Genomic DNA, 72,089 nt, shown 5'->3' on the forward strand with positions numbered 1-72,089 from the left:
TGAGTTGGCGGTCATCCTGGTGAGTGGAGAGTCGTTTTCGCCCTACGCCGGTCTGTAGCTTTGTTGTCCCTAATGTCTGCTGCTTGACCTTGTTTTTATGAACCGCCGTCTTTGAAATTTTAAGGATGGAAGCAACCTGACACTCACTGTATCCCTCTGCCAGTAAAGCCAGAATTGAACCCTTCTTTTTTTTTTATTCCAATTACTTTTGAGGTACTACTAGCACTGTTTAGCCATCCAGATGGTCCTTTTGCAAGAGGATAGTGATGACCACAGCAGTGGTTTTTATACTTTTCCTCATTAAATAAGATTTGGTTCAGGTGATCACCTAATCATTACCTCATGTAGAATGAGCTGTGCCTGTATTGGAATTCAACAGACACTGGAATGGAATGGCTGCCATACATGTAGAGATGCTGATTTAAGAAAAGTTTGGAGTGGTCTCTTAATTTTTTCCAGAGCTGTATATATATATAGTGTCATATATATGAGCGTCATCTTGCTTCCATCCTTAAAATTTCAAAGACGGCGAGAGAGAGAGAGAGAGAGAGAGAGAGAGAGAATTGATTGGGAAGAGATGGAGGGAAAAGGAAAAGGAGAAGAGGGGGGGCTTAACGAGTTGATAGGGAAAAATTGGAAAGAGAGGGAGGAGGGATAGGGGAACTATGTAAGTAAGCTTTAATGAACCTATAACAGGTCTGGGATTGGGTTGTGCTTGACAATCCCGCTCGGATCTGGTTTCCTTTTTAATCAGTCTTCATAACTGAGCTCTGCGGTGTCTAGCTACAGCCAAGGCCAGTTAGTATGCAGATCCACCAGTAGAAGTCATAAACGTGTGCTGCATGGTTGACAGCCCCTCTCACCGTCTCTAGAATTGACTGCCTCAATTTGTTTCTGTATTATTAATCATCCACCCCGAGTCATATGACAAGGTGGATAACAAGTGTGCTATGTGTTAAAATGGCTGCTTTCTCTCCTCTCCATTGCAAACATTTGAAAACGCCTCAAGACAATGTTGGGCTGAAACCGATGACACATGGAATATGTTGATACAATAAATGCTAAAATAAATAAATAAATAAAACTTTTTGTCCAAGTTATGAAGGTAAGATAAGTCAAAAGAGTCAGGAACAGCAAATACCATCCAGAGATCTCTGCAAGTGTTACACCCCTGAAAGGGGGAAGATATGAACAGAATTAAGACACAGGACATGGAGCAGCTTCCATCAATCGTCAACTGCAATGAAGGAATAAAGTATGAACATCAGTACATTTATCCTGTCACATTTACAATAGAGGAGCTTGCAAAATTCTATTTGTATATCAACTCATACAAGTATTCTGTAGGCTACAGCTTTAAACTGACATATTCCACTTTGTATAGAAAATCTGAAAAATATTTTTTTTAGCTTTTAACATTACATCTATGAATTTACTGCACAAAAATTCCCTTCTATTTATATTTCTTAACCTTTTTATATATCATTTTAACCTTTTAAATGCCTCTTCTTACATTTTGCAAATAGCCCATGAAGAACAAGAAAACCATCCTTATGCACACACCTACACATTTTACCATAAACCTCTATGAACTCGTGAAAAATAACGAAACTAGCGGTTACATATTAATTATAAAACTTAAATTATATATCTTATTCTCTAAACCCTTGCATTCGTCACTTCGTCACATTATGTTATATTTCCATGCAGTACCTAACTTATCTGCTTACACACACACATTATATACACACTCCATTTCTTTTCCCTGTTACCAACGGCCCTTTCACGTGCTAGCCAAGTGCTAGCCAAATGCTGCTGGTCAACAAAACCCTTTGATCTATAAACTTCGCTATAAACTTGAATTACAACATTTATTTCTCTTAGTTTCCTACACAAACCTTTTCCTTACGTACAATGTTTACATACCTGAAAGGGGGAAGATATGAAAATAATTAAGATACAGGACACGGAGTAGTGGAATGAATGAAGCGCAACGTGCTCCCCCTACAGGAAAGACTTGCAGGACTGGTGCAATCGGTCACTAATTTCTCTATTACACCCAGATAGCTGATAGCAGATTGCTTGTTATTACACCTGAATGAAACAATGTAAAGCTATGACAGCATATTAGTTCAAATCAACATGTTATATAATACCCAAATCTTTCTATCCACCACACAAGTACATGTTCCAAGTTCAAAATGTTGTTCAACTGTCACTTCTGTTAAAAGAACATACTCCATGTGGATAAACTCTCCTTTGCAGTTATCAGTAAGAAATAAAAAATATTCCAAAAGAAGAGGAAAAAGGTATGTGGAGAGGACAAAGATGCTGCAATCATCCGTGTTCCAGTGAACAGGGAGAGTGGGGCTGTTAAGGATTCATAGTAGGACGCGTCCCATTTGTCTGGCTGTAATGACTCCAACGTCCTTCGGTGACACGTCTTCCTCCTCCCCCTACTCCTCCTCCTCTTCTTCCTCGCAGCTCCCTCTTGTCCAAAGCTAACCCGATGGAAGTAGCCACCATAATGACGCTCTCTCTGGAGAGGAGGACGATCATGTTCTAGCATTGGAGTACATTCATGTGTTGCCCGCCTCTCCATTTGCTAGGAATAGCAAAACATTGTAGAAGGTACAAAATAGAAAATAGCAATCCTTCCTGCACTAGGCTGTCATGTCTGGTTCCCCCTTAAAATGTTCCTTGTAAGGGTTTCCCTTATAAGTAAAGCAGCAGGAGAGGTTCACCTATCAGCTAAGGCAAGGGAGACCCTACTTTTTCACTGCTTTTGTTCATTATTGCTGAAAGGATCAGATCTGGGTTGAGCAGGCAACATGAAGCAGAGGGAAAACAAAAAGGACTGTGTTTAATAATTTATTTACATAAGACATGGTTTCCATTAGTTTCTATTTCTATATTAGTATCCCTTAACCCTTCCAACGCGGCACCCTAGTGGTTGAAATTGAAACACTGGAAATGAGACAAAATTCCCATCTCAGTGCCAGGTTTAGCATTTTATCCTGCCCTCTACAGAGCCTCAAGAGGACGCATGGCGGAGAGTCACCAAGGCTGACACTGAGCCTCTCCACTTTTCTTTCTGCTCAGCAAGGACCCCCGGAGAGCAACCTCAGGGAGAGAGGAGGTGGCTCAGTCAGCTGCACAGAGAAGAGAGTACTGCAACCTCACTCCCATTGTGGACACCTCACTGGCCGCTCCCTGCCTCAGAGCCACTGAGGGCAGACAGTACTGTGACCTCTGCACTGAGGAGAAGATCCGCATCTGACCATCTGGAAGTGTGACACATGTGATGTTCCACTCTGTCTGAGGCCGGACAGGAACTGTTACAGGACATGGCACAAAAGAAAGGAGGCTCAAGATGAAGCTTGAGGGGGTTTCAAATAATCAGTTCAGAAGATAGTTCAGTTGTTGAGATGTTGATGTTTTTGTAAATAGTTTTTTGCCTCCTAAAATCCAACCACTCATCCATGTCGTAGGAAATTATAGGTGATTTTTCCCTCACTAGTAGGAGCATTGGATCCACTTGTAATTTAGCTGGCAAACGGGGCACTGGTATTGTATGGTTTGAAGTAATACTGTAATCCTAGTAGTGCTAAGGGCAGTTGAAGACGAACAAGATAAATGTTACAGGGCATTTGGGGCATTATTTACTGTACAATTTCTCTATATGCTTGTATAAATGCCTCCAAACAAACAAAAAACAGACTTCAGTTGATAACTGATTTTATTGGGGTTTTTTGGGGGGGATTATTTTATTGGGAGTTTTTGAAATATTCACATTTATATAAGAACAAAACCAGGTAAAAATGGCCCCTAAGGGTTATGCTGTTGAAAGGGTTAATTATCTTTAAGGTATTCATTTCCGTATTTTATTTCAATATTATTATATTAATCATTTTACTTTAAAAATCATTTACCCGTTCATCTAAACTCCATAGCCAACCAAACATGTTCTCTGCTACACAAAGGATCCACCATGCCACTGGACTGCCTCACTTCCAGTGGGCAGCTGCACTGAAACATGGGAACAAGGGGGTTTAAATACATAAAAATTACTGTTATGTTTAAGAGCTGAAGAGTGACCTGGTCAAATCATTAAACTACAGTTGCTCGTCAATTGATCTCCACGCTGGGAGAGACAGAGAGCTCTAAAAATCCAAGTGGTATAATGTAATCATTGAAAGGTAAAAAGTAGATTCTCAATTTATGGTATAATAGATCCTAATTAGATGCGTCTATATTTCATGATCACTTATTAAATCCCATCTCAAGAGTCAAATAGAGAAAGCAAACAAAGACAAAGCCTTAGATGGTACAGTCTGAGCAAGAACTTTTTTCTTGATATAAAGTGCTGCTATCTAAAACAGTTTCCCTTTAGCCTTGAACCATGGTTCAGTAGACAAGAGTTATATTTGAACTGATCTAAAACTCCACACCTGACAGAATGAATGTGCTCGGCTACATAGAGAGAAAAAATTGCATAAACATAAGGGAAGGACGTTGGTGCTGGAGATAAATATTCTTGACCTAGCCTTCAACAGTGGTGAGATTTATCTTGGTTTGGTCATTTAATGTGGCAGCCATTCGGGGGGGGGGGGGGGGGGGGGGGGTATGTGCACCTGATGGTGTATGTATACATATTTGTGTGTGAATAAATGTACTGTGGCACTTCCAGTGCTAGAATGTAGGGGCTGGCACAGGGTTCCTTTCAACATTCAGACTCTCTTCAACAGCTAGTGGAAAGTTTTACAAAGAAACTTGCCACTGATATCCCTTTGACATCTCTAATCTCTTTAGGCTACATGCACATTTTTGGGGTTGAAGCAAATCTGCCCCTTTATTTACAATAACACTCATGGGTCTTGCTGACTATAGGCACATTTAATAGAGGGGTATCTTTGGGCTATCCTTTAGAACATTCTGTAGTTTCAACTATCAGTAGTTGAAAATATAGATATAATATTAGAATAATATAATCTATATATCTTAATATGGGGTAAATGCTCTGATAATACAATCACTTTCTCACATTAACTGCTTTTCAAAATCGGAAGCTAAATAGAAATTACGATACAATGCCCTTGTGTGACAAGTAGAGGGCGCTGTTGACTACGCCACCCCCAATTAGACTAAGGGAAGGGGGAACCTATGCTTAACCCATAGAACAGATTACAGTTATACTTTAATTAAGGAGCACAACAGTCAGTGTGAGTCAAAATGCCATTTACATAGTGGATTTATTTTACTAGTCCTGTAAAGTAGGTTAGAGCAGTAGTAATACCATGGCAAGGTGAACTCCAAGACAACACAGAGAGCAGTGCAGGGAGTATGGTACCAGTGCAATTAATAATGATAATAAATGATAAGGTAAAGTATACAAGGTAAACCCACTATATCCCAAATCAAAATTCCCTGACAATGTGCCAAAATGTTAGTGAAAATGAAAACAAATCCACAGACGTAATTTGATCCGCAAATGCAGATTTGACAGTTCTAATGCTAAAGTGTTGTATTGAAATTATTAAATACCTACACAAAGCAATGCTTTTATTCATAACTTTGTATAGATGTTTGTCACTGCTTTAATTTTTTTTCACACATCGTGACATTTATTTGCAAATGTAAAAGCATTTATTATTATTATTATTATTATTATTATTATTATTATTATTATTATTATTATTATGTTTAGCCATATTTACAAATCGCTTTGCATTTATTAAAATAATGGTTTACACATACAAATCAAGAGGTGTTTGTGTGTGGATAGTAAATTCTATTTGTGCTTTTTTGTTCACAGATCATGATACACATTTGTGAGTTGTACTCTCAATAATAATATTGGCAATATTCTATCTCCATATGTATCAAGCAATCCCAGATTTTACGCCTGCAGCTGGTTACCCATTAATATTGGCTTGTACATCAACTCAATTTGGACGAGGCTGCGGCTGGGTCTTAGTGTCCCACCACATACAATTGTTAGTCTTCTAATGTTTTCAAAATTATTCATTGAAATCATAGACATTGTTTAAGTATTTTTTACCCTAGTTTATTTTCCAGTTGATATGTTTTCTCAGCAGGTTCCAGGACACATTTATGTCATTTTGCCAGTAAGCTACAGAAAGTAAATAATCAAATAATGAAAATAATTCTCCTGAGCTTTCAGTGATAAAAAAAAGGCTTAAGCCTCTTGTCTGTTCCAAGAAGGATGTGTATAATCTCCACTAGCCCAATGTCATGTGTAATAACAAGTGCAAATGAATGAAATCCTGCAGGTTTGGAATTCATTATAGAATGTTCAGTAGTCTAAATGTATACTAACTAAAAGACCTGAGGGCAGAGGAAGGAAAAAAATACACAAAGAAAATATGAGAAGTCATTTGATATTAAGCAAAACATGATTTCCACGACTTCGACCTACTGAGACAATTACTGCATTACATCTACATGGATCTTAATCCGTTTAGAGTATCCAAACAATATACAGTTGTTAAGAGTCAAACAGTGTTTATAAAGAAAGCTCAGGATAATTATAGCCATAATTTCATTGTTAGGCACCACTTTGAGTTTCTTGTCTAGAATTGTTTAGAACATCTCTGACCACCTGAGTTGCAAGGTGAAAAATAAGGTGAACACATTTCAAAAGTCCACAACAAATTCATCGGTTGTTTAATCAACTAATAGAAACAAATTCATCAACTAATTTTCTTAATCGACTGACAGCCCTTATTCAAATGTCTGTAGGGTGAAGAGAGCCCTTGTCTTTTGCGTGAACAAACTGCTGTGGAAGCTTTGCAATTCCTGTTTTGTCCCTCTGTCCTTGTTTAACCTGCAATCCAATCAGCTTGTTGAGCCCCCTGTCAAGGATCTGTCAGTGTAATGTCACCAGTGCTCTGTACTGAGCTGCCAGATGTTCAGTGGTATCAGTCGCGTGCCTAACCCCCTCCCTCAGCATCCTATTAGTCCTCCAATCACAGAAGAAATTGTCAGTCTGTCTATCCATCTATCCTACACTATGTGAGGCCTGATCACCCTGCCACTGCTCCTATTCACCAGCCATGTGTCACTAAGCTACAGCTAGTGCACTATTTTTTCCCAATAGCAAGATTGTACTCCCAATAGCAAGATTGTACAAGATTGTACAATCTGATGCCTCAGATGGCCCAAAAGTATAATAGCTATTTTGCACAACCTTCAGTTCTCCACAAATATGAGGGTGACCTTCCTTGACATTGGACTTCTGATGTATGCCAGGCTTGTGGGATAGGCCTAAATACTAAATACTACATTGCATGTGAGGCTATCTTGCCACCAAACTTTTTAAGAAATACGCAGAAACTGCCACTTACTGACTAGCACCACTGTCCTTTTCTGCTGGCGTGTAGCAGCTGACATGATAGTCCTAGTTAGGACTGGAAACAAGCCTAAGACAGCGTCAGGTGACATCAGTGTTTGCTCAGGCATAGGTGCTGGCATGGCATGGCTGTTGCTGCGGATGTCTATATTTGAGTATGGCTTGACATTGGCACTCAGGCTGGCAGGGCATGGAAGGTGTTGTCTAGCAAAAAGGCTGAGTTGTGTTTATGCCCTGTCATGCCTCTATCACTGCTGCTGCTGTTGACCATGCTGTTTGTTTGGCTCCTTGGTTTATCACAGAGGAACAGATTGGAACAAGGATTCATCATCTCTGACAATTTTTACAGCATGAGATGAGAGGTCACGCACACACACACACACACACACACACACACAGGCTCGTATGCATGCATATACACACATGTACACACCCACACCCTCACACGCACACGCACACGCACACACACACACACACACACACACACACACACACACACACACACACACACACACACACACACAGGCATGAGAATTAGATATTTAGCTATATCATTTTAATATATCTTATTTGAACAAATTTACTTCTGATATGTCTTTATCTTTCCCTTCTGTTTCACAGAGATGATCCTGATTGGAGTGGTCGGCGGGAATCTTCTGCAGTTGTGTACTCTACATCCCCAGATCAGCCGAAAAGCCCACATCTCACTCTGCGTCATACTAGGATTTGTCATGTATCCCGCACTTGTCATACAAAGGCTTTACTGTATCCGGATTTTGTACAAGGGCCGACCACATCTTGTTATTTGAGTAAAAGATCCTGGATTATGATGGAACCATGTCTAATCTGACTTTGAAAACGATACATCTACATATGGTATGTAGTGTAGCCCCATTAAAAGCTATAGGGACTATTAAGGGTTTATTTGTATTTTTAGGTCTACACAAAGCTGAAGAAGTTTATTAGGATTGTAGTTATTATGGTATAGAAACTATGTCAATAGTCTCTTTTAAGAGGAAAGAGCATGAATATTTGCATTTGTCCCATCTGACCGCCATTCGGATGCTAAATGCTACATTTATCTATATTCCTAAAATAGCTAGCATTTATCCAAGCAGCCACAACATAAGATTTATTTTCAAACTCCACAGAACAGACCAGTGGCTGCCTGCATGCCTCTCACTTGGCTTTGTTCCATTAATGCAGCCTATCTATAACCACAGAGAAGGAGGGGTGTGCTGGAGAATTAATCAGACTGACGAGGAATAATCACGGGGACGCTTTTGTCGACTCCCTTGGTGTACAGAACATGGAATGTGTTATGCAAACGAGATGTGGGGAAAACTTTCCTAATATGCACAATACCCGGCTGTCATTGTCCACCTCTGCTATTTGTTAGAGGGATGGCTTTAGCGAGTGAAAGGGAGAGAAAATAAAGCAGGCATTGCGTCGTTTACCGGTAATGATTTACGGGGAATTGAGAACACTCATGGCCTTGTCGGATGTTGTGTAATACATATAAACGTCCTTGTCAAACGCTCATTGATTTGATGTGAAAACAGGCCCTCAAAAAGCACTGAAAGTCCTCCACTCACTCGACTACGAAAAATGGCTATGTTACCACGGCTTCATTGCTGTTAGTTTTTGCCTCTCTTGGATTTATTTTCCATACTTGTATATTCATTTTTCGACTTGAAGGGGGTATAAATACATTGCATGCACAAGAGTGAATACAAGCAATCCTTCTATGGAACGATAAACGAGCAAATGTCCGAAGCGCCATGCCACAGCTGCAAGGGGAGTTGTGTGTGTATTTATATCCATGCCCGGGAGTGATGTACTGCATTAAAACAATAGCACTGGAGCCGAATAAAAGTTCAAAGTGAGACCAGTGACTTCATATTCAAAACAAATAGGAATGGGATAAAGGATAAACGATCAAAGTGCTCCAAAAAAGAGATGAGAGTTGATCATTTCCAAGCCTCTTCACTGCGATGCACTTTTGATTAATGAAATAAACAGTTGTTAGACATGATTACATGACTGAGAATGTTCTTCCGCTGAATGTGTGCCTATCCTGCCGGAAAGACTACATCACAGCTCACTACACCCAAGGGGAGCGTGTCGCGACCCTTTATCTAAAACATGAGTGCTCAAGTGATACCTTTTAGTCTGCTTCTCCAGTATCCGCAGCTGCTCAGCGATCACAGATCTGCCATGGATTCAATAGACCTCAGACATTAGCACTGCATATGACTTGGGAGATGCAGGCAGACAGGCATGCACACTCTTTACGATATATTAGTGTTTGTGGAACATGCGCTGGCAGCTAAGATTAGCCTGGATAGTGACCCACAAACTTAATTCACTTCTAGTTCATGAAAAGATCTGATATTATAGGCCTTTAATATAGAAGAGCTCTCCCACATGGTTTTTGTACTGTCAAAGAAAGCTGATTGCCTGTTCACATATTACGCCTTTGAGATCCATATTTTATATAAAAAAAACAACAACCTTTATTTCAACTGGTGTTGGCAACATACCAATATTTTTTTTTGTATATATATATATATATATATATATATATATATATATATATATATATATATATATATATATATATATATATATATATATAAATGAATGTCTTACGTTGATCACCATATCTTTAATAAAAATAAACATTATTGAAGGTGACTAACAACAACTATGGTAATGTGTGCCTTATTCAATCAAAATATATAAGGTCATATTTGTATACATCATGAAACAATGCTTGAGAAAGAACAAAGGAGGGTGTGGAGGGAGGGGGAACAGAACACATAGACTCACGCACAGTTTTAATAAAAGGACCAAACATGAAGAAGCCCCGTCTTTAGACATCTGTGAAATAAAAAAAGGATGGGTAACTGCTCAACAGCTCATGCAAATAAACGTAAACAAACATTAGGACTGGGTATCTTTTAGAACTTAAGGAATCAACCAAAAGCAGATATTATGATCAAAGAAATTTACATTTAGAAAAAAAAAGGAAAAAAATAATCAAAATCAAATCAATCTAATTTGAAATATAATACAAATGTATAATACATTAAAAAAAATAATAATAAAAAAAATCAACATGAAAATAAATAACAAGGGCCATGCATTAAAGCAGGGCAGATACTATTTGGAAACTGGATGCAGCGTTCGGTGGATGTTGGTTTTGTGTATGACAAAGCTGTGAAGCTCTTATTCACATCGGATTCCATTTTTCATGCTTCTCATACAATCCATGTACATCCATATTTCAGACGGCTCTCCTATTAGTCCTAATAAGAAAAGCATTGTCTCTTCTCCTTGAATTCAGTCCTTTCTACTCTTTGCACTGGTTCTACCTCCTCAGTGATGTGCCATTCCGGTTTACACTTATTTTATATATATTTCCCCTTTTGTTGTTTGGTACATAAAGTGAAAACGTTGCGGGTTGTCGTTTGGTTGATGTCTCTTATTGGGCAAACAGGAAAGGAAGGAGCTTATGCAAGATGAGCAGAGTGATAAAGAGGAGCGGGTCAATGGTGGTGATGACTCCGGAACCTGGTGGAACAAAGACAACAAGAGAGGGTTGGAAATGTCAGAGAGAACTGTGTCGTGAATCACAGTCTGCACAAACAAGATACAAAATCCATTATTGTCACACAACTGAGGTTTGTGGAAATAGTTTTCAGTAGAGCATGATGGGGAGCTCTACATTCACCAACATATACAGCAATCAAGACAAAATAAGACAATACAAGACAATACAATACAATACAACATGTTAAATATGTCAAACTCCTAAATAGCTGTCAAAGAACAGATACTTTACAAATATTCAAAAACACTGCATATCATTACAAAGAGCAATGGAAACCTCGTGGCAAGGAGTAGGAACAAATGGGAAATACTAAGAGTAGCTTACTGTAGCTCATAATATATCGTATCTGATTAGTTGCATAAGCAGGGATGAGGTATGGGTTAATGTCTCCATATTACCTGGAACTGGCTTCCCTTTATGTCCATAAAGTGTCAGTGTCTATTTCTGGCGATTGTACAGGATAGTGGAAGAGCCTGGCTATGAGGAAGAGGGGACCTGGGTGAATGCAGCTCCAAGTCCCCACCTGACACATTTAATTTCCTGTTTGAGCAGTAGAGCGACTGCAGGGCTAAAAGCTGTTTCATTATGATGATGAACAAGGATGACTACACTCCCAGATAAACAAACCCTGACACATGCACACACAAATACACACACAAATACACACACAAATCAAACACAGTTGCAGGAACACACACACACACACACACACACACACACACACACACACACACACACACACACACACACACACACACTCCAACCAACAACAACAAACAAAAGGCAGTGCCAGATGTATTCAGCTGAACACACACGCACGCACGCACACACACACACACACACACACACACACACACACACACACACAGAAACAAGCGTAATGAGTCAGTGTTTAACGAGGCTGGAGCTACTGTGGCATCTCCTGTGTGAAGCAGCTGTCTGTTTTTCATGCTTATGTTCTCCCCGGGCCACGCCCCCGTGCACATCTCTACACCCAACCCTCCCTCCCATCATCCCCTGCCAAAAGACATGGTGTGTGCAGGGCACAGAAAGGTGAACGCTGTGACATGAACCCTACCACACACGAACAGGGCAGTACACACACCAGACAGTGCCTTACAAGAACCTCCTGGAGGGAGGCCAGCTGTCCTAATGACAAGAATCTCAGTGAGATCAAGACAAAATGGAGTCAGTGAGAAAGGGTTAGAGCATCTTTTCTTTCCTTATTCTTCCCTAAGTGCTGATTCGCTGATAATCTTGAATATTCATATTGATTCCAAAAATGTCTCCCTCCCCGGGCCTCTTTATTGTTCCCAACTTCCTTTCCTCCTACCCTCCCCCTGTTCATGTCTCTCGTGCTGTAGTTCTCTGGGAAGTCCTTCCTTTCTGTTTGTTTTTATGTTGGTGTCACTCAGACTCAGGCAATTACTATCTCCGTTGAATAAAATGAACCAAAGTTGAAAGCTCAAATAAGCTTAAATAAAGAGGTCAAAGATAATAATTCAATAGATAAACCACACAAATTGGCCTCAAAGTCCTCAAAGCTTCACCCTGACCATAATCCCTACTACGCACATTATTACCCTGTTCACCAATGTTGTAATACTAAGGATTTACTCAGACATCAACAATAAGAGGGTATTAGTCTACTCTCATAAAAAGTGTGACTCAAAATTCACAGAATTCAGCACTCGGCTTGAATCTGTCTTTGTTATTTGTTAACCATATATTTGATATTCTAAGTAATGTCTGTAAAATCATCTGTCTGAATGTCACCCATCAGAGTTAAATATTCCTCCAATGGATGAATAATATGGTGAAAGTACCAGAAAAAGCACTTAATTGAATTTAATTATGGGAAAACCTACTATAGCTGGCACGTTGCTTTATTTACCTAACACGTTGTTTTATTTATACGTAGAACAGCGAAGTGCTTAATTTAGCAAATGTGTTCATTTACGCACAGAAAACAAAGTGGTATTATCTTTGAACCCTATTAGTTCCAAGTATTCTGAAAACAAAACGTGGATATTTAAGTTAAAATATCCACTTATAGGGTAGGTTTGTGGGGATTTTGGAAATGGATGAGGCCAACTGCATCAATAGTCTATTTAAAAGTCAGTTTCAAGCTCATTAGGGAAAAACTGAGGTAGAAACAATACACAGTTAATACAGTGGGAAACACTTGCTATGAATCATCTGCATGCTACACGACATGCACTGTTTGCAGGATAATGACTGTAATTAGCAAACCAGCGTTGTAACGGTGGCTATGGTCCAACAGTTGATCTCTTTCTCTTTCCCACCCTCAGCCTAAATGTAACTACAACTGTTTCTCCACTTTCATCATTCTATTCAGATGTGCTCTCCCCCCCCCGCCCCTCTCTCTCTCTCACTCTCTCTCTTGCCTAAACTGATCTGTGATCTACAGTCAAGAGTGCTCTAGTTTCCGATAAGAGACGATGAGTTTGAGCATGTGCCATCAACTCCTAAACCTGGGTTGTGTACGGCAAAGGTTGTGCTATAGCAATCAAATATGAGCAACTTAATTTGGGCAAGTTCAGTGGTATACCCTATGGGATAATAAAGATTGACTTGATTTGACTTGTAATAGTACCTTCTTCAAAACGTTCTCTTGCCTTTGCTCTGAGTGTGACCCAAGTTGAGCCTTTGGATATGAGAAGTACAATCTTCCAATCTAGTAGATTGTAGTGCTGTAGTAAAATGACAGAGACCGAGTAGACCGACATTATAAGCAATGACCATTGGCATGACATAACTGCTATGTAAGGCTACGCAATCTGCAAGGCAAGAGTAGCTGGGTATGACAAAAAATCTTGGAAATAACATAGAATAGGAAGAAAGACAAGGGACTAAGTTGTAAAGAGAGGGATAACAAAGGATGTATGTAGCATCCTGGAGAGGGGACTATTGACTGTGCTTGGCGAACAAAGGAACTGTATGCACAATGACTTTTGGCTTTGTTCCATGTGGATACACAGATAAAGAAAGAGTACAGTATTTTCTCTGTAAGGCACCCTCCCGATTCCACCCTCATGGCTGCCCCAGGTTCCAAAGCCAATGGTCTCTTTTGTGATAGGAAAGTTGAACACTTTTAGGCTTCCTCAAACAAAGGAGATAAAAAGCCTTGGAAATTCAATAAAGGCAAAAAACTTGTCTCAACCACTTGATTCAACCCAGCCAGCAAAAGGAGAATGGGCTCCCCCTTGGAGCCCTGTCTTTCTAAAGGTTTTTACCAATTGGGGAGTTTTTCCTTGCCTGTCCCAAACTATAAAAATATATACCTTAAGTATATTGAAGTATTATATTTCTAGTATACTGGAGTTTGAATATACTTAACCCTTGTGTGGTCTTCGGGTCAAATTGACCCTTTTTAAATTTTTACCTGAAGAAAAAATATACAAGGAAACATTTTTTCAACCTGAAACTCCATGGCCTTGGCTTATTTACTGTGAAGAACATGTCAAAGAAAAAAAAATCATTGAGTGCACATGCTACACCCCCCCTACACATTTATGTCCTTCACAAGGTCTTCGGGTCAATTTGACCCACATATACACAGAGACACACAGACTCACAGAAACATGCACACACACACTCACTCACACACATACAAACACACACACACACACAGAATCTGCACAATGTTGTTACAAAACATTCTGGGAAGCCAGAGGGAGGAGACCCTGAGAGACATCAGGGGACACGGGTGGTACTGGATATGTCACAGGGCCTCAGTGGCCACAACATCACTTGGGATAATTTTTTCACATCGTACAGCCCGGGACAGGAACTTCTCAAAAGAAAGCTGACAATGGGTGGAACAGTCAGAAAAAATAAGACAGAGCTCCCACCTCAGCTTCTAACTGTAACGAACAGGCCAGTCCATTCCTCCCACTTTGTGTTTACGGCCAACATGGCCCTGGTATCCTACATACCCAAAAAGGGCAAAAATGTGATGCTTATGAGCACTGGTGACACCGCACATACAGAGGAGACAACATGTGCCCAGGAACCCAGCTTCTCTAGCCATAGTGAGGCGGGTGGAGGAGGCTCCTGCTGTCCCACCTGCACGACCCACACAACCACAACCTCCAGTGCCTGAAGTAAGTGTCCTGTTGTTGTTGTTGTTTATGTGTGCATGTATCTGTGTGTGTGTGTGTGTGTGTGTGTGTGTGTGTGTGTGTGTATGTTTCTGAGTATCTCTGTATGTATGTGGGTCAAATTGAAATTGACTATTAGAAGATGTGGTGGGAAAAAAATCCTGAACTAATAAAGTATTTTCATTATTCTAGATTGCAGCTGGTGGCAACAAGAGGAAGCACAGCGAGGTGTGTGAACCCTCAAAGGACTCAAAGACACAAACCACATGCAGAAACTGCTAAAAGTACATCTGTAGGACACATACTCTCAAATTGTATGTATCCAATATTATTTCAGAATTGTTTGAAAGATGTATTTTTCAGTGTACTGTATTTCATTGACAGTGAATAAAGCAGTGTACATTTCGTTCATGTTTTGTGTTTCTATTTATTGTAAATCATCTCAAATTATTTTTGAGACATTTTTGAGAGATGTATTTCATATCCAGTGACTAAATCGATCTAAGTTTGGTTCTTGTGTTTCTATTGTCGTTCATCACCTGTATTTGCTTTTCACAGCTTTGATTATAATAAGATAAAGATGAAAATCAAATGAGAATATCTCCTCAAAAATAATAAACATCAATGAAAACATTGTTTCATTTCAACTTTTCAGAGATAAGCATTCCACCCAAGTCCTTATTATAGCAGATTTTTTACATAAATTATAACTTTATCACAAAAAACGAATTACACTTCCACTGTTAAATATGATCTAGCAGAGATTAATTGCAAATATTAATCATACATGTTATCTATATTGTTTGGAATTGAGATAAAGACAATATATGTTAAAGAGTTTTGAATGGAAATTTGTATTTTTGTATTGCTTTTAAAGCCCCAATAATGTCCCGGGTCAATTTGACCCGAAGACTTCCAAAGGGTCCAAAAAGTGAAGACAATACGAGGGTTAAATATCTTAAATTGTACTTAAGTTGCATTTAATATACTTAAAATTGTAAATTATGTAGGTTTTTAGAATATTAAATATACTTAAATATGTAAAATGTACCCCTCTTAATTCATAGTATACTTAAAATAGATTATGTGAGATGCACAGTCAACCCACTTAGAATGTAATCTTAGTCAAGGCTGCATATTTCTGTGCATACTTAAAGTACACTTCAATTAGATTAGAAATGCATTATTTATGTTTTTATTTTTTATTTTAATATCCAACCGTTATTCATTAATTAAGTCCCATTGAGGTTAAGGGGGGGGGGCATTACATGATGTCATGCATCTCTGTACCCCTTGCAGCAGGTTAACTGCTAAGCAAGGAGGCCCTTAGGCTTCAGACTTGTGGGGCTCAATGGCATACATTATCATAAGATAGCAGGAATCAAAGTATACAAAACTGAAGGGTAGCACTGTTAATATTGTATCTCAAAATGAGAACTGAACCCAGTTGATAACCAAACTGTAAATTTAATTGAAAACCAAAACTTAAATTTCAGACAAGAATTACATGAAATATACTAAATGGATATTAATATTATATTCTAAACATACTTCAGGGATCCTTTTAAATGATACTAAAATGACCCATCTTAAAAAAAGGTTATACTACCAATGTTTTTCTTCAAAGTTGTAACCTAAAGTATTTATTCACAGGCCAAGACAACCAAAATCTAATCTCGACGTGTAACTGCAAGTTAAAAAAGAAATATACTATTTTTAAGTGCATATTTACTGACACGACATTCAAGTATACTTTTCGGAAGTATACTAAAGTACAGATTAAATTACATGACAATCAGATATACTTTTTGTAAGTATACTAAATTACAATTTAAAATACATGCTGTATGTATATTAAAGCACCATTTTAAGGGCATGAAATCATAGTATACTTTGAGTAAGTACACAGGGGTACAAAGTCAGTAAGTATAGAAATAAATGAATATATTTTAAGCTTATTATTTGTGCTTTTAATCTATTTTCAATACACTTAAGTATACTTTCTTTTCACTTGGGTGTGCCATTGATTGCTATTGGAGGGTTATACTCAGGTCACCAGTGAGCACTTTCTTACAAAAAATGTTTATTTGGCTTTTTTACTATAGGAGAACCCTTTGAAAAAACATTTGTGATGCAATGTAGAACCCTCTCTGTGGAAAGGGTTCTACATGTAACCAAAGCCTCTTTAAAGGTAGCCAGTTCACTCTGCCTCCATCTTTGTGACACCTCTGTGGGCGCTTATTTTCTATAAGGAGACCAACGCTGTTTTTTTAGACAGGTCGCCTATGGGAGGGCAGGACAAAAACTCCACAAAAACTCCTCTTATTAGATTTTGTTTTTTCATATCACTGAAGTGGGTAGAAACATTTTGTACGGTCATTTGATCGTTAAAAGTTGTTGCAATGGCTTAAAAATATACTCTATTTGGCTCTGTCCTAGCCTTCCTAGCCTCCCGCTCTAGCCTTACACAGGTGTTGCTAGGGAAATGGCGTGAAAAAGACAGAATCCTAGCAACGCAAACCTAGCAACGACAACTGTCACTAACGCTAATCTATAACTGCATGGTAATTGGTCAGACATGTATCCCCAAGTGAGACTAACACCATCTTCCCCGTCTTTCTCAAAACCATTAGTAAAGGGAGTGGCATATCTCTAATATATAACTAAAGACTTATTCAAAGGGACAAGCTGAACAACCAATATTTTTGATTGAAAATGTTTTGATTGATTGATAGATTGATTGATCATCAGCCATATGAGGGGCCAACTACAGTACCATTGTTCCCCAGGACCTGTAGGGTATTACTCTTTCCACTCAACATTTACTCTACTTACACTTCTATTTTCACCTTTCTCCCTCTCTCATTGTCTTTGATGAGCAAGGCAGTACAATATATCTAGATGGTAGAATAGAGTGCTAGAAATATCCCATATCCCTTTTCAAGCTATTACCCGGCTGTCACATAGATTACAAACCAAGCACATGGTCTCTTTTCAGGCAAACAATCAGCAGAAGTCACTCAACTCCATATTGGGAGACATGGAGTGCCTCCCACACAGTAACAGTTTCCACTGACAGTTACCTAACACTTGTTCTATTTGTCCTCCGAGTGGAGACTGACAACTGAAAAGCCTCATCAGCCTGTTAGCACACAATGGCCTTACACTTCAAACTAATATAGCCCACTCTTTCGTCTCATTAATTACTTCCACAGAGGTACACACAGGAAGGAGGACATTTTCCCACATGTCCAAGATGTAGTTTATATTCAAATGTATTGAGACATTTGTAAACTGTGAAACAACTACGATGGATTCAGACAAATCAAAGGTGATAATTCAAGGCCTGATTTACAGATATGTGCATGCAAGCACGCACACACGCACACACACACACACACACACACACACACACACACACACACACACACACACACACACACACAGGATGAGGAGGAGATAGTCTGGCTGTTTCAGGAGGGATTTAGACAGCTGTCCAGCCAGAGACAAACACACTTGCCAAGGGATACCAAGGTCGCATGGGGTGACATGCAGTGTGGTGCATTGTGGGTATAGGCATATTAGAGCCTGAGCTCACACACATCCCATGTCTGGCTGTCCTGTTACTGTATGCCATCCTCCCCCCACCATAACCCTCGCACCTGCCAAGTCATGGCTCCATCACTGCTCAATGCACATAGTGTTTAGTATTCTCTGGCCTTGCTGCCTCTCTTCCCTTCACTTTCATATCCTTTTTTCATACCCTTGCCCATGTTCCTTTCCTTTCACTTTCTCTCTCTCCCTCCCTCACTTTCCCCTGTCATAAATACATCCAATAGCCTTTTATGTAACTGACCTATCAACTCCACTTGTATTTCATCTAATCTGCCTGGTCACAGCAGTTATATTGCCTGGAATATTTAAACTTCTAAATTCCCCTTTTAATCGAGCAGTCAGCACTCAATATGAATATTGAATGCAATTTGAATATTAATATTCCATTAAATTCATCTTATTATGTATAAATTATCAATTTTCAGGCAAAAGCAAATGTTTCCCATTCAATCCAAACTGTATTAAGTGCATTTGAAGATTATTGCATTTGGGATTAATCTTCAGATTCTGTAATTGTGTGTAAAAAACAACAACTCCAAAAACCCAAAACAACAAATCCACTTCAATGTTTTAAATAGAGACCTACAAACAAAAACCTCATGAAATTGACCAACAGTTTTTCTGTTGCCTCTCAGGTATAATGGGCTAGAGTGACTGAATTCCAAGGGTGAACACACACCTCTGTGCATGTTGCCAGCCAATCCTCTAAGAATGCATGGTTATCAGACAACCCTCCATTCCCACTGTTAGCCACTGTTGCTCCGTGTGTGTGTGTGTGTGTGTGTGTGTGTGTGTGTGTGTGTGTGTGTGTGTATCTGTGTGTGGGGGGGGGTAGATGTGGGTGTGGATGTGTTATTTGACTTCCTGTGAAGCTGTGGAGAACAGCGCACAGGAGGTTTATCTGTTATCTCAGCAAGGCCACCAAACCCCAGATGAAAAATGAAAATGTGAGAGGCAATTTGAGACACCTGACAGTGTGCTGAGGGCCCGGCTTATCTGCCACACGCCCGTGGCATTTCCCCTTTAATATTAATTGTTTCTGCCACTCAGCCAGATGACATTGCAGAAAAGTGACAGATGCACGCATTTCCGAGAGGCGGGCAGATCCGATTTTTTTTCTCCCCTAGCTATCGTTATTGTGGTAATACAGGAAAGGGGGCAATCTTTCAAATATGCCAGGGTGCTTTTTAACCTTCACAATTTGTTGACAAATATGTTGAAGGGTTCACTTAAAGAAAAAAAATAATAAGAAAAAAGCCAAGACAAATTCTGGATCCGTCCGTCAATGTAGAAGTGTCAGTGAGGCACTTACTGTATTTGATTTAGGCTGGCAGAGATACATGAGACACCAGCCAACCAATCTGAAGGATATACTGTATCTGCCCCTCAGTAACCAGCAAAATACTGTATAATACACTGCATCTATAATCAACAGTTGTGCTTTCTCCGTCCTGTATAAACAGTATGAAGGCAGCATGAGGCACATATGAACTAGTGTTTTCAAGGTCTCTTGTACATTAGATTTTCCCCTCAATGAGACTAACCAAGATACATAAATGTTAAATAAAGAATAAAGTCAAACATGCAATTGCACTAACAATGACTGCCAGACCAAGAGCTCAACCATTACAATTTCACTTAAGAGCATCACAGTAATATTGATAATCAACACAATTTCTTTCTTAAAGCCACAGCCATAAAAGGCATTTGCCCTCAATTTTGACCTGAATTGTTGGATAATCAGAGAGAGAAGAATGAGAGAGAAGAGATAGGGAGGGAGGGAGGGAGGGAGGGAGGGAGGGAGGGAGGGAGAATCAGTGAACTGGCTGTGGTATTGTTTGGTTCGCTCGCCAAATGGCCGTCTTCCTGATTGTCTCGCTCCACTGAGGACATACAAGGCTGGCTGGGCATGATGATACACAGTGCCAGTCCCTAGGAGAGGGCATTCTCATGGCTATTCTCATGTCCACAGTCCACACACATGCGCATGATGGCAGCATCAGTCTTACAAACAATCCAACATGAGGTAGACGAGCAGGAATGTGGTTTCATTAGCTTGGTAGAGCTTTCATGATTACCCCTCGGTTGGCAGTCAGCTTTATTGAAGCCAAATTATACGAAGAGTTTTTAAGGCTAAGCCTATATGTTAGATACAATAAGATATGTTAATTAAAATATTTGGGGTACAAATTTGGCTTGATACCGTAACTCTACTGGCCAAATCCTAACTTGATTGACATACTATGTGTGTGTGTGCGCATGACTTGCATCAAAACACCCCCGGTGAGGAATCTGTTTTAGGAATAGTGAAGCCAAGCTGAAGCACCTTGCTCAAGGATGCAGTTGCATAAAGACTGCCTCTGGAGTCATCTCCTCCAGTCATGGCTCATCAGCCTTCTACAGCAAGGGGAGAACAGCCATGCCAGACATGCCACACCCCACATGTAGGAGCAACCGCACTGAGGATGAGAGACACTCCAACAAATAGAGATGTATCATATCGTATCATATCATATATATTGTATCATTATCGTTATCATATCACTATCATATCATACAGGGGGATCAGAGAACAGAACTAGGCTTCCATCTGGTTTCCTCCAAGGGCCAAAACCAGAGCTATGGTATAGTAACAGTCTAAATAGTTCCCCTCAGCTCCCAACACTAGTCACTTTCATTCTCTTCAACACACAGACATATAAAACCCTTGAGGAGACAAGAACCCACAAGAACAGGGCACCAAAGTGTATCACTAGAGGGAGGAGGCACTCCTATCCTCCCTAGTCACCCTGCAGGCCACCAGCACAGTGCCAGCTGCAGTCAGGAGAGAGAAGAGAACTCTGCAGAAATGCCTCCAGGCAGAGAAGTAAGCACTGTGTCCATGGCTGCTGCTTTCACATAGTCTATGTGCACACACAAACACTAACATCAATATATGGAATAGCCACACGGTAGCATGCACATAAAATATATGCATGCAACTTCCATCATACAAGTCCCAAACAGGCACACACCCACACAGATTAACGCTTCCCTGGTGCTGCACCACCAATGCGTCAACAGCAGCTGCGCGTCTGATTTGGTAGCACTGGCAAATTAAAGCCTTATGCAGACTCTGTGAAATTTAATTATTCAGGAGTGTGCTTCATTGATCAGCAGTGAGCCAGGCATACAAGATCGCCCTGTGTGTGCGCTTGTTCTCTAAAGGCTGCTGCTCCAAGTCTGACTCACACGCTGCTGTTGAGATCATAAGGATGTCCACATGCATCGATGCTGTTGGTCTGATCATCATCACATTATCATTACAATTTTGCTATGTGGAAGACTCTCTGATGGTAAAAACATCATGCACACACACACACACACACACACACACACACACACACACACACACACACACACACACACACACACACACACACACACACACCAGGGGAGGCTGGTGGAGGTAGAAATGAGAGGACGGTCTCATTGCATGGAATGGAATGAGGGTTGGTATCTAATGCGTATTTGCTACCAGTATAGTTGGACTATAACCTCTGTCAAGATTGAAGGAGAAACCCCCAATAGTGGCAAGATATGCCAGTTGTCCAACTATTATGCCAAGATTATAATATGCATGAGATCAAGAAACAGTAAATATCATATCTATAACTCACAAATAAAAGACTATCAACAGGTGTTAATCAGCATCACCGGATATTTCATGAGTACACAACATTTATTTTCATTGAATATCATGATATGAGTGTCATTTATCCATAACCCAAAAAGGACAACTCACTGGTCCAAATGACATAGGCTACTGCTGAGGATCAGACAGGAGACGGAAACACTCGCGCTACAGCCCAACATTGTTTTCATTCTGTGTCAAAGGGTGTCGCTGTTGCACTTCAACTCACCGGCTCCATGCTGCTGTCGGAGGATGGCCGCATTGCCGGGCCGAGGCGAGGCTGAAGACTTTGCTGCAGAGGTTGTGGTCGTCGTGCTGGCGGGAAGGGGGCCAGGTCCAGCCGGAGGAGGCACGCGAGGCTTTCCCTGCCCTGGCTCAGAGGTTGCCCGCCCTCCGGCCGGGTTGTTGCTGTTCCTCAGTGGCCATCTATTCTGGATGTGGGACACGGCCTCCTCGGCCACCATGCCATCGCGGGGGGTCACCCGCAGGCTAGCCTGAACCTTGTATTCCTGAGTCTCGTCAGAGTACAAGTCGGATACCCGGCACTCATACACCCCTTCGTCCTCCTTGCGTACCTTGGAGAGGCTGAGCCTGTGAGATATGGCGCTGCCCTGCACCCTCACAGTCTACAAGGAGACAGAGGGAAGAAATTGCAATACGCACAATTGAACCTATAAAAGGACAAGTTCGTTTCTGTATATCAACGTAGGCTACACCATTAATTACCACACTGCCAGGTAGGCTATCCAGCTCTTGGTCAGAGCAGTTTTAGATAAAGCCCTACAGCCCAAAAAGCATAGATGATGTTGATCAAACGCATGGTTCCGTTTCCAAAGGAGACATAATTCGCCTTTGGGCATGAGAACTCAATAAATCGCAGATTAGCGATACACGTACACATAGCCTCACATAGCCTAGATGCAATGCTGCATGCAGAACTCTGGATAGCCTACATTTACGAGGTTATATTTACAGGCCTGTTTATAAAGCAAAATTATATCGCTGAGCCACTGAGCTATTGCACAGCCAAGTGTGCAAGATGAGATCGAGTGGCAAAAAAACACAACCAGATGCGCACAAAGGCCTGCATATGAGTGGGCCCATGTGCCCATTGCTATCGGTACAAAATGCTATTACGCTTATGTTTTTTAACAGAGAAAAAACATATTGAGATCAGGCTACAAATCACTCATACATTATGACAATCTAAAACCTATAGGCTAGTATAAGCACAATTTTGCATAGAAAGGTGAATCTACCGATACAATACAAATATTACAAAAGCTCAACAAAACAAGATAGATTTTTTTTGAAAATGTACTTGTAATATGTGGCCAAAATTGTTGTAATTGATAATATTGATAATATTCATGAAACTGAACATGGCAGCCTTTATGCATTCATCATCAATGAATAAATAGCCAGTATGTATATTATAATAAACTATTGACTGCAAACACAGAGACAGGGGAATAAGGCTACTGTGCAGAGAAATTGACACTTACGCTTATTTTTGTGGCATCCTTTTGAGCGACCTGAAACCATAAAAGTGTCGCAAACATTACGGTCACATAGACAGAAGGTAACTCATTATAATGTTATCTGTTGTAATGGATAAACAGCAAATCACACTATTCACTACATTTAATTTTTTGTATTTGCACTTTTTAGAGGGTTTCCACATTCCAAATGGCTTCAAACCGAGTGCAGTGACATCAGCACCATGGACAGCAACCTTTGCCTTGCGCTCTCAAGATAAACGCCTTTGTTTTTCCCCAGTGCATGTTTAAAGTGTTTAAATGACGGGGGCAAATGCTACAGATGGGGTTGTTCCGATTGAAACTGAGGCACTGGGCGCGTTATCCGAGTTACCCTCCCCAACCTGACTTAAATGCCCAACAAGTGCCCTTTGTATTATAAAATGTGACGGCCCCCTCCACCCTCCCTTCCTCCCAATCCGCACATCCCCCACCTTATAGTGTTTATAATCTGCAGTATATCCGCTCAAATGCTTTTAGTTGGCAACCTATTGTAATAAATTTCATCAAACAAATAGCGGACAGAAAGAGGTCAGACATATGGCGGTGCCACCAAGATAAGCCAAATTGCACAGCCTACATCCGTAGGCCTATAGTAGGCTCAATCACTTTTGGTGCAACTAGCCAAATGCGCGCCTTTAAATTGAGCCTCTCGCACATTCCATGCCCCGGAGCTACCCTCGGGAGTCAGAGGGATCAGCATTACCTTGGCTCTGTTCGCCGGAGCGCTTATTTGCAGTTCGTGTGCAAGTTCTTTATTTGCTGTTTCCCTTAGATACCACCACTGGATCTCAAGTGAGAAAGGCGGTGATCCGATGGCCTTGAAGGCGCACGGCATCTCAACGTCTTCTCCCTCACCCACACTTACATCTTTGGGCACTTCAGTAAATGTAGCTACAGTAGCAGGGGGAGAAGACAACAGAGGAAAGATTAATATGAAGGGTGACAAATTAACAAAGGTCTGAGATGACTGAGATGACGTAGCTTACGTATGACACCTGAAAAGCCACTTAGGTAGCCTAATTCTTCTTCGTCTTTAATTCACAATAGCCTATATTTATATTCAGGTACAGCCATCATATCTAAAACATCCGCATTGACATTAATTCACAATTTAAGATACAATATAACATAATACATTGGACAAATAAGACAATGACTGAAATATATACTCCACTAAATACATGCGTATGTACCAGTATCCCTGGATTGAAACGTTCATATAACCTGTAACTCAACAACTAAACGTCTTTAGTCGATACAGTATGTCTAATGAGAGGACAAGTTGCTGTCCGTGTTTTAAGAGACCGTGGTCATCTACTATTTGCTCAGGCTAATTGATGACATTTTGACAAATAAAACAGCTGAAGCAGGAACGGGGTCTTGACATGTGTGCGTGCAATACTTTAACCTATCTATTCTTTGCATCCATAACTTGCTAGGCCATGTAAAAATCATCATTTGAATGAACTGATCAGAAACCGGATGCAGAATAATGCGTTTAATTTCAAATAATGAGCTGTTCCAACAGCTTGGAATCGGAAATCAAACATCATGGGCTGTTTGATTGACAGCATTTGTGCTGAACATAAACAGCACTCCATGCTATGATATATGAAGTTCACTTACCATTTGCACAGAATAATAAGGGTGCATTAAGAATTAAATAATAAAGGACGCCGGAGAGTCCCCGTTTTTCCATCTCATAGATACGGTGGTTAGATTAAATAACGGACGAAGACGGTCATTTGACCTTTATGGGTTTTATAACAGCAGCAGTTCCATGATGGGTACGCCGTGGGTGAGTCGATCTCTTGGGATATACTTCTTTTTCAGTTTTTTTCCAAAGGTTGATGATACTTTAAATGATCGAAATAACGTACTCCAAAACGCAGACGTGCCAGTGAGGCAAACATGTACCATCCAAAGGTGCAGATCAGAATACCCTCTCACGCACAGAACTGTGAATGTTATGCAGCTGGATCGTATTCTGCTATTATCCCTTTATAACTGAGATTCCTTATTTCCCGATGTACTTCAGGTCGAGACCTAACTTCTTCTCGGCTGAAATAAACCTGATCATTCTGCTTTCCACATGAGGGGAAGCTTTCCCGGGCACTTTTCCAACACCCATCACATCACCATCCTTGTATCCGCTCCCATAAAGAGGACCTGCCGGGGACCAGATATAGCCTACCCTTATTTTGTGCTGAGACCTGGAGGATATCAATCGATACTTCCCAGTTTCGCGACCGGATCCCTCTGCTTTGTGTGAGAGCGCATATCAGTGTGGAGGCGCTTGAGCATTTCCAAACCCACGAACTCAGTGTGGCATGCGCGCGACGCCACTGATAGCCTGACGCGTATTGGAACCTAACCAACCTTTTTAGTCTCTCAAATCAACGCGCGGCTCAACCTATGAGGAGAATTTTCACAACCTGACGTCCAAGCGAAATGCCAAGCCTGAAAACACAGAATGAAGATAATTCACGTCGTTTGCTCTACAAAAATCAACAAGCCGCTCTAAAATTAGCCGCAGTCAAGCTGTGGCAGTAACGTTGTGTGTGTTTAATGTGAAATAATAAAACATTAGATCTTAAGCTTTTCCCCCCTGTATCCGTCAGCTGTCCCGCAGCCTCCGGTATTAAAACCACCGGGATAATCTGTATTCCCTCAAACAGACAATGTGGTAATTCGGATTAAAATACACAGACTGAAGGATATTGTATTAAACCAATCAGCATAGTGATTTAGCAAAGTAATGTCCTTAGTTCATCGTTTTACATGTCTCTGTTTCTTATGCAATTTACTTTGAAATGAAAACTAAATTGAATGAATCTACAATTCTGTCAATATCACAGTTTATGGCATGACAGTTTATGGTTTGGCAACTCATATTTATGAAGATTCTGATTGCTGTGGTATAAACCCATTAGCTTCCATCTGTGAGATAATGTGCTGTGTCCTTGAGGGGGTGAAATACCTTTATTTTAAAGAGGGTCTGCACTGGCTGATTTTGCCTTGATTTCCCTCCTCCTCATTATCAAGAAATGCAAGTCAGAATGAGATTTGTTTGGTGTGAGGTGTGGTTTGATGTCCCATCCAAAGCCCAACCTTCAAATTTGTCAGGGAAAAGAGAGGCATCACAGCTCTCCGCAAATCACGGTCTGTTCTTGGACAGACTTGATTTTGATTAACATGATTCAGATTAACATGAAAATACTGTGTTTTTGTCCAAAGTTATCATTTTTACACTTTCAGTACATGTTGGGGCTAGAATTGATGTACTGTATATGACTACTACCAATGTAGACAGTTTTCGCTTCAGTTCCTCTTTAAACTCATCAACATACTTCACTGCATCAGTTGTCAATCATGCAATGAGCACTGCAGGATGGTTCAAGTGACCATATAGAATCAGTGACGATCATGTCATCTCTCAGGGCTACGTCATTGAAATATTCTAGAGAATACTCAAAGACCCACTGTCACACATGCACACACACACACACACACACACACACACACACACACACACACACACACACACACACACACACACACACACACACACACACACACACAGACATACTGACACACCCACCCACCCACCCACCCACCCACCCACACACAGCATTCCTGTATGCATTAGTGCAAGTGAATATGAAAACATCGCTGTGGCACTATTATATCTTTAATCCAGTGTTCTCTTGAGATGCCTATGGTGCAGCAGACTGATTCCCTGGCTGAATCCTAAAATGTTCCTCCCAGCTGCCTGCCAATAATGCACTGCTTGTTCACTGAAACCTTCCCATTAGCAGTTCACCCAAAGCCAGTATAGGGGTGCTAGAATCAGAGAGACTGAGGAGAAGAGGGGATGAGAGAGGAGAGCTATAGAAGGGGTGGGGATGGGGGCAGGGAAATGACTATATTTTATCGTGCGAGGGGAGGAAGGTTCTCCTCAGTCTTGTATTTCAATAGCAGCGCACAATTAAGGAGTCAAGAATCCAAGGTTACGTTACGTAAGGAGATACATTTTTGTGTTTTCCAGGGGCTGCCTTGGTGCTTTTTCATGACAGTGAGCCAGTGTCAGGAGAATGACATGCTCTCTCCCATACCAGAACTCCTCTCCAAGCACTGGAACATAATGCACCTGTAATTTACAGTAATCAAACACACACACACACACACACACACACACACACACACTACACGCACACACACACACACACACACACACACACACACACACACACACACACACACACACACACACACACACATGCGCACACGCCATAAAGTACAAAACTGTAATAAATGAATTGAGTACAGAAATATTTCAAAAGGCAATCATGCAAATATGTTTATCAAAATCAATGTGCATTTTCAAACTGTGATATTGATCACCTCATTGTAAAACCGCTTTACATGGACCAGCAGGACTCTAGTCTTATTTCACGGTACAGAAACATCAATACAGCAGCCACCTGAGCAGAATAATAAAGGGCATGTTGAATCAAGTTGCTGATTCCAGAAGATGGATCATGGGAAAGAAACATCTACACCATTCAGAGCCCCCAGCAGTGTCGTCAGAGATCTGCACCATCATCATCAAAACTGGCCATTATGTGGAGCTGACCTCAAATAAAGCCTTTTGATTGGTTCATCAACAATCATGGACCATCACGGGCCAGAGGAAGACTGCATCGTTCATATGTTATGAACATTGACCTCTCTGCACTTTCTCAAGTGTTTGTTTCATAAGGACTCCAAGCCCCTAACACCAATAGTTTCATCTTTGCCTTTAAAACAAAACAGAAAAGCAATTTTTCATTCGTAATTCTGTTCCCTAAATTATAATGTATGGGTAATTACTGATCATTTGCTTTAATTTAGCTGGTAATAAAGTATGTTACATTCATTTTCTATCTGTGTATCTGGATAACACTGTTTTTGTTGAGGCTCTACTGGGTGTTTTTGGATGCCGATTCAAATGTTTTGATGTGTAATGCTATGAAAAGAAAATTACTGAATGACTGAATGTTCAGAATGACTGCATCACATGTTTTCTTAAATCAGTTTAGGAGATAAAAAGCAAATGGCTCTAGATTAACTCTTTCTTGAGACAGTCATAACAAGGGGTGAGGTTACTGTATGCAAGGTGTCTGCTTGTGTCAGACAATCCTCCACTGAGCTGCAGTTTCTTACATTTAGCAAAGGATCACGTTCAGTTATTCATGGCCTTGCTGGCTGTTGGTTCTGTGAGTGGGGAACTGGTGTCGCCCTGTAACACAGAGACTGCTCTCTCTCTAATTCATGATTTAAATAATGTGATATTAATGTGGGCTGGCAGGCAGTGCGACTTTGGTGCAGTACTGTACATCCAGAAAAACAGCTTCCTTTCTAAACAAAGCCCATTTGATTTGACATTGAATAGCCCTGCATTTACATGAATGCATGTATACTGTTAGTACCATGTCTGACAGTATATCATTGTCATTGTTATCATCGTCATTGTCTAAGTTACAGTCATCATTCTCATCATCATCATCATCACCACCATCATCTTCATTTAAAAATGCATATATAATGAAAGAAAAATGCTAAAGCTACTGAATGTAGAGAACACTGAGGAGATCCTAAAGTGAAAGTGCCAAGCTATATCCCTCCCAACAATGAATGATTATGATATTAGACTGACCTTGGGACAACACAGCACTCACCTTTTGCCACAGTAGTACAGAAATAAAGAAATGGTTTCTGTTCTCCTGAGCAAATCTGCCCATCTTAATCGCTCTTTTTTAAACAGGCCTGGCATAAAAAGTCATCTCTTTTATTTAAGAAAAGCCATTATATATCAACTAGAGGAGAAAAATCTGCATAGTGCAGTCAGTGTCATATCAAAATGTCAACCTTGTATCACTTTCCTTGACTAAAGTTGCACATCTTGCTGGTGTTTTGCTTTATATATTCCATCCCTGACCTAGACAAATTCAATTTATTTACTTCATATTGGACAGCACAATTCCTAGACAGAATATCTCTCTTCTAGATTTCATTGTGGTATGTTAGATTTGAGGTTGAGAGAAAAGAAATACAATTTATTTGCTTGTGTACGTTGGTGTACCGCTTGGATTAGAGAGGTATAATTTTCAAGTGTCACACATCGCACCCGCACTGTTCACACCCTGTCAGTGGAAGGTGTGTGTTCTCTCTTTGTTATGCAGAATTAAACAACCCCATAGCTTGTAGCTTATTTTCTTTATTCAAAAACAAACAAACAGTGAAGGCATTTCATCAACAGTAAAGCAACAATGTCTTCTCTCTCAAACCTGTAGCTCAAGGGCCCAATAGCTAACAGCTATAAGGTTCACACATCCCGATAGAAAGCACATGCAAAAGGTCCATTAAGTTCCCCCCCCGGGTTGATGAGCACAGGGTCTCTTCGTCTTGTAGACATAGACATACACTCACCCAACACTTTATTGGGAACACTATACTACTACTGGGTAGGGCCTCCCTTTGCTCTCAAAACAGCCTCAATTCTTCATGGCATTGATTCCACAAGATGTTGGAAACATTCCTTTGAGATTTTGGTCCATGATGACATGATTGCATCACGCAAGTTCCTGCAGATCCTTCAAGTGCACTTTCAAACTGTGAATCTCCTGTTCTACCACATCCCAAAGGTGTTCTATTGGATTCAGATCCGGTGACTGGGAAGGCCACTGAAGAACACTGAACTCATTGTCATGTTCATGAAACCAGTTTGAGATGACTTTTGCTTTGTGACATGGTGCATTATCATGCTGGAAGTAGCCATTAGAAGATGGGTAAATTGTGGCCATGAAGGAATGCACATGGTCAGCAACAACACTCAAATAGACTGTGGCATTCAAGCAATCATTGATTGGTATTAACGGGCCCAAAGTGTGCAAAGAAAACATTCCCCACACCATTCCCCACACCATTACACCACCTAAGTTTGCCTTTATGACGATGTCCATTCAGTGTCATGCAAACATTTTGAGAGGGAGTTGATTTTGAAAGGCAGCAGTGTCAAGATAATCAAGAAATCTGCAATTTCCTGTGAGAGGAACAGGAAGCTACCTCTGGTATGCTATTAGCTGTGTCAACTCTCCAACTGGGAATGGATAGAGGATAAAGAATAATGCTTAAATGTTATGAAACAGAGGAAAAACAAATCAGGCCAGTTTTGTGGAAATAAACTTTCTCTTTCCTTCTCTGCCTGATCATCTGTTTCTAAGAATACAGTACTGGCTCCTAATACTGGACTCATAGTAATGAAGTGTTCAGGTATAGCGGGCAGCAATGGGCAATGCAGACATGGGACTCTCTCTCCCAACACACTGAGCAGGCCTCTTGACAGTAAATTACCGTGCTTAAGAGGGGGAAAGAGGCTCTGCCAGGTTCCTGCTGCGTCTCCCCTAATCACAGCAAACTACTGGAGGAAGGGTACCAAAAGCACACTGACATGAAGACAGTTGAGCAGAGGGGAAACAAAAGAAAATGAGTGTGGACTATCTGTGGTTCAGTATGATTGCAGTGTAAAATAACATGCAGATCTTATCATCCTGATAGTGAAGTGATATTTGTGGTGAGGGGAAAAGAGATCTTGGTATAGAAGATTATATGCTCAGAGAAGTATAGTATAAGGTTTCTTGTTTTTGTAAACATTTCCAACAGTGTTATTATCTTTTGCCTACGTTCAGGTCCATATAGGCTGAATTCACAAGCATATATCTATTTAAGAACATTCAGTACAATAGTTTCAGTCTTGTTAGATAATTGTATTTCATAGACTATGATTAATCTGTGAATATAGGGTTCATATCAATAAACAAGATATTGAATTGAAAAAAGGCTGTAAGGAAATTCACAACTGTATAATTAGTACTAATCATCACCCATGTTCTCTCACTCTGTAGCTTAGTATGGTTTTATGAATATTACATTCTACAATAGCCTCTGAAATTACAGCTTTTCTTCAAAGTGTGTATTTTGAGAGAAGCACAACAAGGCTTTTCCTGATCTGTCTTGTCTTTGTGGGGGATAGTGTCTCCCTCCTCCTCTTCTGTTTTCTTATAGAGGGAATGCATCCTGATATGTATTGGCAGTGGAGTAGCTGTGATTACTACTATTTGTTCTCAGCATGGCGAAACAAAAACAGCAGGCCTCTCGCCACTGCATCATACAAGTAGTCACTCTGTGTAGCCCCTTTCTGTCCCCTACTTTCTTACACACTTCCCCCTTTTTAACAGTTTATCTCTGTCTTCCCAATCTTTTGCTCTATCCATCATTGTCTCTCTTTATCTCCTACTTCTGTTCCATCTTGTTATGTACTCACACATTTTTAGGAAACTACCATTCTCCCTCACCAGTTGCTCACTCATACTACAAAGTCCAAAGTAAATGTTAACCCTCAGGGGGCCCATCTATGTTGTCACTTTATGTAAAATATAGGCTATTAATCCAACATGTCCAGTGTTCACACTTCAGTTGTATTTTGTTTCCAAATGTTCGAAGCATGTACTGTGCTAGCATGTGTACTGAAATGTTTTCAGGACCTTAGCATTCATGCACAGCAGTTGTGTCACTCAAATCTGCACTTTGATAAAAGTCAGAAAAACCTTTCACCAAGCAGGAGTTTGATCATGGTAATGATAATGACAGCTTGTGTGATTTGTGGACTTACAATTGAGAGAGAGAGGTCATCAATTAACCAGATGGAGAAAACTGCATGTCTGACTACTGCAATTTAAGGCTAAAGGCATAATACCCTGCAGATTAATATATTGACAGAGGTATTACATTTGCTCCTCCATGCTGGTGTAAAGATTGATGCTGGGTTCTGCTAAGTGTTTAGGATTGGAACCCCCCAATGCTGCTGAATCCAATGTGACCTCACTAATGGTGCCTACCCTTCCACATCGGTATTTGCCAACACCACCTGAGTTGGAAGAGTTACTCAGTGCCCCTGGCTAACAATACATCATGGCTATGCATCAATCTAGGAATTGTCTGGTTTTTGAAGCTTCAGTTACGGTAAAAAAAATATATCCAGAGATGGCCTTAGGAGTCTTAGGGAAAAAAAGGCATTTGAAAGGGCAGTCAAGAGTTTGTATGTAATGTCTGTTATTAGGCAAAAAAATTCTAATTTATTACCATACATTTCCGTGCATTACATCTCAATATACAGATCACAGCATAATGACTCTATGTGACGTATGACCCCATGATATTTTGTTAAATACACAGACCAAAAGTGACAATGCTCATTTCTATTTACAACAATATACAAAGCTGATCCTCTGTATGCATTGTTTGCTTGATATGCCATTGTTCACAGCCCCCCCCCCCCCAGCCTCAGAGAATCAAATAGGGAGGCCTAAGATCTCCCCGCTAAGAATTATTGCCTTTTCATGTGTTCCCACTTTAGATAATATGTGTTAGATCTTCAAAGGAAAGCCCTCATCTGCAGCTCAATACCTATCCTTGCACCTGCCGGGGCAAACGTAATATTATCATGACAAAACCACGCCACAGCCTTTCTGTGGCCCCGCTGTTCATTAGCATTTATATTGATGGTGGTTTGCCCCTGTATACTGTAGCTTAACTTGGCACAATGTCTGATTCTAAAAACTGACAGGGCACTGAAAAAGACACAATGTGTACAGTATGTATATAAAGATGCTATTATTGCAGATGAAGACATCAAATGAAGTTATATTAAAGGTAAGATTTACAAGAAAAAACATGAAACTGTTTTAATTTACACCTTAAGCTCTACCGATTCCCTTAATTTATTTTTGTTCTTCCACTTCAATTGTACATCATTTGCAAAACAACAGGTGATTTTTGCACCAATACAGATATCTGAAAAAACAGAAACAGCCTTAGGCTTGCCAAAATCAACATTTTGGCAAGGGGAAGAGGATTCGAATATGATTCGAATATGAAAATTAAGTTTAGCCTCTCTTCTTTAGTAAATGAACTTGTAATTAACATGTATCCTTAGATTTTGAGTCATTCACCATTATTTCAGACATTAGAGGAATAGAATCATTGAAGGCAAAACCCCAGTAAAGTGCAGGTATACTCTAGAATTCTATTGGGGTCTAAAGGGTTAATAGATATCAAAACTTTGTGTTATGGTTCTCTGAAGGAGATGAGGGAGAAATCTAACAACAGAATATGTACCTTTGCGTATCCTATTCACTGAAACCCCATTCAATCATGCCTGGAAAAGGCGGGAGTGGTTTGCATGGCTGACCCCGCCCCAGTCCAGCTGATAAAGGCTCATGCACAGCATGCCCATTTAATTCCGCAAACCACCTCTTCACAAGCCCGTAAAAGAGGGGCAATCTGGTGAGATGTCTCCGTCATCTCCTTCAAAGATCCGGGGTTACAAACCCAAAGTTCTCTTTCAGTCGACTTGGTTGGATATCTCACAATGGAACATTTGCACAACGCCCCGATTGCCAAAGCCCATACACAAACCTGATAGAGTACATGAAAATGTACCCGGACCACCCTACTCAGCTTCAGCATCAAGGACTGTATGTTGCGGTCCCTCCCCCTAACCAACCCTCTGGCACCACCTTGAGGCCCCGGCAATCATCGCTGGAACATCCAGCTCCCAGTCGACAGCGCACCTGTTCCCTATCTCCTATCAGCACACCTGCGACCCATTCCCAATCACCCATCTATAAGAACCCTGTCCAGTCTTCACTCCAGTGCCAGCACGTACTGTGTTTATGGTAACATTCCCACGTAACCCGCAGACGCTTCAGCATATTGAATATCCTTTTGTGTTCTAAGTGTTTGTTTTTCTCTTATGACTCACCGTGTTTTCCTGTGTCTCTCCAGAATCTCCCCCTGGACTCCCATGTTATTCCTTGGACCTAGCCCCTACCCTGTACGTCGATCCTACCCCTACCCCTCTGTTCTACTGGATCTCCCGCTACTGAACCCTGGACTGGACCCCGACGACTCCCCCTTCGATTATCCTTCTCTTCCCGACCCCTCTCCGCAATTGGATCTCCCACTACCGAACCCTGGACCGGACCCCGACGACCCCTTTGGATTATCCTTCTTTCCCTTACCCCTCTCCCTATTAGTTATTATTAATTACGTCTTCGGGCTATACAACCATCTCTGTGTGTGCTGTCATTTGGTTCTTCAGACATTCCCAAGTAACACTGTATGCACCATAGCAGGTGCAGTGACATCCAGGCAGTAGAATCTCACAAAGGTATGAGGAGAAGCCCAACTGCCTCTCAGAAACAGAGACACCCTAGAACAGAGCCGAAGTGATTCCTCTAGTGGAATGCACCTGGACTCCCACAGGGGGCTTGTCGAAACACACAAACAGTTAATCACATCACCTGAATTCCTCAGTTCTGTCCATGTAGATGCGTTGTGAGTGCACCGGGTAGAGAGTGTTCAGATGCCTATCTATCGAGGAAGAAAACAGCGGGGGACGGAAAGAAACCAGTTCAGTGGCACGACTACTATAAGTCATAGAAAAGACTTTGGGAACAAACGTCACCAGGGGCAAACTGAGTGCATGAAGCATGAACTGAGAGCACATGGAGGTCGCTAACATGCTTGGCCATGGTCAAGGCTAGCAACAATGGCATCTTATAAGGCAAAGTTTTAATGGCAACATCTCCAAAGGCTCAAATCGTGCATGAATGCATCGAGCACCAACAACAAATCTCAAGATAGGACAGGTGGCCTGGAAACCAGATCCTACCCCCCAGGGTAGCTCCAGAGACGGTGGCCATGCCGGAGTACATCCATGACGCTCTCGCTATTGGGTTAATTTGTCCCTCTACCTCTCCAGCTGGCGCTGGCTTCTTCTTTGTGGGGAAGAAGGATGGAGGTCTCCGCCCGTGTATCGACTAACGCTACCCCCTCCTGCTTATGTCCAGTGCCTTTGAGATCCTCTAGGGGGTGACAGTCTTCACCAAATTAGACGCAATGCCTACGCAATGCCTACAACTTGGTCCGAGTGGAATACATGCCCACCGGCTAACGCTCCAGTGTTAGCAGCGTTTTTCAGGCACTCATCAACAACGTCCTCAGAGACATGCTCAATCAATTTGTCTTTGTCTTTTATCTGGATAATATCCTCATCTTCTCCAAGATGCTCCACAAACATGTCCAACATGTTATGCAAGTCCTGCAACACCTCCTAGATAACCACCTCTTCGTTAAGGTTGAAAAAAGTGAATTTCATGTCAACACAGTGTCTTTCCTGGGGTTCATCATGTCCAGGGGCAACATTCAGATGGATCCTGGCAAGACCCGAGCTATCAGCGACTGGCCCACACCCTCCTCGATAAAACAGCTGCAGCATTTCTTGGACTTTGCCAACTTCTACTGGCGATTCATCTGGAACTTCAGCTCGGTTGCCACACTTCTCACTGCGCTCACCAAGGGCACATCCACCCGGTTCATTTGGTCCTCCAAGGTGGAGAGGGGCTTCAACGATCTCAAGTAGCACTTCACGTCGGCAGATCTAGGCCAACAGATGGCACAGGCCCACGCCGACCGGGGCAGAGGATCTGTCTGTCCACCCAGGATCTTCCCCTGCGGTTCTGCAAGCTCTCCTCGCACTTCATCGGTCCCTTCAAGGTGCTGAGGAGGGTCAACCCGGTGGCCTACCGTCTCCAGCCGAACATGCAGATTAACCCCACCTTCCATGTCTCTCAGCTCCGGATGGTGGCTGTCAGCTCCTGGGTACCTGCTACAAGGCCACCACCATCCCTGTGCATCATCAGGGGTCAGCCTGTCTACAGGGTCCACCATCTTCTGGACTCCCGCCGGGTCGGTTGGAGTCTACAGTACCTGGTGGATTGGAAGGGGTATGGGCCAGAGGAACGGTCCTTTTTGCAACTCGTCCTGCCTCCTTTCTGCCCTTGGGTCCACCTAAAACCATAATTTACAATAAAGTGTAAAATAGTGAACTATTCTTTTAACTTAAAGGTTATTATTTGTCAGTTGAATTGCAAGGTTGTAAATTACCTTAAAAAATGTGTTCACTGAAATAATTCACATGCCAGCTTAGATGTTACCCTCACTGAAGTATTTCCTCAAAATGCAGGTCTGAACTTATATAATACTATTGTGCATATAGACAATCAAATATATACCCAACTCTTTCCAAAGAGTGCATTCTTATCTGAAAGTTCCCTCACTCATTAATCAGAAAATTGCATAAACCTTTCAAAAAATGGGAGACTAACAAATGGGTAGTGCAGCATGACACCACACACCAAAGAGTGCTCAGAGACGCACGGCCAGGGAACAGGGGGAAGAAATGAGAGAAGATGAAGGAGTGACAAGGCAATGCACCTCTGGTTGCAGGAGTCATATTCATTGGAGTATTTTTGGCTTGTTTGCCTGGTGCCCAAAAGCTGTTAAGCTCTCACGGTCTGTTTTAAAATAAACTATACATGTTCTCTCCCCTCCCTCTCTCCCATCCTTACTACGTTGTCGTTGGAGAAGACGCTTGTCTTTACCTTGTCATGATAGTCAGCAGGTTTGAAGAAAAGTAAACAGTTGAATAGTACGCACAAATGTACACACATCCAACTTCTCTGTAGATGCAGGGTAGAAACATTGTCAATGAAAAGACAAGAAATACCCACACACTGTTGAATGCATGTAGTTTATTGTAGTTTCGACCAAATAACTCTTCATCAGGTTTATTGTTTGAAACATTGCAATAAACACATCTTCTAAACACACAAATTTCTTTCTTTTCATGGTGGCTATATGAGCGTCAATGGAGCAACTACATGCCCTTTGACCTCTGTGAGACTGAATCTAATCACAGTCTAGCCTTGAGCTACATCTGTGTCTGACCATATAAACCAGTGGTATATTTAGAACACAAAGCTCAGAGAAGTAGCCGGATATCCACCTGCTTGTTTAATTCCGTAGCAGAAGAACATACCCTGGCTGTATCCAGTTAGAACAGGCTGTTTATGACATAGCAATGGACAGCAACCCTACACCAAGCGTCAATTAGTGAGATTTAGCCCGGAGGTCTGGATCAGAAGTTTTGATCCATGACCCATTTAAAACAATCCTAGGATTGGGTTGTCCTGCTCTACAGATTGATTATTGTCAACCTACTTTCTGAATGAACGGAATTTAAAAAATATGGACACAGGGACAGTGTGTACCTATCTGTGACATACTATAAGTAATACTGTAACTACTGCAATCTCACTCTATAGACAATTATATATGTAATTAATCAGGATAATATTAATTAATTAAGGATAATAGGTAATTAATAGGTCATTTGCGACATTGCACTAAGCCAAGGGGTTTTCTGGCAGTCTCTGATGAAGCCAGCATAGATTTAGACAGTTTGTCATCAGCAACAAAGGAAAGGTTCAGATGGAAACTATGTGTTCTTTTCTGCTCAGGTGAAACAGAATGTTCATAGTGAATGAACACTGAAACAAGACTTAGTAGAGATAGATATAGTTTCTGGGTCCAGAAGTCAATGTTTTATTTTAAAGGTGACTGAGATTATGACAGAGAACCAAAACATACATTTTGATTAATTTCCCATGCCATGGCATTTCAAAACATAGAGAGACAGGACAGAGAAAAAAATGAAGAAGAGAGTAATGGATTTATCTTTCCATACTGTATATTACAGAGAGGGGGACAATAAAGAGAAGAAAATATTGCTCTATTTCTTTTGCTGGAACGGGTGCCCAAGGAATAAATTAATATGAGAACATTAGGGGCAAGGTCAAATGTTACCCTCCCAGTGCAATCCATTCCAGGAAGAACAAGCTTCTCTGTTGTTCAGGCCAGATTACAGATGCCATCCCTTTACAATGAATTTAGCTCGGATTGAGGCAGTGATCTGGGCGATGGGATTAGTCCTGCTCTTATTCCCCTTCTACCGTACATCACTATATGGTAAGTGTTTATGTGTGTTACATTGAAATACGTTGAGTGTTTGCTTGAGCCTGCCTGGAGTGCCAGCTGGCCTACTCCATTGGCTCCATTGTGCCAAACAAACTCTATCAAGGACAGCTAAGGGGTTGAACCTATTTAAAATAGTATTTGATCCCAGGTCTGGTTCGTTTGTGAGACTCCATTTGTGTGGTTTACTGTAATTCTATTCTTACATCATTACATTTCATCTCATATAAAGAGTGGCCAGGCAGGCAGCATATGGTGGGCCTCTGCAGGGTCCCAGGTGGGTGACACACAGAGGGTCATGCACAATGGAGCAGAGAGGAGGGGACGGAGGAGCAAAGGGGAGGAGGGCAGAAGTGGCAGAGATGAAAGAGGAGAAAAGGGAAAAGGAACGGCAGAGTCGGGCAGGAGGAGGAGAGGGAGGTCCCATCTCAATGGAGAAATAAAGACGGAAAAGGAGGATAATTTGAATATGGGGTAATGAAGGAAGGGAAGGTAAGGTAAAGGGGGAGAGGAGAAACAAGAGCTGATGCAAGAGTTCTTAATCCTCTATCCTTACCTACTAGGTGTTTTCACTTTAGACAATGTTGGGGTCTATTCTGATTTCCTCGTGCTCAGCGCCTTTTACATACTTTTATGTAAACCTTTATTTTGAAGGCAGTTGTTCTGGATAGTAAAATATAAAAACTGGACTCATATCATTATCATCAGGCTTTAAATAACAACTAAATAGCCTATTCTTTGCCATAGCCCATCTGCTTTGGAGTGGAATTGATTTGTGGAGAATAATGCGGCAAGTTTGTCATGTGAAACTTAATAATGTGAACCTAATGTGGGGATTAATTGTGCTTGAGGAAAATCTTCAAAGCAGTGTTCAAAAACTCTCTGTATCCCAGTACATAATATGACAATACAACTTTGAATTGTATGTATTCTGTTATTCTTGGACCGGATTCCCTCCATCAGCGAGGCCATTCCCTGTCAGCAGAGAAATTATGGCCCAGATCTGGCACACGTCTGTTTCCTAACGGCATCCAGATGTGGCCCAGGTACAACTCCCAGAAGAGGGCTGGCTTTGGCTGCCATTCCTGAGCCTTATCTGTGCCATGAAAAGGCCAGACCTTGGCCAGCATGTGGATGTGGCCCATTTCCCAACCACACTCAGACCAAAGATGGCCCAGTAGTTACAGGAACATGTCATGGCCACATTCCTCATACCAGAGTTGGCCAACAGCAAATTGCCAACTCAGCCAGACTGGCCTCCCACTTTTGGACCAGGTCTGGCCCATATAATACTTGCTATTTCCGGCACTCCGGCCATATGTGCCACCACAATTGTCTGCTGATTGGGTTCTTTCTAATGGGTAAGCAATACCGATAATACATTTAAAATTATATACATTTAGGCTATTTACTGACCCTATCAAGGTATAGGCTAAATGACAGAGACCACTAAAAAGTGAAACATGCTACCACATTTCTACCACATTTCTATCACATTTCTACCACATTTCAATGCTGCTAAATATATGTTATGCAATTATTTCCAGTGCCAAATGACCATGACATGCGCAATGTTACATTACCTGATTAGCCTACTGTTGAATCGACCGTCATCCATAAAATACTAATAGCAAAAGATGCAGTTTCGAACCCTGCCAATAGTGTTACTGGACTTAATGCAGCCTCTCCAGAGCACAGAGAATAGATTTGTGCATAAAATATCACATGACAATGCGTGTATCTATGATATCCTCCCCATCCTGCTCCCCATCTCTTTCCCATCCTGGTCACAACCTCTTCCAGAGACTTCCATCCGGCAAAAGATTCTGGTCAATCAAGACTAAAACCTCGCGCCACCTGAACAGTTTCTTCCCCATGGCAGTGGGGCTCACAACCAAGCCCCCTGCCTCTCACTGACCCCCCCCCCCACCCTGTCACACAAACAATGCAAAATAATTATTTAAAATTATTCTAATTTATAGTGTACATGCCCCACAACCATTTCACAGCCTCTAGCCTCATTGCCATTTAGTCTCACACAGCCTACAAGATATTGTTCTGCTGCTCTTTTTTTTTTTTTATTTGTAAGTTTGTTATTGCTATTTTGTTAATACTTTGCTATTTTGTAAATTTCTTGTCAATATTTGCTATTTGTTTTTTTATGTCCATGCACCAACCTCACCAAGTCAATTTCCTGTATGTGCAAATATACTTGACCAAATAAAAGAATTCTGATTCTGATTCTGATTCTGATTCTGACATTCATGAGACACACCCCTCAAATGTGAGTTTCTCCACCACAAAAGTGCAGTTGGCACAATGGTGCGTACTGGGCTGACATTAGAACGCCTGGAGCTTCGTACACTCATTTGACGAATAAAGCACAGATCCTCACGCATAAGGTGGTGTGCAAGGAAATAAGAATAGACCCCATTGGCACTAGCTTTGTAAAACTTCAGCCCAGAGTCAAGGGACACGTCATTAGGGTTAGGGTATAGGTAATTAGCGAACAACCCTCACAGCCAGTGGACTGAATAAAATATATTAGTTGTTGTCACAGTCAACCTGTGACTGTGACATCAACCTAATACTGCATCTGACAACCGAATACTGCATCTGACAAGCACATGCTTTCAATCCCGAGTCAATCCCTCAGACGTGAATTTCCAATGTGGAAAGTTGTCCATGTCCAAAATGTTAGGTCTTGCTGTTTTGAAGAAATACTCTGGACCATGTATATCAGGGGGAGAAGTCTTGATCTTTATTTCGTATGACAGGAACAAGTAGTCAACATGTACGTACATCCTCACTAGCTCTGCAGCTAGGCATCTCTGAATTTTTTTAGGGGCTGTCCCTTGTATCACAAGAATGTACACACCCAGGGATTACATCTGACTCATGTCGTTATGTCTTTATCTTCTTCTAAGGCAATGACAGATGTCCATACGTTAAAGACTTGAATGTACACACCCGTCTCAGCCTTGTTATCTGACTGTCGGTTGACCCTGGAGTGCCGCTTCTGCTTGATCTGCTGGAAGCCACTGCCCCATGAAACAGAGCAAAATGTACAATAACAATCTCCTCAGTACTTTTCCACCCTACTACACCTGCTCTGAACATACAATGTATTTATCTCTGTGTTGTGTTCTTTTAATACAAATATAACATGACATCATAAAATCACATCACCCATAATCTATCAAAACCCCTTGCTTCACCCTCATCTCACTATCCTCATTCTTTCTTCCACTTTGCATTCAGGATTATTCTCTCTTCTCTCCTCTACTCAGTATTTATCACATGTCCTAATCAGCAGATTTCTCCTCCTTTCATTGAGATATTTGACACTGATCATCTGTATAGCCAGTTAACTGGGCATTAAAAGGCCTTTTAAAAGGTTTATTGTTTCTAATGAGGTCGCGCAATAAACCCTGAAGAGAATTAACTGCATTGCTTATTTCTATCTCTTTTCTCCACCCTCATTTTCTATAAAACACTGCTGTTCACTGAGGCAGTGGGGGAGAACGGTTTCTACTGCTGCTACCACTTACAATACTGTAGAAATCTGAGAAAAGTTTGCAGTTGGTCATCAATGAAGTGACAAATATGACATCTTAATTAGAAGAAGATCCTTTTTCGAATAGTCTACATCAGATTCAGGAATGCTCTTAGCTCCTCAAAACTAGATTCCAGTTCTTGAAATCTTTCTCACCAGAGGAAGATGGGTCCCCCTTGGAGTCTGGTTCCTCTTAAGGTTTCTTCCTCCCAGGGAGTTTTTCCTTGCCACTGTGCCCTATGTTTTTCTCCCCTCTGGGGAGTTTTTTTCCTTGGCTTGCTTTTTGGGGGTCGATGGTTTGTTGTTAGTTCATATTGTTTGTATTATATTTATTGTTTATATTGTTTAGTATTTATTGTTGTAAAGCACTTTGAGACAATTTTGTTTGTAAAAATACATTTGATTGATTACACAGTCCGATAGATGTGTTTTTGTTTCTGAGGCCTTTCTGCTGAACCATTCTTAAATGCATCTTACATTCATCTACTGTAATGCATTCACTGTACAGCTCTGGTGAAAACAGTTCTTACAGGGTGATGTTTGTCCTACCTAGACCCAGTGGACTGTTCATTGCCTGCATCAGTGAAGTGTTGGCCAGCCTCATTTAAGTTCACCCATACCTCTGGTAGATCTTACCATGCACTGTAAAATAGACACAGCACATAGAGCAAAAATGATCACTCGTTTGTCTAAACCCATTAGCCCATGATTTAAAAAAGGAAAGACCTTATTTTCTGTTTCCCATGCCCAGCAACCTAAACACTTTGTTGGATAACAATAGGTCCTGAACGGTTGGCTGTCAGGCCAAAACAGTTGCTTTAATATAGTATAACATTTGAGGATTGAATGGAGGACAATGCAGTGCATAAAAGGCCAGTAATGGGCCAACTCTTAAGGCAACATAGGTAGATTGAAACATTTTCTGGCCTACCCATCTCTTGCTGTAGTAGTTTAGTAAGGGTCACAATGGTTTACAGTGAGACTGGCGCATCAGACCAAGGCTGTGTGTAAAGTATGTGTGTGTGTGTGTGTGTGTGTGTGTGTGTGTGTGGGGGGGGGGTTATGCAGCATATGGCCTCTCTCTCATGGTGTAATCAACGTGAAGATTTCTGGGTGAGAGCCTTAAGGTCATCCTCTATTATTCCAAGTTATTGCTACTAGCTGTGAGTGTGACTTTTGGTGGCTGGCTCGTTTGTCACCACGTCAGCATCCTCCCACCCCTCTGTCACTCCTAGTGTGGGTGTATGTCACACCAAGGGCTACTGCTGTAATTGTGTCCATATTCTCACAAAAGATTCACCCCCACCTCCATTAGATACCTTTTCTATGTCACCCTCTGTACTTTCGAAAGTCTGCATACAGAGAAGGATGGGTACTCTTTGGAAGCAACTAGACAATTAGAAATACAAACAAACAACTGTGGTTTATATTTAATAGTTGTATTTTCGTAAATTAAACTATGATCAAAAGTTATCTTTGATCAACATGTATTGGTTGCACACACAAAAAACACAAAAAAGCAACAAGATGAGAGCTCTTTGCATAGTGGATGTCACAGCAACAATTGAGAGTCACCAAGAGATGCAGTCATTTCAGTCTAGACATGATTGCAAAAGTGGATAATATAGACCTCTCAGACACCAGGCATGGAACGACAGTTGCACGTGGGGGTTGTTCTCTGCATTCATGAAAAGTGTTTTGTACTGTATTATGGCTCTCCTCTCTAGACACAAATGATATGAGTAAAATGAATATGTGAGTGCATGTCACTCAACACTTACAGTCAGCATTCTCAAGTTCATATCTTAAGCTGCCTACACACTACACAGTTTTTTTTATTCTTATGGTGGGATAGGCTTTCAGATTACCCAAAGAAGAGAAAGTTCCATCACAAGATGTGTGGCATTCACATTTAAGACTATAGATGTTGCGGAATGTGCATTGGGCACAATCAAATATCTGTTTTGATATTGATCTGGATGTCACAGATCATCGCAGACTTCCTAGGAAGGTCTTACGGTGTCTCAAGGAATTTGTAGTAGTAGTGAATATTGTGTAATGTTAAAACTATTTTAGGTCTCCTCATGACATGCCAGTAGCATGCCACAGACTTCTGAGAATTCTAACAACGGCTTATTGTGACAAATGCAAAGTAAAGCAGTTTATAAACAATTTACACAAATAGGTGTGTCTACATTATTTATTTTTTCTTGCTGGTTTGTCTGAGTGAAGGTGATGGCTAGTCTTCTTGCCTCATTGAGTTTTTCAGCCCCTCTCCCACCCACCAACCCACCATATTGACATGCTTCCTTCAATCTGTGTCCATTTCATTGATTGTCTCAGAGGGCGTCAAGCTAAAAAGGCCAATTGGCCACAGACACATGAGCAAGATAAAGGCTAACTCAAACCACAGGTCTCGTCTACCTATTTCAATGAAGGTTAAGTGTAAAATAGTAATTCATCCTATGGTGAAAAGTCTAGGGTTACTACATTCACTTAGTATTCGGTGAGACTCTGCACAAATAGGCACATACACAATATATGTACTATTTACTTATTTTAATGGTTGCAAGCATGGCAGTCTGCTTCTAACAAACAGAGCGCGCAATTCAGAGTTACAATCATACATTTATACTTTTGAAACCCGCCCAGGACGGGTCTTCACATATTCACATCTGCTTTTCAACACTGAAACAGTTGGGTAATCTTTAACAGTTGGGTCTTGTGACACAGCACAACTCATCCCTATGTCTAGCTTTTAGCACAGTTCATAAGCATTAGGACATAATACTTCTACTTCTCTATTTTATCAGTCTACTCAAGCCATAAGCAAAGGGTGGCTCTAAGGTCACACAGTTGTTATCGACAAACATTCATTACGTGATTAATGCTTACATGATTAGTATTATTAACATTATTAACGTTTGCCAGCATTTCATAGTACAGATACTTATTGAGCCATTACAATCCACTTACAGTAAGAATACATGGTACGTCGACACATGTCCACTACTTATTGTTCTACTGTACAGTAGTCTGTTGTTGATACATGTACTGTATATGTTTACGTCAAGGATATAATCAGTACATTAAATAATTTGTACATTATTTTATTTCTATATAGTAAGCTCTCGTAACTTTTGTATTTCGATTTTTCTGGTAGAGCAGCTATAGAGGCACCTTACTAAGAGGATTTTTACATTATAAAGTCTGGCATAATGAGTTTGGTTATGAAACAGGAAAAAATAGCAACTGTGTCTAAGACATAATCCCTTTTACAAACTTGTAATATTGTTCATAATGCAAAGTTATTAATGTTGGTTATAAGTCTTATCATAGATCAAAAGTAGGATGCAATTTTCCTTCTCTAAAACATTAAATAAACAATTCTCGCTAACTTAGTTTTGCATGAAACTACAATGGTTTAGTTGTTGCTTTGTGACATGCTTGGGAGATAATCATAAGTGCTTGTGTACCATATAACCATTACCATAAAATGCCTTTTGCCATAAAATTAAATTGTCACTATTCCAGAGCAGTGTTTTCATGCAGTTTACAGAAGGGTTTCAAATAATTTGATTAGCATCTTATAGAGTGGGACCCCATTGTTGCGGGGAAAAAGAGCAAGGCAGGAGAGGTGAAGAGACCATTTTCCTATACCGGCGTACCGGTATTCCAAAATAAGTGACTGTTCACCAGTGGAGGCTGTGAAGTGGAGGAAAAATTTAAGAGAATGGGAGACTTGACAGGTGGGCGTGGACCAAACATTGATGGCAAAGCTTGTTTCAAACATTGTCAAAGACTAATTATTTTAACCTAAAACTTTAAAGACATTTCTAAAAAAAAATATTATGAGGAATAGGACCAGTTCATCTAGGGAATAGCAGAGCATTGTGCAGGAGAGGCTCATCATGGATCATCATTACAGGACAGGATTTTACTGGGAAGACACATGGGTTACTGAGAAAACCACAAATGTGATTGTGTTTATGTATGTGATTGACTCTCCATACAGGGCTTGGAGAGGAAACATTAATGCCCTAGGGGATGAGAGGGCACATGGGACATGGGGCTTCAGTTTATGCCAGGAGAAAGTTGACACTGGTATTTGGAGTGGAGTGGTCATCACCTTGCGATATTCACATTAGTAAGGTAGATAGTTAGCTGCTCGGTTAGCTGACCAGTTATTATAATCATTTGTATGAAATTGAACTAAAACATGCGTGATTTCACATCAGGGTTAGTTTTCGAAGCATTTTTAAGCGCATTTATAAAGCATTAACAACTGGTTCCTGATTGTAAGCTCCCTATTTGGCAAGCACCAAGTGAATATCGAAAGTACCATATCGAAACTTATGAGTTATAACTGTTTGTAAATGGTTTATAATTGAGTTATAAACTGGTTAGAAATTATTTATTGACTAATTATAAACCATTTGTAGTGGTTGCTTGCTTAGGGCCCCATAATAGGTTGAGCCGGCACTGATCAGGATGCAATGTTTTCCTTCCACAACTTAGCGAATGGGTGGCTGTTTGAGTTGCTCCGAATTGGGCCTTTAAATCTGAAATCATCTTTACTCTCACCATTACCCTCATTTCACTCCCTTTCAATTAAGTTATTCTTTTGTGTGCTGGCTGCAAACTAAATAAAGTTTAAGAAAACATAATAAACCTAAGGCAACCTATTTCCAAATCTTGCATCCAAAAGATTCAGATGAATAAATCATTCATTCAATTTTGGAGTGCTGAATTATTTACTTCAGTCTCAACTTACCTACCTCCCCACATTAAGCTTGCACTGCTGTGTCTGTGGCACTTTCTCAACTTTCTCAATTCCTCCTCAAAAAGCATTGGAGGAGAATATCTAGGTGGACCGTGGTCTTCTCATCCAAAGTGTTTTGAGTAGGAAGTGAGTTGAAGATGTAGGAGAGGAACTGAGGGTAACACTTTATATGAAAGGGGTATACATAACACATTCATAACATCTGACAAACAATTCCTAACACCTTCATAAATGTTGTGTCAGCCTTTTATAAAATATTTATGTAACATCTCTGTCCTTTATGACATAGATGTGGACCAGTATGTCAGATTAAATTGGGAATGTAGGTCAAAATCTTCGACATACAACCAATAATAATTTCACAATTGTGTAATTAAGTTAATTGATATACTTACTTGAATGAAATGTGTGTTGGATGGAGCTCTCGGATTGAAAGGTGAAGTACAGTACGTGGAGGGCCAGCATGTTCAACATTTGTGAAAACCCAGGAAGCAGCCTTCATGTTCATTGTTATAAGTATGATAGTAGGCTAAGGGCCTTTACAATACACTTGGACAAAATAACTTCAGACTACAGGGGACAAGGTAGTAAAAAAACGGTATAAAGGGATTCAATAAATACCACCAGAAAAAAAAACATGCCATGATAAAATAAAACTTGATGAAACCAAACCAAAACACCAGGGCTCACGTTGAGTCACAGCCAGCAAAATAGACTACTGTACAGCATACAGATGCAGCAAGCGTTATCTTCTAACATCGGTCCACCATTATTGATCAGATGAGGATACCTTTCCAATCTAAGTGAAGCATGGCATCCCAGTAAACGTTCTGTCGTTGATTCAATGTCTTTGTATAACACTGATGCCAAGTTAGTCTTAGGGGCAAATGTGAAAGTGAAAAGAGGTCATTTTAAAGTTGTTTTAACAGTTCTATTTCAACCCAATGTCAACATCGAATTACACATTCATCCTCCACAATTTCTGACATGTAAAGAGTCATTTGTCATGTCAGGAATATCTTTCAGTATGATCAATCAGCTTCCGTGTATCCATCATCAACAGATCTCCTTGTAGTGCCTCCTTGTAGGTAATCCTCCATGGCACCCTTCAAACTTATTGCTGATTGTCTGTGGATCCTTTTTCGTGACTGCAGCAGCCACATGAACAGAGAAGCTGAAATTTAATGCAAAATTAATACAGTTCAAATATAACAGTTCTAGGGATCTAACATTCTTATTTCACACAATCATCACACTAATTTCACAAGTCACAGTGATTCCACACTTCATAATATGACTGATCATTGTAGTATTTGATTTACCATGACTGAGGGGTCTCTAGAGTAGATAATGTCATGGAACTAAAGGGGGGTTTCTGCATCTCCAGGCACACATGTTTTTGGGCAGACCTCCATGGTGCTTAAACATATTTGAATCCAAAAAGGTGTCAAAGGAAAGGAATATAGTTGTCCATCTTTTCATGTTGCCATCAGTGTTTTAGGTAGACTCAGCAATATGACAACTTACACCACAGGTTGACCTCCTGGTCACAGACACGGATCTGATAACAACCTCAAGCCCCTACCCTCTAAAAACTTGCATAAATCTGAGAGGATTGGATAGGTGTAAGTAATATGGCAGTAATTTCATCTAGCTCTCTGATAGGCCAGGTGAAATGTGCACCAATTCAATAGGTACACATATCCAATCTCAGGTCCACACAAATGCATTGGGGTAGGGGTTTGTGGTTGATGAGAATCGAGTATAAACAGAAGAATTCAAACATGCTTTGACTGACATTATTGACTATGGGCAAATTTGTATATTTTGGTCTGTACAATGGAAATCACCCAATGTCATGTGATGATATGTGAGAATTGCAGATTTGACCTTTCCTGCCATTCTCTCATGCATGGCTACCCTTTAAGGAAATCAGAAGGCGCCTATATGACTGATCATTATCCAATGTCTTATCACGTCAGGGGGTTTGCAGAGTAGAAGCAGATGACCTCATGGATGAAGAGGGGGATTTATGCACCTAAGGCTGTCAAGGCGAAGTCCATGGTGAATCTGCCATCAATATTTGAGCACAACATGGGAAAAAATGAACATTCTATAATGTTTTAATGAAGCCATGAATGAAGGCCATGCTTCCTTGTGCTTCATTGTTCATTGCCTGACGCGAAGCGGAGGTTTGGAGGGACCCTTATTTTATTTTTCTTGATTTAATCTGACATACTATTTCACATCTATATCATATATGACATAGATGTTCCATAAATATGTTATAAAAGGCTGACACAACATTTATGAAGGCGTTATGAAGTGTTTGTCAGATCTTATGAATGTGTTATGTATACCCCTTTCACATAAAGTGTTACCCTATTGAGTTACCAACAATTGAGAAAGGGCCTATGGCTCTCCTTTGGCCTTGGTGTCCCATGCCATGGCTGTGTCAAACACATACACTTTCCCCCTGTGAAATCTCTCCTAATTGGAATCCCATTGAAGCATTTTTACTGTTAAAAAGCCAAAAAACTTGTTTTGCACAAACATCTAATTAAACATTAACGTGTTTGTTTTGAGAGCCTTGCACAGATTGTAACAGCCAGAGGCATTTTGTGTTTTCAAAATGGTTTGAATTCACACAGAGTGACACTTGTGTGGAGAGATGTTGGTAAAAGCATTCAATTTGAACCATTTTAATTATGTTTGTGTTTTTATACTACATTTATGAAGTAACACAATTTGCTGCATGGTGTCGCTGTTACAGTAGGTTGCCCAATATTGCATCATCTCTCAATCAGCCGAAAAAATGTCCAAGAAGGGAGAGTGTTGATTATTGGCACAGCCTGCAGATATAACACACGTACTGTACTAACTATTGCGACAGTTTGAACTAAACATAGATTATTGTTTAAGGTTGTACAATCAAAAATGTTAATCACAACAAGGCCATTGTACACGATTACTCCAGGCGCAACGTTTTCACCTGTTTATAGCAGAGTAAAGTAAACATAGTTAGAAAAAAGGTCAAATGAAGGTCAGGAGAAGGAATAAGAGACACCAAGGTTTAAAGTGTATTTCCGTTTTATGTCCTTCTGAAAAAAGTGCTGTGCAAAAGAAGCGTAGTAAATCTGGCCCATATAGTGTCTTAATAATTTCAACAACTTCTGGAGCATGATGCCTACATATTTGTGTGTCAGTAACCTTTATTATTACATAACCAATAGCACTGACAAGAATAACTAGAATAACTACAAGCATGAATCCTTCCTCTTTGGACTACTGTAGTTGCTACAGGTACCTAGTACCGTCACCTTAAGTTTATCCATATCTGATAAAATTTAAAAGAAAGTAGAAACTACTACTGAAGAGCAAATTCAAAATGAGATGAAAAACTTTTTGGAAATGCTAAACCATACAGATTTGTCTACCCTTAATGAAACTGAGGTAGTTGGGTTTAGGAACACATTTCCATAAAGATTGGTATTTAAAAGCATAGCAGCAGAACATGAACATATAATTTGTTTCCTTCGTGGTTTGTGTCATCCAAATTTTCTTTTTATTGTTTGCTTTTCAGATTTTTCCCTCAAGTTTGAAGTTCAAAAACAATAGTGTGTGTTCATTTCTCAGAAGGCAATTAGCCATCAGAAACCATTGAAGTTTTGCTGTCATAGACACCTCTTTATCAAGCTGTTCATGATGGTGTTAAATAAGCTGCACTTACACCTGTGTATAGTAGTTACACTGTAATTACTACAGTAGCATTGCATTAGTATGTTGTTTGGCAGGACTTGGTAATTGCATTGTAATTACAAAGCAATGGACTTTTTTTTTTACTACACACATGGAATGGGGATGACTATGCAACTTCACTCATGATGTTGATTAAAGGTAAAACATGTAGTTTTGTACATGTTATGTACATGTACATATGCTACGTGTGCATGTCCTAAAATAGATAAGTAAAGGCCAGTGCTTGATCTCAATACTAGATTTTAGAAACCACTGTGTTCGGACCAAAACAGCTCTCTTCACAATCTCTACCGATTTATCATGGCCATTGAGCACTATTTTAAAGCTCAAATCTACATATTGGACCTTTAAGTGCTGCAACTACTGATCAAAACACAAATGTGAACATCTGTTGGGTACTTTATTTTTTTAACAGTTGGGATATGTTGACCCCCTTTAAATGAGGGGGTGTAGATATTAATCATGAAGCAAAAGGCTACTAATAAAACAGCACTCTGATAAATGATAGATCACTGTATCTCCCTGAGCTCCTCCACCTCCAAACAGAGGCATACTAATCTAAACTATCTGGTACTCAAACCTAAGGGTTAGGGTGATGAGTGGTGGTGGTGGTGGTGATGGTGGTGGGAGGGGGGGGGGGGGATAAGGCCCCTTATGCGATTGTCAACATTGTTCATGTGAGAGGAGGCACCATCATAGGTTATCCTGACATCACAATAAAGTGATGTAACCGATGCCACAGGGACAGGGCTATTGAGAGTTTAAAGGGCACCACTCAATGCTTGAGGTCTTTGAATCATGAATATCAACCTAAAATGGAGGGATATTTCTCACAGAAAAAAAATAGCACAAACATAGTGCACATTAAATTACAGGTATGTCACTTCCTGGTTCACTATATCATTTCAATCAGACATTTCGCCCAACCAATTGTGTGAAACCAATATGCTTTGTCTTTCTACTTGACGGATGTTCCAGAAATTCAAATTGACCTGGTGTCATTGGCCGATTGGAAAGTTGAATTATGCCACAATGTGATAGGTCATCTTCAAAAAATGCACCCTACACTGAAAAAAGTGAACATGGGCTGCCATTCATGTAAGGAGTATTTTCTATTTGATCGGACCCAATATAACTATGTTTCTGTCATTTCTTTGGTTTAATGTATTGTAATCACTTTCATTCAACTTAAATCAAGGCCTCATTGGTTTAATGTACTTGACTGACTTTGATTTAAAGAGTAATTTTCCCAATCAGGCCCAAACGTTGCATGTCACGTGACTACTGACGTAACCAAACTTTGTCAAGTTCAACTTTCGATTTTCCGCCATCTTCCTTTCTCGCATGAAAAGGCACACGAGATACAACGAGAGAGAAGAGCGAAAGAAATCGGTAAAAAAATATAACATGACCGTTGAATAGCCATAGATATTTTTATATATAATTTTACATCACTGTTACACTCAGATGTGATTTTAATACGACTAATTACTGTTAAACGAACTTTACGTCGTTTATCACTTTACGCAGTGGATACTTTCTTAGCTAACGTTCGATAGCTAAGACAGGTTCGCTAGCTAACGTCAATTGGAAGTATAATGTGATGTCTCGTCGTTGTCGATGCATGCTACAGTCACGTGGTTCCTCAGCTCGGCACAAGACGATGCATTTCTTGTGCTAGCTAGCTAGCTAACATTAGCTAGCCATTCGAGGCATAGCCTACTTACACGTGTAGGCCCGGTCTAGCACGTGCTAGCTAACGTTACGGCAAAATTGTATCACAATATTACTGTATAGTCATGAGGACACAAAAAGATGCTAATATTTTATAATATGTGTATTGGGTCAAATGTAATTTGGGTCCCCTTTTGATGCCCCAACCCCCTCCCCCTTCCAGTAATCGGTTGAATGTGGAGCACTTATATACTACTTGCATGATTTATTGTCTGAGCATCAATCGTTATTGAATGAATTGTCTTGTTAGATGCTGATATTGTTGGTATTTTATAGTGTTATAGTTCATGCAATGTTGGCTACCATGTTCTGAGGGATGAGGAACCTTTTGTTAGAGCTACTTATGGATGTTAGGCTTGTTTTTAATTATTATTATTTTATATTTTACATTTTATTTTTATATATAAGTCTTATTTATATTTTATATAGCCTACCTTTACTTTTGAATAGGTTTGAAAATACCTCAAAACCTTTGAAAAGCTTTGAATGCCTCACTCACAATGTCATGTGAGAAGTTTAATAAAACCAATATTCAAAATGTAACTGTGTGTGTCTTTTCAGAATTTCAACCAACTTGATTTTTCAACTTGGAGGAAAGTAACTCAATTACTTGTAACACTGTTGAAAAATACATTGTATTCATACAACATATTACTTTGTAGTTGTGAAGATTTTGGTTCAAGCCAGGGTGAAAATATAAGATGATGCAAAGCGAAAAAATATATATTTGTAAGTAGAAATTATGATTTCATTATATTTGAAGACTCATTGGTTTTAATAATTTTTTTGATTTAACTTTGATTTGAACTTTACTACACTATAATATTTGCTTTGTTGTTTGCTTTGTTCAAACAGATTTTTTTTACTTTGAGAAAAACAAAAAAAATTAGCTGTAACAAATTGACGCAGTTCTTTTACTTTGATCCAAAGTATCATTTTTTTCAGTGTATAACCGACAGAGCTTTGGTACTTTGAACATTTATGGTAAAACAAAATAGTCAGAATGTATTCTAAAGGTGCAGATAAGATAGGATATAATAGCCAACCCCATCTATGTTTTAAGTAATGGACCATCTACACCTTTCCTGGGCATTGTACCAGCTGGCCTTGTTTTATATTTCACTTCACCAACTGACCCTTAACAACCCCCAACACTAAAATACTGTGACAAACATCAGCTCTGCACCTGTCTCTCTTGTTTCATCTCAGATCATCTCCCTCACCTTCCCGGTAGCTTTTCTTTCCACCTTCCCTCCCCTTAATGTAGTTTCCATTCAGAGAGGTGTCTTCAAGCTTACCGTCACGCATCACAGTTCATCAGTGATCGTCTCTCTCCCTGCCTCTCCCTAATACCCCCAGCCTCACTCTTGCATTCTCCTCACTCGACACAGACACACAGATATGGATATGCAATTATTTTTCCTCTAGTCCACAGTTTTGTTTTCGCTATTTTTCTTTCACTGTTTTGTTCCACCTCTGGTTTGGGTGAGAGAAAAAGATTGAGATACAATTAGATTGCCATCATAATCTCTCCGGCACGGCTTCGCTCGGCTGGGTTCTGTGCTAGCTGGAGCGGGAAGTGTAATTGAAAAGGACAGTGTCGTGTGTGTGGCATCTTGAGGAATGTGTGTGGCTTCCTCTCTCTTCCTCACAGCAGAAGGCCATGCTCCTCCATGCTTCAAGGAGCAAAGCTATAGCCTCCTTTGTATGTGGTATATTAGTGTGTGTGTGTGTGTGTGAATAGTTGGCTATAATGGCAAGTGAATAGTGCTTTGTTGGTGAAATATTGACATACAGAAGTTATATACTGTATGTCCCATTGACTTCTTATACTCTCTATATACTTTCTCTATCTCTTTGTTGATGAAATGTTGACTCTTACAGTAGCTGTTTGCAGTATGTCCAGTTGACTTCCTCTCTTCTCCCTGCACTTTCGTTGTCTCCCTCTCTTTCTCTTTGTCTGGACAGTCATGGTCTCTGGCTCGCATCTGTCCAATCCATCAATCCCTTGGTCTCCGTCAGTGGAATGGAGCAATTTCCCAAATGAAACGAGTCCAGGCAGGCTGCAGGGCTAACGAGGCGTGCCTTCTGTTCTAAATCAGGCGTTTGCATGGGTTGAGCAGCAGAGAGGGAGAGAGAGAGAGAAAGAGAGAAGGTTCAATTGGTCACCTTTAAACCACAGCTTTATTAGCATGCATGGGCCATCACTCTTGGCGGCTAACCACAGTGGGCTAAATGGAGGCTCCGGTAGAGAATGGTGTCTCAAAAGATAAATCTGGGATGCAATAACAGCTGCTATCCCGGTGAACCGATGCTCGTCCACTCAATGGTTGGTGGATATAGCCCAGTGGTGGTGGTATAAATTAGACCTGGTTTTACCCTGACCAGTTAGTCCACTGACTATAGAGGCAGGGACTCTGGATGTGACTAAATCTAAATATTCAAAATGTCCAGTCGAGGTAATGAGAGGCTGGCTTTCTATAGCCATACATTTGTACATATTTAAATGACCTACACATAATATTTTCACAGTATTACAGTGGCCTGCAGGGATTGTGGAGCAATAGTGTTTAAAAGTAAAGCTCCCCACCAAAGTTTGATTGGCTATGGTGTTAGCGTATTGATTTATCCTGGCCAGTATGGCCACTCTGTCAAATCGTAGCTTGTTACAGAAAGTAGGCAAATCAAAACTATCCATAGCAAATATGTATTATTACTTATTTACATGACATGTCAGATCGTATCTCAATGGTCTGGATAGCCAATTTGGTGATGGAAGCTAGTTAGTACCAATGGGTAGTAGTAGAACACTTACAGTACAGCTCATTGTAATTGCACTTGGGAAAGAGATAGATTTCATGTTTAACTCCTTTATGAAGATGCTATTTTAGTACATTTTCTGTGACTACATAATTACCTGTGTACGGTGACTTCATCAGAGTGGTTAGTCTTTTTCAAGTGAGCAAAATGTATGCAATGACCATAACGAAGTTTGCTGAATGACTGAGTTGTGGTTCATATGAAAACCATAAAGAGCTTCTCAAAATCTTTCCTGACATAGATGTCTCTATACTATTGAGTCTTCTTCTATAACCAACCATCGCAGGATGTTTCAACCACTGAGCTTCCAGTGTTTGGAGCTATGATATACAGTATGTATCTATGTTTCACAGTTTTTAGTTTAACTTCACCAGACTACCAGCATTTCAAAAGATTCATCAGAGTTTTCCTGTCATTTCATTACTGACAATTAATACATAACACATTTGATTTGTGAGGTCTTCTCTTTAGTCTGAGATTTGATTGTTTTCTCTACCTTAGATGTTAGATGTTATTGCAGGTGACACATTGCCTCTCCCTAACAACTAACCCCACTGTGTCACATGGTAATTACTGTACAGACTCCACCACCAGGGATGTAGTGGAGGGTAAAACACCTTTTATACACCTTTTCCCATGGTAAGTAGTGTTTTAGTAACATTTTATGAACATAAGCAGATTTTAACATAGTGTTTGTGGTGTCCAGCGTTCACCCACCTTTTTTATCATTACATCCCTGGCCAGCAAATATCTCATTCCTTCACTAATCTTAGTCTGCAATTTGTTGTTTTCCAGTGGCTGGAAGACCTGGATCTGTAATGTATTTGTTTGCTTTGACTCTTCTGTGATGTCTTCCTGTAATGGTACAGCTGAGCAGATAGCAGCAAAATAGCAGCAATTGACTAATCATTCTTAATGAATGATTCAATGATTCAATGAGTCAATGAGAAAAGGGGAGAAAGGGAGAGAGATATGGGATCCTGAGTGATGGCTTTATCAACACTCTTTGTTTGTGTATCAGAGAGGGCCTTGTAAATAATTTTTAATAGCCTCACTAATAACATTTGATACCTTCAAACTGATTCCTTTGTGCCACTCAAAATGTGACAAGTGGTTCAGAATTGCTTTTTAAAATGATCATTGACAGTTGGCAACATCTTTGCAAGACAGCATAGACATCACACAAATTCTATCAAATCCTGTACATGACTCACCACAACCGCATTGTGTGTGTGTGTGTGTGTGTGTGTGTGTGTGTGTGTGTGTGTGTGTGTGTGCGTGTGCGTGTGCGTGCGCGTGCGTGTGTGTGCGTGCGTGTGTGTGTGTAAGGAGCCCAGAACTGCTATGGGAGCAAATTCAAATGCACAGTTTAGACCAGTGAGGAGTCCCCCTGGGGCCTGGCCTGCAGATTTGCTTTTGTCTGGATCACTCATGGCATGATGCTTCAGAGGATTTACATAATGCAGGGAAGGATTCAACTCAGGTAGACCACCACCAATAAATCACTTTCTGTGGAAAAGGAGAGATATGGTGAGAGGGAGAGAGAGAGAGTAAAGGGGTATGGTGCTAAAGCCAGAAATAGCTTGCAATCAATTAAGATAAGCATACCAAACAGTCTCTAAGACAGATGTATGCTCATTTTGAATCTCACTGCCTGGGAGACCCAAGAAACTGTCTGTCATGAAGCTATTCGTTACATCTATCTTATAAAGCACATTGTATAAAGAGGGAATTAAATGTATTTCTCACATTATGTAAAGTGTGCAAATCAAACATCCCATCTCAGAGAACCTTCCTGCAAGTTCTACAATGAACTCTTTATGCAGTTCAATCATATACAGTTTGGCTGAAACCCTATGGGCTCAAGGTAAAAATCATACTGAATACAGCAGTATTGCATATTTTATTAATCATAAAAAAAGACCTGTACATATATTTGTGAATGTGATTAAGGACTCTGGAGCTGTTTGTATTGTGAAAACGATGTGTTGCCATTTGAATACTCAAGATACAATCTGAAACATAGTTAGAACAAAGTTACCAATGAGTCACACATAATTGGCTGTCTCAAGAAATTTGACAGCGCAATACAATATGTAATGAAAGATTGTTGAGGAAAGGCATTGGAAGCAAAAGTGCAGTAAAATACATGTATTGCAATAGTATGTTTCAGTATTTTGACAGAGCCACAAAAGCTAGGTTCATAGTGCCAAGGAGAGGACAGAGGACATGCACACCCCAGTTTTGGACTTTTCATTGTTTGTTAGAATCATTTTGAAATAATTCTGCCCCAAACTGTACTTTGTACTGCAGCCTGTGGGGTTTATAATGTGGTGGATCAGACCTAGGAAGCCTGTAAGTTGTATTTGGGCCAATATTCCCATCCCAATGCCTCGACTCTGTCTCTGCCTCTATCCAAAATACGAACCCGCTCTTGCTCCTATTTCCACCCCTACAGCTGAACTGTCAATGACTAAAGCTCCAAGGTAAACATCGTCCACAAACCCTGCCCATGCATTTCTCTGCCACAGGGGCTCAAATCAAGAGGTCATGTACCATGTCACCTCCTGCAGTTGTTACAGAGGTGGTTTGGATAGCATGCTCTTGTGATGAGTAACCTTGCCTTAGAACTCAACACTTTATTTATCTATTTATCTTTTCTTATGCTTTAGTTAAACAGGCCAAGGTGGTGTTGTTGCATGCAAGAGCAACACAGTCTAGATAATCTGCACATTACTGTAGCGTGGAATCTGCATGTTTTCACAAGCACTAATAAAGAATAAAACAAAAACTATGTTAGCAACACAACTACATAGTACTTTGATTACGTGGCAGTTAAGCAGTATTAGGCATTAACTAAGGGTTAGGGTTAGGTTAGGCATTAACTTTGAGTGGTTAGGGTTAGGCATTAACTTCAAGTGGTTAGTGTTAGTGTAAGTTGTCAGGGAAAGGTATTAGCCAACATTAGCATTAGCAAAAATAATTAGCAAACAAAAAAATCTAAATTGCCCCACCTGAGTTTGAACCCCATCGGTCACACAGTCAAAAAGCCATGTGTCTAATTTAAGGTAGTCTGGACAGGCCTGATGATAGAATAGAGAATGACATTATCAGGAGGGACAGAGCCACATAATGTCTTTAGCCATGCAAACGTTATTCTAGTCAGATCTTCGCTTAGAATATCTGTTTTACCCTAAATATGTAATATATGTAAATACTTTATGTAATTACCACAGGTAAACATGTTTTGATTGAACTCAACTAATGATAATTTCATGTCCTACTCTTGAAAATCTATAAGAAAACAAATGTGACATTTTGACATATTATACAGGAAATACATAATGATAATAATGTCGTTCCCAAGTGGGGAGAAAAATCAGAAAAATGAACAAAGGAAAGTGGGATCGATACGGATATTGACCATATCTCATTTGTACATCTTTATGGCCGATGTAATAGCAGTAAATGGAGAGTTGCAACAGTAACAGGTTATTTAAAAAGCAAACGTTCCATTCATCACCCCTTGATTCACTTGTCTAAGACTCTCTCTAATTGAGAAGTCAGCATTCTTACACCAGTGTAAACTCCAAGTCCACTCAGCGCTATATAAATTGGAACGATTGAGCGATAATTACTGAAAAGTTGCTCAAACGGTATGAACGACCTAACAAATCATTTTGTCTCTCCTGCTCTGTTGGAATAAGGCTAATTTATGTCCTATCGCTGGCCATAATGTGTGCTTATTTGCTCACATCTCTCTCCTGGCCCCCTGCCTTTCTGCTGATCGCCTTACTTAACCCCACCCTGACATCCAAAAAGCAAGGGGGAAGTGGCATGGCTCCTGTCCATGAAAAATGAATGTGATGTTTTGACAGAGTAAACATCTTATCACTTTCGCTGAATTGCTCTATTAATCATTGGGGTTTGCCTGAGAACAGTGGGACTCCCCTTGAGAGAGAGAGAGAGAAGGAGAGGGAGAGAGAGAGAGAGAGAGAGAGAGAAAGAGAGAGGTGGACGGACAGACGGTTTGGCTAGCCGCCAGTTCCCCATCTCATGAGAATCATGACCAATACACATCCTGACTGAGTCATGTTTGCTTTTCACTTGTATGAATATTAGCTGTGCTTTATAATGATGATGGATAAGGGAAGACTTGCATTCTTGTGGTTCGTGTATCTTCCGGAAGTAAACAGTCGGTTTGAATGGGGAGTAATACTTGATGGTTCGATGATTCTGCAGTATTACTCATTGTTCAGATTCATTATTTAAAAACAGAACCAAATCATAGTTATGGACATTTTTAAAGGCTTCCACAGCCCCCAAGCCTCTTATCTAATAAGAGGGCCTGTGTCAGTAGCCTGAGGAAGATTTCATAATTAATATGCTGGTTAAGTGACCCATTACTAAGTGTCACAGTTACATCAAAACATGACATTATTGTAAGTCATCAATCACGAAAACAAATGTCCTGTGACCGTATTTGTGTATCTTCATCAATTTGAACAGCATCCACATCCACATTTCCTTAGCTGTATTCTACCACAGTGTTTTGACAGTGTTCCGCACAAAAAAACTTTCCAATTAAACACATTTTTGTGATGCCTGGCGGAGGAACCTAACTCTTAATGTATTTAATTATTTTCTCACTTTAATGATGGTAACAGGTAATGTCTGTCCGGCTGGAAAGTTGACTGGCTAGGCTCTCCCTGGGGAGTCAAACTATTTGACATTTAGTTTAGAAAAAGGTTGTTTTGCAACAGTTATATAACTGAATGTAGAATCTTGTCACAGTACATTCTGAACTCACATGTATTATTATTTCTTTGCTTGAAGGTCGCTGAATGAAAGGTTTTGGTTTGTGGACATTGGTTGTGTAGTCAGACATATATATATATATATATATAATTTATTTTTTTGACAGATCAATGCAATTCAAATTACTTCTCCCATTATCAAATATGTTGCTCATTAATTTTCATTGGTACTACCAATACAGTACTGTTATATGGTTTCCTTTCAGTTTGATGCTTTACTGTTATTCCATAATGAAAAAATGAAGCGCTACATAGTTGTGGATTCTTCTACCACATCATTACTATCTACTACTGTATCTTCTCAAGGCTGAAGAAATAGCTTCTCCACTACTGTACAAGTGTGTAATTGTTGCTGTTTATCAAAAGCCCTCTGAACGGGTAGGAAATAAACAAGATACATTTGCATTTCAATACGGCATAAACATGAAGTGGGTCTCAAGACTTCCTCCCCACACAAGAGACGTGCAATGGTCCCTCATGTAGGTGAGGGAATTCATCATTGTAAATCTTGACTGTGTCACTAGCAGAGAGAAAACAGCTGAATAGTCTTGAAGTGGTTTTGTGATCCGAGGACAATGGAAATGGGCACTCTCTCTCAGTGTTTCAAAGGGCTCCGGGACGCGGCCTAAAACTTGGAGCAGAGGCATCTGAAGCACTCTCTAATCTACAAGTCATTGTAAATCTGTAGTTGTCTTCCCCATAAAAGTAAATCTGTGATGCTTGTGTAAGGCCTATACTGGTGGCTCTTGGCACATATTTTTCATTAACTGCAGAAATTGAGAAGTCAAGGGTCATATTATGTTCTAAAGCAGCCAGAGGAATAATGTAGTATTGATCATTTCATGTAATATTTCCCTGCGTTCTGCCACATTGTTTCCTGAGTCATTTGAAGTTCTCAGGTAGAGTACATTTTGACTTTGTTTCATTGAGTCTACTATTCAGAATTTCCTCACATCATTCAGCTCCCCTCTAATGAGTTACATTTTCACATGAATGTGTGGCTGTCTGCAAGCTGTCTGCTCCATTCCCCTCCCATGATACTCTGTTTGAGGAAGTGCCAAGACACTGGGTCCCAGCGGTGCCAGTGTGGGGTTCGAGTGAGAGTACTCCTCTGCGTGGCCAGTCTGTCAAACTGAACAACATGCCCTGAACTGCCCTGAACTCTAAGCCTAACAGCCAAACAAGCTACCAAGGCCATCAGTAAGATAAGTGAACGTCAACAAAAAATGTGTATTCATACACTATCCGTTATGGCATGCATTTATTACTACTATGTAATGTAGTGTTTGAATGCAAGACACTGTGTGTGTCTGTGTGTGTGTGTGTGTCTGTGTGTGGGCATGCGTGTGTGTCTTGTACATTGAAGTATAAAACATAAAACATAACCCATGTACCTACAGTATGTTTCTGTGTGATGTTATCCGGATTGATGCTGTGTCACAGATTAACTGCAACACTGGGCCACTTTTGTTAAAGCTCTTTTACCTGAGGGCTCTCATAATTCACCATTGATCAATGACGGATCGATAGGAGACTGTGGCCTCAGCTATCTTCATCTGTCCATCAGCTGAGGCCTTATGGTGACAGGGCCCTAGTGTCTCTAGGGGAGAGCTATCCTGAAATGAGAATGAATGGGATCAGATTAAACTGAGCAGCAAGTGTGAGATTAAGTGCTGAACCAGAGGAGCATGCAGATGAGACACCTACTGTTCTTATACAATTCTACCTTTGTTCAAAACCTGTTACTTACATTTGAAATTGACAGGAAACCATTAAATTCAATATGAGTTTGGAAGGTTGTAGCTAGTGATTGCAAAGTCTGTATCACATTTACTCAATGTTCGATTTACATTCATAGGTTCATTTTTCTAGATAAATCGTGCTGTAAGTATTACAGCTCAAATATCAAAAAAGGTGTGTGCCATTGTGAAACACATCCATTCGTTACTTCATATTTTGAGATCTTACCATGATAATTATTTTGTGTGTAAAAAATATAGTTAATTATAAACCGGGGGGTGAATAGTGAATACCAGGTCAATCCTAACAAGCTGTCTCTCTTAGCGAGCCTCTAATTACAACAGGATCTATGTTAATGATAGTTTCCAACGCTTCACTTGTCGACTTGTCTTAGATGCTACCAAAACCTTTTAATGTCATTTTTGTGCTTTATAGTTACTGCTAATGTTGCAAAACACCCTAGTGGTTGGTTTGTCTGAATTTATGATATGCCTGTGTTGGTGTTTACACAGTTTTCCCACACAGGATCCCAACCCAATTTCATGTACCTCCTGATATTGTGTAGCTGAGGATGTCCCAGGATCGTCATTGTATGTTGTTCCTGGATTAACAACTCCAGCAACCAATGAACAACCAGGTGCATTTGTGAAATCATCAATGTACGCCAGATTTATTCTGTACTGTTGACCTTGGGAATCTCCTGACTTGGCAATATTATGAGGAGCTCCATTTTTGTGGACCTGAGACATTCTTGACCACCTGACCTGTCACATTATCAACATGAAATTCAAAGCTTATCCTCAAGGCGACCCTGCATGTGCCTCCACACTCCAGAGAGTAAAGTGTCACATTTTTTTACTTTAAATTTGCTTATGAGTGGAATCCACCTATGAACACCATTATAAGATAACTTCTGGTTAAAGTATTGTGTATTATTATGGTCTGGAACTTGTGTATCAACACATCGTTTAAGAGGGTGCGATGTCCTCTTGGTGCTGGGGGATGGAACTAAAAGAGAAAAAACAAGTCAAGAATTCCTCAGGTCCCTACCCATTTCATACACACCCTTCTGAACTCCCTGTCTTTCTCTCACTGTCTCAGTAATACATGTGTTTCAAGATGTCTGTGGGGGTGTTGAAGGCCAGTTAACTTGTCTTTTCAGCTTCACGATGGGGGCACATTGGTACTCTGTGTGATTATGGGTTCATTCATATTTGTTAATGTTTATCCCTACAGACGGCCCTGTTAGTGTTGTTACGGAAAATACATTCATAGAACTATTTTCAGGTTATACACTTTCATATGACTGATACCACTTGTGTAACTACTGTGATTACATTTTCTCTTGCCACTCCTCTAAAGTTCTATAGCCATTGTTCTGAGAAGCACTGTATGATTTACCATATGAACAGCGGTGATCTCTGAGGGAGTGGTAGGAGAGAGCAATAGTGGGGGGACAGGCGCATCCTGTCGATAGGTGTGAAATGTTGAACGGCGATTAATCAACAAGAAAGTCTCCCCATTGTTCATTCTCTCCCGCCCTTTCTCACGTAAGCACAGGCCCATCAGCCGATAGCCTTGGCGGCGCCTGTATTATGTTTAAACTGTATAAAAGACGAACCTGATCATTGTCTCTTTAGACTTGTGCTGAACGAACCCCGGTTCTACGCTGGGCTGCTGTTACGCTCTTGTCTCTTGTTTGCAAGCAATAAATACCGGACTCAGATATTGTGGCTACTCAGGACTTGTTTCTTGATTCTTACCTCCGAAGAGCTAAAGTACAGAGTGGTAAATCCTAGACTTCCACCACAGTGTCTAAAAGAGGTATAGCACTCTGTCGATGCTGACATTTATGTAAACAAACTAGCCACAAAAAACAGTAGCTCTGAATGTTCTGCTACAGTAGCCAATATAGTTTACTGATTGGACGACTAGTTACAGTAGGTATTGTTTTAAGTTTTATACAGTACCATGCAATGGGTCATCTCAGATTATTATTAGATTATGGCAGTGTCTTTGTTTGCCATTGGAGTGGCCAGTAGCCACCACCTTCCCCCCCCCCCCCCCCCCCCCCCCTTGTCAAATCCTGCTTTCCCAGAAATGTGTCTTGGGGCTGCGTGAACAAGTCCATTCATTTGGCTTAATGAAAATTGAAGCTCTGTCAATAATGATTTGCTCCAACCCCCTGAAGAAGTTTACTTTTTCTGTAGTCACAAAGCATAAGCAACAAATGAATGAGGCCACTTAAACATAAGCTTTGTGGAAGTCCTTGCGGCAGTCATTAGCACTATTGTTTAACAGAGTGCATCGACGGCAGCGGTTCGCAGAGACGGCCTCTCTCATGACGGATGGCTTTGTATCCTGCCTCGCCTAACCATAGTACCAAGCTGTTAGTAAAGCTAAGGTTGTACATAAGAGAGAGGTGTGACTGTGTGATGTACATAACTTTGTATGTCACTGAGTACTACTTATACTATACTGCACTACTATACTGCTCATATACTGCACTACCTGTATATACTGTTCACACTGCACTTTTCTGCTTTTTTGCACTTCTGGTTAGACGCTAACTGCATTTCGTTGTCTTTGTACTTGTACTCTGCACAATGACAATAAAGTTGAATCTAATCTAATCTGAATCTAATCTAAATACAAATTACAAAAATAAATATTGTTAACAAAACAACATTTTCAGTTGTGTTAACAACATCTTGCCACTATGGATAGATCCTCTATTTACATATTTGTTATGGTACGGACAGTCTTATACCCCATTTTGAGATGTTTTATATACATTACATCTGTACTATCTAAAGGCGACCGAAGATGACTTTTTGAGGGTTCCTAAAGAATATTCTGTGAATATTTGCAACCAACATGTGCAGGGGTCTGATCTCATTGGAGCACAACTTATGCTTTTTGTAACATAGCCAACATTGTTTCGCCAAACCTGCATTTTGTCCCTACCCTTTTCATAAAATAAATGTTTCAATACATATTCAATTTCATTTTCATGATATGCATAGATACTGAATGTAAGGTACTGTAACACTGTATTTGAAGGGTACTGATGTATGATTGTACTTCTACTTCTGGGTTGTGTATGTTGTAAGAATGGCCAATGATCGCAGTTATGTGTCTTTATTCTGACAATAGACAAGAATGAGCACATAAGACATGCAGCTTGCACCAGGATGTTGACTGCTGTACCATAGATGCTTGCTCATAAATGTAGACTGGGAAGAATTGACACTCGCAATCTCCCCCAATCTGCAAGCATGACCAATGGCATTACACCTTATTGATATGTAAATTCAATCAATCAATCTGAATACCTAACTATTATAAAACATATTCCTGAAGTGTCAAGTGGAACTATAACCAACCCTGTTGGTTGACATAATGACTTCTATTTTGTCTTCATTCATAACTTCTTCATAGTGCATTTATAAGTAGTGCATAAGCATTTCATGAAAGCAACCGCAAGTTGAGATTGACTTGCTTCATGTAAGCCGTTGACATTACCATGACATAATAAAAATTACAGGACACCCTAAGATCAATTCATTGCTTAATAAGCCTTCTTTACACTATATTATGAGCCTTACTAGTCTATTATTTAAATCAGCTTACATATTGGTCTCTGCATCCTTACTATGAATCATTCGAGTATGCTCGATGAATGAATTGTACACATTAACTAAAGTGGTGGTAAAATTTTGATTCCAAACATTTATGAAGCATTATTCCCTTGTCATGTAGGACTCATCAATCATCCCAGGTATTTGCATTGCATTCCATTTATGCTAATTCAACCCTTAGGGAAGCTGTCAATTCACAACTAGTTCTAATGCCTGTGTGTGACCCCTTTTTGACATGGATGAAAAACCCATTTTGCAAATTATCTCTTATTTATCCTGTTTAATTCTGGTTTGTAATGCGTACAACCACAATTTATACAGACATATCTTGTGCGCTCTCTGTACTTGTTCTTGATGCAGGTTAAGCTCGAAAAGCTCAGTTCACACAAATATGTCGTGGAAAAGGGTAACAGTATTGTAACGAACGGCGGGGCAGAGCAGCTTGCCTTAAGCGGGTATCGAACTCGCAACCTTCCGCTTACAAACCGGCCGCGCTAGCCACAACACCAAGAGAGTTAACTCTCTTGGCGGAGCTGCTAACGGGCCTTACACAGGGTCGTTACACTATCCCCTCCGTTCGGGAGAGCGTGCCCTCACGCTTCACTATAACTCTCTGAGTTAACAGAGTTAACTCTCTTGGTGTTGTGGCTAGCGCGGCCGGTTTGTAAGCGGAAGGTTGCGAGTTCGATACCCGCTTAAGGCAAGCTGCTCTGCCCCGCCGTTCGTTACATTGGTGTCAGAAGTGGGATGGCGCCCGTGAGGCCATCGGAGAGGCGTGTCCACGTGAGAGACTTGTATAGTGAAGCGTGAGGGCACGCTCTCCCGAACGGAGGGGATAGTGTAACGACCCTGTGTAAGGCCCGTTAGCAGCTCCGCCAAGTGAGTTAACTCTCTTGGTGTTGTGGCTAGCGCGGCCGGTTTGTAAGCGGAAGGTTGCGAGTTCGATACCCGCTTAAGGCAAACTGCTCTGCCCCGCCGTTCGCTACAGTATGTCAACGGCACTACTTGACACTATCGGGTATTCCTTTTCCAATGATATCCAAAATGTATCCAATGTCATATCTTGAAATTTCATGCTTAATGTAAGATCTTCTTTCATCTCTGCCAGTTGCTCCTGTGCCTGCATTGGCAGGTCGGCTGCGCTCTCCAAAGCGCACGAATTCCAAGGGTCACGGACCCAGTCAAAACCAGCAAAGGTCTCAGCTGGAAAATACTTATTAAATCTCTCGTCAAGGGTTTGCAGATGCTGAGAGATAAGGCCAGAAAGTTTTTTGCTGTTTGGATGTGCACTGTACAGGGGAAACATCTCGACTCTCCCCTGTTTCACACAAGAACGCCAGAGAGTGAGTTTAGACTTGAAGCCACGCAATTTGTCTGATGAGCTTAGTAGATTTTCCTCTTTACCTTGCATTTTAGAATTAAGTTCATTGAGGTGCTTGAATATATCGGCCAGGTATGCGAGTTTCGCGCACCATTGCGCACCTGCAATGAACTCTTTATATGCAGAATTCTCTCCCGCTAGAAACACTCTGACTTCTTCTCTTAACTCGTACAGTCGGTCCAAGCACTTTCCGCATGAGAGCCAGCGGACATCCGTGTGCAGCAACAAGCTCTGATGCTCGGCTCCCATTTCCTCGCATAGAATGGAAAAAAGACGGGACTTTAACGGTCGCGCCTTTATGAAATTAACTATGTCCACTGCCCTGTCCAGTACATCTGAAAGATATTTCGGTAAAGTCTTGGCAACCAGTGCCTCCCTGTGAAGGAACAATGCGTTGTGCGAACATTTTGGTTTTGCGCTCTGATCCTGCTGATGAAACCTTTGACATTGCCGGTCATCGCAGCAGCGCTATCGGTGCAGACACTGATACAATTTTTCCAACTTAGACCTCCCTGTTCAAGGTACTCTGTTGTGACACGGTATATTTCCTCTCCCGTTGTTTTGTGCGGCAAACACTTGCAAAATAAAAAATTCTCACAAATTTCTCCTCCATCAATAAATCTCACAAATCCCAAAAGTTGTGCGTGGCCACTCACGTCTGTTGATTCATCAACTTGCAGAGAGAATTTCCCACATAGCCTTATTTTCTCTAAGACCACGTCTTCTATGTCTGCCGACATGTCATTTATACGCCTTCCAATGGTACAGTTCGAAAGTGGTACCTTTGCGATCTCTTTAGCTGCTTGTGGGCCTATCATTTTGTTTACAATAGCCGTGCAGGCTGGCATTATTACTGATTCGGCAATGGTGTGAGGCTTTTTACCCTTAGCTATTATTTCGGCTACCAGGTAGCTAGCCTCCAGTGCATTGTTTGAGACTTTCGCACACTTGAACATCACCTGCTCCTGTCGGCTGTGTTCGCTTTTCAAACGAACAAAGTATTCAGACTGTGGAGCTTTTCTTTTCAAAAACTTGTCCATGCTGCTGGATAATTAACCGCTGAACAACGCTATGACAACTCATCCGATATCGCGCGCTGTAAATAAAAGTATTTGCCTACGTCATGCAGCCTACTTTCCAAACACTGATTGCAGCGTCGGTAGGCTACTAGAAAATTAATCCGAACTATTTTCTCTGATGTGTGCCTCGATTTACTTAACTGTATGATACAGCTAAAAGAAAGATTCCAAAATGATGCATTCATTTATTTCAATTTCACTATATTAGCCTAGTGTCAGCCACGTTTCTGCGGCACCCCTAAGGATGCCAGACGGCACCCAAGGGTGCCGCGGCACCCCTGTTGAGAAACACTGCTGTAAGTCATAGAAATTACCTTGGGAACAAACGTGGCGTTAGAACATATCGTAACACTTGAGTCACAGGGCAAACTAAACCGAGAGCGCATGAGTGCTAACGCTCTTGGCCATGGTCAAGGCTAGAAACAATGCCGTCTTATAAGACAAAGTCTTAATGTCAGCGGTCTCCAAAGGCTCAAATCGAGCACTCATAAGTGCATCGAGCACCAGCAACAAATCCCAGGATGGGACAGGAGGCCTGGAAACCGGACGTGTGCTCCTATTGTCATCACACCGACATGGAATGCCGAAACGGCAGCCAGATAGGCCTTAATGATGGAAAAGGCCTTGCCCTGTTTAAGCAGGTCCTTTAAGAAGGAGAGGGCCATGGGGATGGAGCACAGAAAAGGCACCACCCCATCAGTGTGTCCGCATGAGGACAATCCGGGCACAAATTATTCTTCTACACGCAACGTTTTCTCAAAGCCTTCGGAGGCACGGAGGATGAAAAGGAGCGAAAAGAGTAAGTGGAACTTCCTTAAATGGCTATGTCGACAGTGTACCGTGTATGCTAGCTAGCTCTGAATGAATAGGAACGAGCCAGTAGTGACACTTATAACGTGTCGACTCACTATCTGACACAGAAACTCAAGTAGACCTTGAAGGAACTATGGGAGACAGTAGCCAGGTAAAGGTTTATAGTAATTACCTAGTGTGGGTTTATTACCAGCTAACGTTGCTACACATCATGTGGTGAAGCTAGCGAGCCAGGCTAATAACAGTAAAATGGGAGGAGCAGGTTAATGGTTCTGTACTGTAAGCTAGCTAGTCAAGTTTTTTTTAATGCTACAACCAAGTGTTCACTCTGTGTGCTACACCCCCTGTTTGATACCTTTAGTCCAGCAGAGTGCTGCATACCTGAACCAAGTAACCAGGGTCTTGGAAGATTATTAGCAAAGCAGATGAGTTAGCTGGTAACATATCTGACCAAAGCCCTATTGATAAATCCTTTGACAGACTCTTATGGTTCTGGGATATCACATGTCCACCATACATCAATGTTCCTGTATATTCACATTATATTACCAGTAGGATCTGTTTAGCAAACTATTATTATGCTGTTCTATTAGTTAAACAACACAAACGCTAAACTTACATACAAATAATAATCAATAGTAATCAAATATTGTTTCCATGTGTAGTAAATCCAGAGTGTTGTGTAACCTATGTGGTGGGGGTGAGAGGGTGTGCTATGATCATCATTACTTATAAATGAAGTTGGTAATGTTATGATTAGTGTATGTAACCTAACCACACACACACACACACACACACACACACACACACACACACACACACACACACACACACACACACACACACACACACACACACACACACACACACACACACACACACACACACACACACACACACACACACAGCAGCCTCTGGATTGTGACCAGTAGTAACATTTCAAAAGAGTAAAGGATTTGAATAGCACATGTAATTCCATTCCATTTAAAAGGCTGCATACAGTATATCAGCCAAATGCAAACCTTGATTTAATGATTGGCTAATTTGTGTACAATCAATTAGCTTGCAAACGACCTCAATGACTTCTACTGTAGATTCGACAGACAATGGAACAGTCCTGACCCCCCTCCACAGCTTTCGCACCTCTTCTTCCCAGCCTGGACAGAGACACTAGCCCCCCCTACACAATGGACCCAGACAGCCCCCCCCCCCCATTACACCTCTCTCCATCCAGGAGAGAGACGTCAACAAACTGTGAAAGAGTCAGAACCCCCGCAAGCAGCTGGACCAGATGCTGTCTCCCCCTCCACACTGAAGCACTGTGCAGACCAGCTGTCTCCAGTGTTTACGGACATCTTTAACACCTCACTGGTTGAATGCATAGTACCTGCCTGCTTCAAAACATCCACCATCATCCCAGTTCCCAAAAAGCAGAGGATCACAGGCCTTAATGACTACAGACCAGTTGCCCTGACCTCTGTGGTAATGAAGACCATTGAGCGCCTCGTGCTCATCCACCTAAAGGCCATCACCAACCCCCTCCTCGACCCACTGCAGTTCGCCTACAGAGCCAACAGGTCTGTAGACGATGCAGTCAACATGGGACTCCACTTCACCCTCCATCCACCTAGACTCCCCCGGCACCTACGCCAGGATCCTGTTTGTGGACTTCAGCTCCGCAATCAACACCATCGCCCCAGCTCTTCTCCAGGACAAGCTATCCCAGCTGAGCGTGCCTGAGCCCACCTGCAGGTGGATCACTGACTTCCTGACAGACAGGAAGCAACACGTGCGGCTGGGCAAGCTTGTCTCAGAGCCCCGGACCATCAGCACTGGAGCCCCACAAGGCTGTGTGCTCTCTCCTCTACTCTTCTCCCTCTACACCAACAGCTGCACCTCTAGCAACCCTTCTGTCAAACTCCTGAAGTTTGCAGATGACACAACCCTCATTGGATTAATTTCCAATGGGGATGAGTCTGCCTACAGAGAGGAAGTTGACAGCCTGGCTTCCTGGTGCAGCCAGAACAACATGGATCTGAACGTCCTAAAAACTGTAGAGATAATAGTAGACTTCAGGAGAAGCCTAGCCCCAACTGCCCCCCTCATCATGTGTGACTCCCCAGTTAACACTGTGGAGTCATTCAGATTCCTGGGGACAATAATCAGGTGGGCGGAGAACATCACCTCCACCATCAAGAAGGCCCAGCAGAGGATGTTCTTCCTGCGGCAGCTGAAGAAATTCAACATGCTGCAGAAAGTGATGGTAGAGTTCTACACGGCCATTGGTCAGCCGAGAAGGTCATCAGCTGCAACCTGCCATCTCTCCTGGACCTGTTCCACTCCAGAACCAGTAAGAGAGCAGGAAAGATCATAGTTGATCCTTCCTATCCTGGTCACCACCTCTTCCATAGACTTCCATCCGGCAAAAGTTTCCAGTCAATCAAGACCAAAACCTTGCGCCACCTGAACAGTTTCTTCCCCATGGCAGTGGGGCTCACAAACAAGTAGTGTACATGCCCCATTCCCATTTCACAGCCTCTAGCCTCATTGTCACTTAGTCTCACCAGCCTACAAAATGTATTGTTTTATTGTTCTATTTTGTAAATTTGTAAATTTGTTATTGCTATTTTGTTAATATTTTGTAAATCTTTGTCAATATTTGCTATTGTTTTTTATGTCCATGCACCAACCTCACCAAGTCAATTTCCTGTATGTGCAAATATACTTGGCCAAATAAAAGAATTCTGATTCTGATTCTGATTCTTATTTCTCAGGAATTAAACTATATTTCTACAAAATACTGATGCAGGAATACTTATATTATATGTTTCTAACTATAGAACACTATAGAATTTCAGAACAATCTGAGCAGGTGGGTGTCGAAGCCTCTTATTGTCTGATGGTTTGACATGGAATGACACATGGGTGTTCCCATATAAGTCATCCATGAACAAACACCTCTTATAATGCACCTTGACAGTCCATTTGGCTCCTTCCATGAGTGCATCCAATGCATTCATGCTGAGAATGGAGGAGCTTTTTCCTG

At 40.8% G+C, this 72,089-nt stretch overlaps 1 protein-coding gene across 1 annotated transcript; it reads right to left on the bottom strand.

Annotated features, from left to right (window-relative positions):
- Positions 1 to 10,859: 10,859 nt before the first annotated feature.
- Positions 10,860 to 24,826, bottom strand: vstm2b (V-set and transmembrane domain containing 2B; the record flags this gene model as incomplete). The annotated part of the gene is made up of 4 exons (XM_083691687.1): positions 24,645 to 24,826; positions 23,906 to 23,935; positions 22,630 to 23,026; positions 10,860 to 10,948 (listed from the first exon to the last, which is right to left on the bottom strand). The coding sequence occupies exons 1-4, from the start codon at positions 24,774 to 24,776 to the stop codon at positions 10,860 to 10,862; spliced, it is 648 nt and encodes a 215-aa protein (XP_083547813.1). The 5' UTR covers positions 24,777 to 24,826.
- Between the last annotated feature and the right edge of the window lie 47,263 nt (positions 24,827 to 72,089).

This window comes from Argentina silus (genome assembly GCF_951799395.1).
Source record: "Argentina silus genome assembly, chromosome: 2".
NCBI classification, from domain to species: Eukaryota; Metazoa; Chordata; class Actinopteri; order Argentiniformes; family Argentinidae; genus Argentina; species Argentina silus.